The sequence below is a fragment of the Culex quinquefasciatus genome, chromosome 1, assembly GCF_015732765.1.
Source record: "Culex quinquefasciatus strain JHB chromosome 1, VPISU_Cqui_1.0_pri_paternal, whole genome shotgun sequence".
NCBI classification, from domain to species: domain Eukaryota; kingdom Metazoa; phylum Arthropoda; class Insecta; order Diptera; family Culicidae; genus Culex; species Culex quinquefasciatus.
The window spans coordinates 52477707-52549795 of record NC_051861.1 but is presented as its reverse complement, the minus strand read 5'-3'; the positions used below and the strand labels follow the sequence as shown (position 1 = coordinate 52549795).

The following is a 72089-nucleotide window of genomic DNA, read 5'->3' as shown; positions in this document are numbered from 1 at the left end:
AGAGCGTCTATTCGCCCAACGATGATGCCCGGGCCAGAACTGACACATACGGTTTTCTCCGAAAAGATACTCCCCGAACAAATCCAGGGCTTCGAACATGCTCGCCAACGAAAGAACGACAACGTGAGCATGCTGCACATGATTCAATTTAAGGCTGCTGGAAATTGAGCCAACGCTGGTTGCCTTACCGGAATCTCTAATGAAGTGAAAGAGATTGAGAATGAAATGAAGTGTTTCTTTTCCACAAGAAAAATGTTACTTATTGCTTGAGGAGACATTTGGGATTACACGTAGAGCACCACGTAATAGAAAAATTTCGAACTCTTCAAGGGTGTCAATGAAATTATTTTTCGCTCCGAAAGGGAACTGACAGAAAAATTCGCAACAACGCTTTCAACCGTGTCGGAACGGTTCATTTCAAGAACGGAAAATAATCAAACATCGAGAGCTCTTGTTTACCAATTCAGGAAAAACATAAAAACGAAATTAATTCCAATCTCGTTTGGTGTCAAAGTGGAACCGACGGTCGGTCGGTCGGTGGCAGAGTGATTGTGGACGAACAGGCAAAAAATCAATCGTTAAGCACTTGCTTTTGGTTCAATCAAAAGCACAGCAAAAAAAGAGAATCGAACAATTAAATTGCCCAGCGTACTTTTGACTTTTGGTTATTTACAGCGTGATGAGAAAAAAATTAAAATAAAAAAAACGCATGCACAAACACGCCAATAAATGGTAAATCCCACCGAGGATATTAATTTATGTTTAAACACATTTAAAACGGTGCGGTGTGTAGTATGTGGGTTGAGTTGCGTTTGAGCCCTCTCAGCTGGGGGTTGCTATTAATCCTGTTTTGCTCGGTAATTTTATTCCAGATGAAACTCGGAACAGAATGAGTAAAGCCAAATACACAGAAAAGCGATTTCCCGCTGCATCACGGATGATGCCTGCAATGCAAATTGAAGAATAATCGTGGGATCATCTCATAAGTATTTGACAGTGCTGTTGGTTCCGTTCTGAAAAAGCTTACCGTATGTACAGTATGTAAAAAAAGTATTTACACCCCTTGGGCACTATGCACATTTTGTGATGAAACATGTAAAAAATTTAAAGTTTGACAGGAACCTAGTACTACGTTTTGTTCAGAAACTCATGCCAAACATTTTGCTACAAAAAGCTCATGAAAATATGATTTCTATCAAAAGTTATATAACAAATACTATTACGAAAATAATAAAGGTGCAAAAAAAGTATGTACACCTTTCGAAAAATTAACATAAATAATGTTATTTGTTGACAAATCACCATAAATCCAGTCTCCCAACTCCAAATAGGCATCCTTGACTGATTAAAGAAAATTAAAGAAAAAGAAAACCTAGATGTATGGGTATCAAAAGATCGGAAATTTTATGCCCTTTCCGATTCCACATAGGTTGACTTGTGAATCGTGGACCGGTTCGGATGCCAGCGGATTTTCCTACGACGTAATTCCGGGTAGGTACGAAATTTCAACGAAAAATCTATTCTATCGATACAAATACCCCCAAAACGGTGTTATACCCACTCCAAAATGTTTATTTAGCAATTATATGGTAATATATTGACATTTAGTTGAATTAAAAGTTTACAAAATTAGGTTTAGATAAGTTTTATATAGAATTTCCAGAGTTATATAAACTTTTATACTAAGTAGTTAGTAAACTTTATATTCAATCCAAATTCTTCTTTTAATCAGTCAAGGATGCCTATTTGGAGTTGGGAGACTGGATTTATGGTGATTTGTCAACAAATAACATTATTTATGTTAATTTTTCGAAAGGTGTACAAACTTTTTTTTGCACCTTTTTTATTTTCGTAATAGTATTTGTTATATAACTTTTTATAGAAATCATCTTTTCATGAGCTTTTTGTAGTAAAATGTTTGGCATGAGTTTCTGAACAAAACGTAGTACTAGGTTCCTGTCAAACTTTAAATTTTTTACATGTTTCATCACAAAATGTGCATAGTGCCCAAGGGGTGTAAATACTTTTTTTACATACTGTACGTTAAGCAGCACACTCAGTAAACTCGTGTGGATTACGAGGTGCGAGGAGTTGATATGATTTTTTGAATTTTGTATTATACACACAGCAAAAAAAGTTGAATTTTGGAATGTTCAAAATTTGGTTGTTTTAATATTACCTATTTTTTGAGTGATATTACTCAAAAAAAGGTGAAAAAATGTGAACCTGATGAATATCAGAATATCAGAAAGTGATGAAAATTCACCAATTCCTGATGTAATATTACACATTTTTTTGCCACAAAATCTGTCACCATTTCCTGATGAATATTTCCATCATTTTTTCTGTGTAGGCCTTTCCAAATCAGATTTGAATATCTGTTAAAGCTGCTATCCACGACCACTACACCCGAGGATCAACTGATTTAAGGAGGACAGGATTTCGTACTGAACTAGGAAGAAGAAGATTCAAAATCCGAGGACCAACCCTATACAACGAACTCCCGGAAAACATGAAAGAAGCACTCACACTCAATGAATTCAAAAGAAAATTAACAATTTATACATGAGCATGAGCATGAGCATGAGCATGGTTGACTGCCAATGAGCTGCTACTCCGTTATTGACAGATCAGCTGAAGTTACACAATGAACCAACAGATGAGTAGTGGGAGCTAATCATCCTCACTGTATAACCCCTGAAGATTTCTGCTTTAAGTCAATACCGGCGCCCCCCCAAGGAGATGCAGTTCAACAAAGGTAGGAATGTTAGTCCGATAGTTGAAGTTGCAGACTCATCAGACACAGAGTTTGTCGCTCTATACCTGTTGACACCGCATGAGACCGTTGAATCCACAGCATCTCCTTCAAGCATCACGGGAAGTGGGGAATTGTGTTAGTAGGGGAAGGAAAGGGAAGGTCAGGATTCATCTTGGTAGATGATATGACCAGAATGTGAACTGTGAACCATAATCGTTGCCTTCTGAGCTACGACGCTATGAGAAGGACTTATCATTCGCGTATTTTTTTACTTTTTAACGCCGGCGTGCCATCCGAGCAACGATACTTTGGGATGGGCTTTCAACACGAAATGAAATTTGAATTAACGCATTATTCGGTAACGAACAATTTAAAATAGATCCGTCGTCGTGCCATCCGAGCCACGATGCTAAGGGATGGGCTTTCAAAACAAAATTAAATTTTTAGCAACGTATTATTCGTTATCATGTAAACCTCAAACAGTGCTGATACACCGAACTGTTTCAATCGATTTAATGAAATTCTTCGCGCATGACTTCTTTGCAACAAACTTCCCCACGAATTTACCCAGTCCGGACCGCGAACAACCGGCTCAACAACAGAAAGAAAATATATACACGACGACGCGAAGCCTTCTATCAATAAATTCAAGAATTTTCTATCACTTTCTCGCGGATTCTCGCGCGTCGGTTCTTTAACCGATCCCCCCCACGAACACCACACGACTGAGGGCCAAACTCCCAAGGCCACCACGCGACACTTTTTCAATGAATTCCAGAATCTTCTATCACTTTCTCGCGGATTCTCGCGCGTCGATTCTTCAACCGATCCCCCCGACGAACACCACGCGACTGAGGACCAAACTCCCAAGGCCACCACGCGACACTTTTTCAATGAATTCCAGAATCTTCTATCACTTTCTCGCGGATTCTCGCGCGTCGGTTCTTTAACCGATCCCCCCCACGAACACCACGCGACTGAGGACCAAACTCCCAAGGCCACCACGCGACACTTTTTCAATGAATTCCAGAATCTTCTATCACTTTCTCGCGGATTCTCGCGCGTCGGTTCTTTAACCGATCCCCCCCACGAACACCACACGACTGAGGGCCAAACTCCCAAGGCCACCACGCGACACTTTTTCAATGAATTCCAGAATCTTCTATCACTTTCTCGCGGATTCTCGCGCGTCGATTCTTCAACCGATCCCCTGACGAACACCACGCGACTGAGGACCAAACTCCCAAGGCCACCACGCGACACTTTTTCAATGAATTCCAGAATCTTCTATCACTTTCTCGCGGATTCTCGCGCGTCGGTTCTTTAACCGATCCCCCCCACGAACACCACACGACTGAGGGCCAAACTCCCAAGGCCACCACGCGACACTTTTTCAATGAATTCCAGAATCTTCTATCACTTTCTCGCGGATTCTCGCGCGTCGGTTCTTTAACCGATCCCCCCCACGAACACCACACGACTGAGGGCCAAACTCCCAAGGCCACCACGCGACACTTTTTCAATGAATTCCAGAATCTTCTATCACTTTCTCGCGGATTCTCGCGCGTCGGTTCTTTAACCGATCCCCCCCACGAACACCACACGACTGAGGGCCAAACTCCCAAGGCCACCACGCGACACTTTTTCAATGAATTCCAGAATCTTCTATCACTTTCTCGCGGATTCTCGCGCGTCGGTTCTTTAACCGATCCCCCCGACGAACACCACGCGACTGAGGACCAAACTCCCAAGGCCACCACGCGACACTTTTTCAATGAATTCCAGAATCTTCTATCACTTTCTCGCGGATTCTCGCGCGTCGATTCTTCAACCGATCCCCCCGACGAACACCACGAGACTGAGGACCAAACTCCCAAGGCCACCACGCGACACTTTTTCAATGAATTCCAGAATCTTCTATCACTTTCTCGCGGATTCTCGCGCGTCGGTTCTTTAACCGATCCCCCCCACGAACACCACGCGACTGAGGACCAAACTCCCAAGGCCACCACGCGACACTTTTTCAATGAATTCCAGAATCTTCTATCACTTTCTCGGATTCTCGCGCGTCGGTTCTTTAACCGATCCCCCCCACGAACACCACACGACTGAGGGCCAAACTCCCAAGGCCACCACGCGACACTTTTTCAATGAATTCCAGAATCTTCTATCACTTTCTCGCGGATTCTCGCGCGTCGATTCTTCAACCGATCCCCCCGACGAACACCACGCGACTGAGGACCAAACTCCCAAGGCCACCACGCGACACTTTTTCAATGAATTCCAGAATCTTCTATCACTTTCTCGCGGATTCTCGCGCGTCGATTCTTCAACCGATCCCCCCGACGAACACCACGCGACTGAGGACCAAACTCCCAAGGCCACCACGCGACACTTTTTCAATGAATTCCAGAATCTTCTATCACTTTCTCGCGGATTCTCGCGCGTCGGTTCTTTAACCGATCCCCGACGAACACCACGCGACTGAGGGCCAAATTCCAAGGCCACCACGCGACACTTTTTCAATGAATTCCAGAATCTTCTATCACTTTCTCGCGGATTCTCGCGCGTCGGTTCTTTAACCGATCCCCCACGAACACCACACGACTGAGGGCCAAACTCCCAAGGCCACCACGCGACACTTTTTCAATGAATTCCAGAATCTTCTATCACTTTCTCGCGGATTCTCGCGCGTCGGTTCTTTAACCGATCCCCGACGAACACCACGCGACTGAGGGCCAAACTCCCAAGGCCACCACGCGACACTTTTTCAATGAATTCCAGAATCTTCTATCACTTTCTCGCGGATTCTCGCGCGTCGGTTCTTTAACCGATCCCCGACGAACACCACGCGACTGAGGCCAAATTCCCAAGGCCACCACGCGACACTTTTTCAATGAATTCCAGAATCTTCTATCACTTTCTCGCGGATTCTCGCGCGTCGGTTCTTTAACCGATCCCCCCGACGAACACCACGCGACTGAGGGCCAAATTCCCAAGGCCACCACGCGACACTTTTTCAATGAATTCCAGAATCTTCTATCACTTTCTCGCGGATTCTCGCGCGTCGGTTCTTTAACCGATCCCCCCCACGAACACCACGCGACTGAGGACCAAACTCCCAAGGCCACCACGCGACACTTTTTCAATGAATTCCAGAATCTTCTATCACTTTCTCGCGGATTCTCACGCGTCGGTTCTTTAACCGATCCCCCCGACGAACACCACGCGACTGAGGGCCAAACTCCCAAGGCCACCACGCGACACTTTTTCAATGAATTCCAGAATCTTCTATCACTTTCTCGCGGATTCTCGCGCGTCGGTTCTTTAACCGATCCCCCCACGAACACCACGCGACTGAGGACCAAACTCCCAAGGCCACCACGCGACACTTTTTCAATGAATTCCAGAATCTTCTATCACTTTCTCGCGGATTCTCGCGCGTCGGTTCTTTAACCGATCCCCCCCACGAACACCACACGACTGAGGGCCAAACTCCCAAGGCCACCACGCGACACTTTTTCAATGAATTCCAGAATCTTCTATCACTTTCTCGCGGATTCTCGCGCGTCGGTTCTTTAACCGATCCCCCCGACGAACACCACGCGACTGAGGGCCAAATTCCCAAGGCCACCACGCGACACTTTTTCAATGAATTCCAGAATCTTCTATCACTTTCTCGCGGATTCTCGCGCGTCGGTTCTTTAACCGATCCCCCCCACGAACACCACACGACTGAGGGCCAAACTCCCAAGGCCACCACGCGACACTTTTTCAATGAATTCCAGAATCTTCTATCACTTTCTCGCGGATTCTCGCGCGTCGGTTCTTTAACCGATCCCCACACCACACGACTGAGGACCAAACTCCCAAGGCCACAACGCGACACTTTTCAATGAATTCCAGAATCTTCTATCACTTTCTCGCGGATTCTCGCGCGTCGGTTCTTTAACCGATCCCCCCCACGAACACCACGCGACTGAGGACCAAACTCCCAAGGCCACCACGCGACACTTTTTCAATGAATTCCAGAATCTTCTATCACTTTCTCGCGGATTCTCGCGCGTCGATTCTTCAACCGATCCCCCCGACGAACACCACGCGACTGAGGACCAAACTCCCAAGGCCACCACGCGACACTTTTTCAATGAATTCCAGAATCTTCTATCACTTTCTCGCGGATTCTCGCGCGTCGGTTCTTTAACCGATCCCCCCGACGAACACCACGCGACTGAGGACCAAACTCCCAAGGCCACCACGCGACACTTTTTCAATGAATTCCAGAATCTTCTATCACTTTCTCGCGGATTCTCGCGCGTCGGTTCTTTAACCGATCCCCCCCACGAACACCACACGACTGAGGACCAAACTCCCAAGGCCACAACGCGACACTTTTTCAATGAATTCCAGAATCTTCTATCACTTTCTCGCGGATTCTCGCGCGTCGGTTCTTTAACCGATCCCCCCCACGAACACCACACGACTGAGGGCCAAACTCCCAAGGCCACCACGCGACACTTTTTCAATGAATTCCAGAATCTTCTATCACTTTCTCGCGGATTCTCGCGCGTCGGTTCTTTAACCGATCCCCCCCACGAACACCACGCGACTGAGGACCAAACTCCCAAGGCCACCACGCGACACTTTTTCAATGAATTCCAGAATCTTCTATCACTTTCTCGCGGATTCTCGCGCGTCGATTCTTCAACCGATCCCCGACGAACACCACGCGACTGAGGACCAAACTCCCAAGGCCACCACGCGACACTTTTTCAATGAATTCCAGAATCTTCTATCACTTTCTCGCGGATTCTCGCGCGTCGGTTCTTTAACCGATCCCCCCCACGAACACCACACGACTGAGGGCCAAACTCCCAAGGCCACCACGCGACACTTTTTCAATGAATTCCAGAATCTTCTATCACTTTCTCGCGGATTCTCGCGCGTCGGTTCTTTAACCGATCCCCCCGACGAACACCACGCGACTGAGGACCAAACTCCCAAGGCCACCACGCGACACTTTTTCAATGAATTCCAGAATCTTCTATCACTTTCTCGGATTCTCGCGCGTCGGTTCTTTAACCGATCCCCCACGAACACCACACGACTGAGGACCAAACTCCCAAGGCCACAACGCGACACTTTTTCAATGAATTCCAGAATCTTCTATCACTTTCTCGCGGATTCTCGCGCGTCGGTTCTTTAACCGATCCCCCCCACGAACACCACGCGACTGAGGACCAAACTCCCAAGGCCACCACGCGACACTTTTTCAATGAATTCCAGAATCTTCTATCACTTTCTCGCGGATTCTCGCGCGTCGGTTCTTTAACCGATCCCCCCCACGAACACCACACGACTGAGGGCCAAACTCCCAAGGCCACCACGCGACACTTTTTCAATGAATTCCAGAATCTTCTATCACTTTCTCGCGGATTCTCGCGCGTCGGTTCTTTAACCGATCCCCCCGACGAACACCACGCGACTGAGGACCAAACTCCCAAGGCCACCACGCGACACTTTTTCAATGAATTCCAGAATCTTCTATCACTTTCTCGCGGATTCTCGCGCGTCGGTTCTTTAACCGATCCCCCCCACGAACACCACACGACTGAGGACCAAACTCCCAAGGCCACCACGCGACACTTTTTCAATGAATTCCAGAATCTTCTATCACTTTCTCGCGGATTCTCGCGCGTCGGTTCTTTAACCGATCCCCCCGACGAACACCACGCGACTGAGGACCAAACTCCCAAGGCCACCACGCGACACTTTTTCAATGAATTCCAGAATCTTCTATCACTTTCTCGCGGATTCTCGCGCGTCGGTTCTTTAACCGATCCCCCCCACGAACACCACACGACTGAGGACCAAACTCCCAAGGCCACAACGCGACACTTTTTCAATGAATTCCAGAATCTTCTATCACTTTCTCGCGGATTCTCGCGCGTCGGTTCTTTAACCGATCCCCCCCACGAACACCACGCGACTGAGGACCAAACTCCCAAGGCCACCACGCGACACTTTTTCAATGAATTCCAGAATCTTCTATCACTTTCTCGCGGATTCTCGCGCGTCGGTTCTTTAACCGATCCCCCCCACGAACACCACACGACTGAGGGCCAAACTCCCAAGGCCACCACGCGACACTTTTTCAATGAATTCCAGAATCTTCTATCACTTTCTCGCGGATTCTCGCGCGTCGGTTCTTTAACCGATCCCCCCGACGAACACCACACGACTGAGGACCAAACTCCCAAGGCCACAACGCGACACTTTTTCAATGAATTCCAGAATCTTCTATCACTTTCTCGCGGATTCTCGCGCGTCGGTTCTTTAACCGATCCCCCCGACGAACACCACGCGACTGAGGACCAAACTCCCAAGGCCACCACGCGACACTTTTTCAATGAATTCCAGAATCTTCTATCACTTTCGCGGATTCTCGCGCGTCGGTTCTTTAACCGATCCCCCGACGAACACCACGCGACTGAGGACCAAACTCCCAAGGCCACCACGCGACACTTTTTCAATGAATTCCAGAATCTTCTATCACTTTCGCGGATTCTCGCGCGTCGGTTCTTTAACCGATCCCCCACGAACACCACACGACTGAGGACCAAACTCCCAAGGCCACAACGCGACACTTTTTCAATGAATTCCAGAATCTTCTATCACTTTCTCGCGGATTCTCGCGCGTCGGTTCTTTAACCGATCCCCCCCACGAACACCACGCGACTGAGGACCAAACTCCCAAGGCCACCACGCGACACTTTTTCAATGAATTCCAGAATCTTCTATCACTTTCTCGCGGATTCTCGCGCGTCGGTTCTTTAACCGATCCCCCCCACGAACACCACACGACTGAGGGCCAAACTCCCAAGGCCACCACCCGACACTTTTTCAATGAATTCCAGAATCTTCTATCACTTTCTCGCGGATTCTCGCGCGTCGATTCTTCAACCGATCCCCCCGACGAACACCACGCGACTGAGGACCAAACTCCCAAGGCCACCACGCGACACTTTTTCAATGAATTCCAGAATCTTCTATCACTTTCTCGCGGATTCTCACGCGTCGGTTCTTTAACCGATCCCCCCGACGAACACCACGCGACTGAGGGCCAAACTCCCAAGGCCACCACGCGACACTTTTTCAATGAATTCCAGAATCTTCTATCACTTTCTCGCGGATTCTCGCGCGTCGGTTCTTTAACCGATCCCCCCCACGAACACCACACGACTGAGGGCCAAACTCCCAGGCCACCACGCGACACTTTTTCAATGAATTCCAGAATCTTCTATCACTTTCTCGCGGATTCTCGCGCGTCGGTTCTTTAACCGATCCCCCACGAACACCACACACGAGGGCCAAACTCCAAGGCCACCACGCAATTTTTCAATGATTCCAGAATCTTCTATCACTTTCTCGTTCTCGCGCGTTCCGTTGAACACCGCTTGAGAACCAAACTCCCAAGGCCACCACGCGACACTTTTTCAATGAATTCCAGAATCTTCTATCACTTTCTCGCGGATTCTCGCGCGTCGGTTCTTTAACCGATCCCCACGAACACCACACGACTGAGGGCCAAACTCCCAAGGACACCACGACACTTTTTCAATGAATTCCAGAATCTTCTATCACTTTCTCGCGGATTCTCGCGTCGATTCTTCAACCGATCCCCGACGAACACCACGCGACTGAGGACCAAACTCCCAAGGCCACCACGCGACACTTTTTCAATGAATTCCAGAATCTTCTATCACTTTCTCGCGGATTCTCACGCGTCGGTTCTTTAACCGATCCCCCCGACGAACACCACGCGACTGAGGGCCAAACTCCCAAGGCCACCACGCGACACTTTTCAATGAATTCCAGAATCTTCTATCACTTTCTCGCGGATTCTCGCGCGTCGGTTCTTTAACCGATCCCCACGAACACCACGACTGAGGGCCAAACTCCCAAGGCCACCACGCGACACTTTTCAATGAATTCCAGAATCTTCTATCACTTTCTCGCGGATTCTCGCGCGTCGGTTCTTTAACCGATCCCCCACGAACACCACGCGACTGAGGACCAAACTCCCAAGGCCACCACGCGACACTTTTTCAATGAATTCCAGAATCTTCTATCACTTTCTCGCGGATTCTCGCGCGTCGGTTCTTTAACCGATCCCCCACGAACACCACGACTGAGGGCCAAACTCCCAAGGCCACCACGCGACACTTTTTCAATGAATTCCAGAATCTTCTATCACTTTCTCGCGGATTCTCGCGCGTCGGTTCTTTAACCGATCCCCCCCACGAACACCACGCGACTGAGGACCAAACTCCCAAGGCCACCACGCGACACTTTTTCAATGAATTCCAGAATCTTCTATCACTTTCTCGCGGATTCTCACGCGTCGGTTCTTTAACCGATCCCCCCGACGAACACCACGCGACTGAGGGCCAAACTCCCAAGGCCACCACGCGACACTTTTAATGAATTCAGAATCTTCTATCACTTTCTCGCGGATTCTCGCGCGTCGGTTCTTTAACCGATCCCCCCCACGAACACCACGCGACTGAGGACCAAACTCCCAAGGCCACCACGCGACACTTTTTCAATGAATTCCAGAATCTTCTATCACTTTCTCGCGGATTCTCACGCGTCGGTTCTTTAACCGATCCCCCCGACGAACACCACGCGACTGAGGGCCAAACTCCCAAGGCCACCACGCGACACTTTTTCAATGAATTCCAGAATCTTCTATCACTTTCTCGCGGATTCTCGCGCGTCGGTTCTTTAACCGATCCCCCCCACGAACACCACACGACTGAGGGCCAAACTCCCAAGGCCACCACGCGACACTTTTTCAATGAATTCCAGAATCTTCTATCACTTTCTCGCGGATTCTCGCGCGTCGATTCTTCAACCGATCCCCCCGACGAACACCACGCGACTCAAAAGAAAATTAACAATTTATACACGTGAAAATTTAAACAACTTTATTGTACGTTAGATCTAAGCGATGAATTGAATTAAAATAATAAAGTGTTACCAGCTACACACCACAACACACAACACAACACGACACAAGAAAACACAACACCCATAACATAACATAAAAACCCTTTTAAAGAACTAATGTTCACTAGGGGAATTATGGAATGCATTATGAATTGAAATGAAATTAAATGAATTAAATAATATTTAAATCTGAGCTTTTTGCATGAATATAAAATAAGCAATTTTAAAAACTTGTTTCGAAACTTGCGACAGCATGCTTGCTGAAAAAACGACCTCCCTAAAGGTTTAATTCATTTTGAAAATCACTCTAAAATCAACAAAAATCAATGCATGATTTGATTATCCTTCCTAGATTAGGTCATTTCTTGGGATACAGTTAAACCTCGTATAAGAGCGCCTCGCATATGCAACTTTGCATATACGAGTCATTCCACCTGATTCGGTTTTGTCGCAAGAGTTGCATATGCGAGGTACAGGGCTTATGGGATTTTGGCTATATGGGAGACATGGGCTATATTTTTATAAAAAATCAACTAAACTATACAAATTTATAGTGTTTTGGAATCGTTATGAAGTCAGCTATACAGCTACACCAAATTTACATGGTTTACGATGTTCTAGATCATCCGAAACTTCGTCAAGTTAAGGTCTATGTGTTCAACGCCGTACAAGTATGAGTTAGGCGATTTGACTGTGGTTTTTGACCACAGATCGTATCCGGATAGCCTCAGGGAGGTTCAGGGACTAGTCTACCGATATGTGGTGATGTTCTGGGTCTTCTGTAGAGTCTCGGGAGGTACGACCGATGGGTCTACCGCCGTAACACGGCAGAGGTCGGTGTTTTTGACCTCAGATCATATCCAGATAGCCTCAGGGAGGTTCAGGGACTAGTCTACCGATATGTGGAAATGTTCTGGGTCTTCTGTGGAGTCCCGAGAGCTACGCCTGAAGGGTCTACCGCCGTAACAAGGCAGAGGTCGATGGTTTTTGACCTTAGATAATATCCAGATAGCCTCAGGGAAGTTCAGGGACTAGTCTACCGATATGTGGAGATGTTCCGGGTCTTCTATAAAGTCCCGGGAGTTACGACCGACGGGTCTACCGCCGTAACAAAGCAGAGGTCGATGGTTTTTGACCTTAGATAATATCCAGATAGCCTCAGGGAGGTTCAGGGACTAGTCTACCGATATGTGGTGATGTTCTGGGTCTTCTGTAGAGTCTCGGGAGGTACGACCGATGGGTCTACCGCCGTAACACGGCAGAGGTCGGTGTTTTTTGACCTCAGATCATATCCAGATAGCCTCAGGGAGGTTCAGGGACTAGTCTACCGATATGTGGAAATGTTCTGGGTCTTCTGTGGAGTCCCGAGAGTTACGACCGACGGGTCTACCGCCGTAACAAAGCAGAGGTCGATGGTTTTTGACCTTAGATAATATCCAGATAGCCTCAGGGAGGTTCAGGGACTAGTCTACCGATATGTGGTGATGTTCTGGGTCTTCTGTAGAGTCCCGGGAGCTACGACCGACGGGTCTACCGCCGTAACAAAGCAGAGGTCGATGGTTTTTGACCTTAGATAATATCCAGATAGCCTCAGGGAGGTTCAGGGACTAGTCTACCGATATGTGGAAATGTTCTGGGTCTTCTGTGGAGTCCCGAGAGCTACGCCTGAAGGGTCTACCGCCGTAACAAGGCAGAGGTCGATGGTTTTTGACCTTAGATAATATCCAGATAGCCTCAGGGAGGTTCAGGGACTAGTCTACCGATATGTGGAGATGTTCTGGGTCTTCTATAAAGTCCCGGGAGTTACGACCGACGGGTCTACCGCCGTAACAAAGCAGAGGTCGATGGTTTTTGACCTTAGATAATATCCAGATAGTCTCAGGGAGGTTCAGGGACTAGTCTACCGATATGTGGTGATGTTCTGGGTCTTCTGTAGAGTCCCGGGAGCTACGACCGACGGGTCTACCGCCGTAACAAAGCAGAGGTCGATGGTTTTTGACCTTAGATAATATCCAGATAGCCTCAGGGAGGTTCAGGGACTAGTCTACCGATATGTGGAAATGTTCTGGGTCTTCTGTGGAGTCCCGAGAGCTACGCCTGAAGGGTCTACCGCCGTAACAAGGCAGAGGTCGATGGTTTTTGACCTTAGATAATATCCAGATAGCCTCAGGGAAGTTCAGGGACTAGTCTACCGATATGTGGAGATGTTCTGGGTTTTCTATAAAGTCCCGGGAGTTACGACCGACGGGTCTACCGCCGTAACAAAGCAGAGGTCGATGGTTTTTGACCTTAGATAATATCCAGATAGCCTCAGGGAGGTTCAGGGACTAGTCTACCGATATGTGGAAATGTTCTGGGTCTTCTGTGGAGTCCCGAGAGCTACGCCTGAAGGGTCTACCGCCGTAACAAGGCAGAGGTCGACGGTTGTTGGCCTTGGATTATATCCAGATAGACTCCGGGAGGTTCTGGGACTAGTCTACCGATATGTGGAGATGTTCTGGGTCTTCTATAAAGTCCCGGGAGTTACGACCGACGGGTCTACCGCCGTAACAAAGCAGAGGTCGATGGTTTTTGACCTTAGATAATATCCAGATAGCCTCAGGGAGGTTCAGGGACTAGTCTACCGATATGTGGTGATGTTCTGGGTCTTCTGTAGAGTCCCGGGAGCTACGACCGACGGGTCTACCGCCGTAACAAAGCAGAGGTCGATGGTTTTTGACCTTAGATAATATCCAGATAGCCTCAGGGAGGTTCAGGGACTAGTCTACCGATATGTGGAAATGTTCTGGGTCTTCTGTGGAGTCCCGAGAGCTACGCCTGAAGGGTCTACCGCCGTAACAAGGCAGAGGTCGATGGTTTTTGACCTTAGATAATATCCAGATAGCCTCAGGGAGGTTCAGGGACTAGTCTACCGATATGTGGAGATGTTCTGGGTCTTCTATAAAGTCCCGGGAGTTACGACCGACGGGTCTACCGCCGTAACAAAGCAGAGGTCGATGGTTTTTGACCTTAGATAATATCCAGATAGTCTCAGGGAGGTTCAGGGACTAGTCTACCGATATGTGGTGATGTTCTGGGTCTTCTGTAGAGTCCCGGGAGCTACGTCCGATGGGTCTACCGACGTAACACTGCAGAGGTCTGTGGTTTTTGACCTTAGATAATATCCAGATAGCCTCAGGGAGGTTCAGGGACTAGTCTACCGATATGTGGAAATGTTCTGGGTCTTCTGTGGAGTCCCGAGAGCTACGCCTGAAGGGTCTACCGCCGTAACAAGGCAGAGGTCGACGGTTGTTGGCCTTAGATTATATCCAGATAGACTCCGGGAGGTTCTGGGACTAGTCTACCGATATGTGGAGATGTTCTGGGTCTTCTATAGAGTCCCGGGAGTTACGGCCGATGGGTCTACCACCGTAACAAGATAGAGGTCGGAGGTTTTCGACCTCAGATCATATCCGGATAGCCTCAGGGAGGTTCTAGGGCTAGTCTACCGATGTGATAGGTCTTTTGTAAGATCTTGAGAGTTACGGCCGATTACGGCGATACCATTACCAGAAATAGGTAAACTAGTCCCTGAACCTCCCTGAGGCTATCCGGATATGAACTGAGGTCGAAAACCTCCGACCTCTATCTTGTTGCGGTGGTAGAGCCATCGGCCGTAACTCCTGGGACTCTACAGAAGACCCAAAGAATGACCACACATCGGTAGACTAGTCCCTGAACCACCGTGAGGCTATCCGAATATGATCTGAGGTCAAAAACTTCTGACCTGTATCTTGTTACGGTGGTAGACCCATCGGCCGTAGCTCCCGGGACTCTACAGGAGACCCAGAACATCACCACATATCGTTAGACTAGTCCCTGAACCTCCCTGAGGCTATCCGAATATGATCTGAGGTCAAAAACCACAGACCTCTGCAGTGTTACGTCGGTAGACCCATCGGACGTAGCTCCCGGGACTCTACAGAAGACAGAACATCACCACATATCGGTAGACTAGTCCTGAACCTCCTGAGACTATCTGGATATTATCTAAGGTCAAAACCATCGACCTCTGCTTTGTTACGGCGGTAGACCCGTCGGTCGTAACTCGGGACTTTATAGAAGACCCAGAACATCTCCACATATCGGTAGACTAGTCCCTGAACCTCCTGAGGCTATCTGGATATTATCTAAGGTCAAAACCATCGACCTCTGCCTTGTTACGGCGGTAGACCCTTCAGGCTCTCGGGACTCCACAGAAGACCCAGAACATTTCCACATATCGGTAGACTAGTCCTGAACCTCCCTGAGGCTATCTGGATATTATCTAAGGTCAAAACCATCGACCTCTGCTTTGTTACGGCGGTAGACCCGTCGGTCGTAGCTCCGGACTCTACAGAAGACCCAGAACATCACCACATATCGGTAGACTAGTCCTGAACCTCCCTGAGGCTATCTGGATATTATCTAAGGTCAAAACCATCGACCTCTGCTTTGTTACGGCGGTAGACCCGTCGGTCGTAACTCCGGGACTTTATAGAAGACCCAGAACATCTCCACATATCGGTAGACTAGTCCTGAACCTCCTGAGGCTATCTGGATATTATCTAAGGTCAAAACCATCGACCTCTGCCTTGTTACGGCGGTAGACCCTTCAGGCGTAGCTCTCGGGACTCCAGAAGACCCAGAACATTTCCACATATCGGTAGACTAGTCCCTGAACCTCCTGAGGCTATCTGGATATTATCTAAGGTCAAAACCATCGACCTCTGCTTTGTTACGGCGGTAGACCGTCGTAGCTCCGGGACTCTACAGAAGACCCAGAACATCACCACATATCGGTAGACTAGTCCCTGAACCTCCCTGAGGCTATCTGGATATTATCTAAGGTCAAAAACCATCGACCTCTGCTTTGTTACGGCGGTAGACCCGTCGGTCGTAACTCCCGGGACTTTATAGAAGACCCAGAACATCTCCACATATCGGTAGACTAGTCCCAGAACCTCCCGGAGTCTATCTGGATATAATCCAAGGCCAACAACCGTCGACCTCTGCCTTGTTACGGCGGTAGACCCTTCAGGCGTAGCTCTCGGGACTCCACAGAAGACCCAGAACATTTCCACATATCGGTAGACTAGTCCCTGAACCTCCCTGAGGCTATCTGGATATTATCTAAGGTCAAAAACCACAGACCTCTGCAGTGTTACGTCGGTAGACCCATCGGACGTAGCTCCCGGGACTCTACAGAAGACCCAGAACATCACCACATATCGGTAGACTAGTCCCTGAACCTCCCTGAGGCTAGCCGGATATGATCTGAGGTCTAAAACTACCGACCTCTGCCGTGTTACGGCGGTAGACCCATCGGACGTACCTCCCGGGACTCTACAGAAGACCCAGAACATCACCACATACCGGTAGACTAGTCCCTGAACCTCCCTGAGGCTAGCCGGATATGATCTGAGGTCTAAAACTACCGACCTCTGCCGTGTTACGGCGGTAGACCCATCGGACGTACCTCCCGGGACTCTACAGAAGACCCAGAACATCACCACATATCGGTAGACTAGTCCCTGAATCTCCCTGAGGCTATCCGGATATGATCTGTGGTCAAAAACCACAGTCAAATCGCCTACCTCATACTTGTACGGCGTTGAACACATAGGCCTTAACTTGACGAAGTTTCGGATGACCTAGAACATCGTAAACCATGTAAATTTGGTGTAGCTGTAAAGCTGACTTCATAACGATTCCAAAACACTATAAATTTGTATAGTTTAGTTGATTTTTTATAAAAATATAGCCCATGTCTCCCATATAGCCAAAATCCCATAAGCCCTGTACCTCGCATATGCGTGCTTCGCATAAGAAACCCCCATATGAGGTGCATATGCGAGGTTTAACTGTAATCTACCTAAATTTGTTCTCTCAGTTTCAACGCAGACTTTTACAAAAAGGGGGTTTTACTTGCGTTGTATTGTAACATTACAAGTTCTCAAAAAATGACCAATTTCGATCTACCTTGATGCATTCGACGGAAAATTTATACTATTTTCAGAATATTTTGGAGATATTTTGGATTTCCGGAGGTGGTTTCGAGGAGTTTGTTTTGCTGATTGAGGTGCCTTAAACTTCATTTACTCAAACTGACTCAATCTGAGTCTGCTCAAGATGTAAGTCAATTCATGAAATTCGTTCAACTATACCACTCGGCGAGTGGTAACATTGAACGGTAGTTAGTGCCAGGAGATAAAATTGTTCCTTTTCGTCACGGATTGTTTACTGAACGGTATTTTTGCTGGAAGTGTTAGATGTCATGAAAAAGAACAAATGGATCTAAATATTAAGCACTAAATTGCAATTTTAGGTAACAAAGTGGAGGGTGAAAGAATAAAATCATTTCTGATTTTACACTACCAAGAAATACATAAATTGTTCTACAATATGTTTTCGTTTTGAGGGTTACAACTTTAATTTTAAAGAAGAGATTTTTTTTTGTAATGGTGGCAACATTAAAGTTTATCTTTCAACGTTAAATAAAAAACTAACTTAATCCACCTATGTGGTTGGAGCCTTCCTCACTCATTACCAACAGTAGCTGTACACAAATTTCATCTATTTTTTAGATCCGGAATAAAAAGTATATAAATATCACTTGAGTGGCCATATCTCGAAACAGGGTAGCCAGATCTTCAATGTTTTTGACTCGTTGGAAAGGTCTTTTGATAACCTAACCAACGATGGGTCGGATGATTGACCCGGACTTAGTTTACATACATTTAAGTGAGATCCGGTTTCCAAAAATACTTAAATGTCACTTAAGTGACCATATATCGAGACAGGGTTGCCAGATCTTCAATGTTTTGGACTCGTTGGAAAGGTCTTTTAATGATCTAACTAACGATGGGTCGGATGGTGGATCCGGACACAATTTACATACATTTAAGTGAGATCCGGCTTCAAAAAAGTACATAAATGTCACATAAGTGACAATATCTCGAGACAGGGTTGCCAGATCTTCAATGTTTTGGGCTCGTTGGAAAGGTCTTTTGATAACCTAACCAACGATGGGTCGGATGGTGGATCCGGGCATAGTTTAAATACATTTAAGTGAGATCCGGCTTCCAAAAAGTTCATAAATGTCACATAAGTGACCATATATCGAGACAGGGTTGCCAGATCTTCAATGTTTTGAACACATTGAAAAGGTCTTTTGATAACCTAACTAAAGATGGGTCAGATGGTGGATCCGGACATAGTTTATATACATTTAAGTGAGATCCGGCTTCAAAAAAGTACATAAATGTCACATAAGTGACCATATCTCGAGACAGGGTTGCCAGATCTTCAATGTTTTGGGCTCGTTGGAAAGGTCTTTTGATAACCTAACCAACGATGGGTCGGATGGTGGATCCGGACATAGTTTAAATACATTTAAGTGAGATCTGGCTTCAAAAAAGTACATAAATGTCACATAAGTGACCATATCTCGAGACAGGGTTGCCAGATCTTCAATGTTTTGGGCTCGTTGGAAAGGTCTTTTGATAACCTAACCAACGATGGGTCGGATGGTGGATCCGGACATAGTTTAAATACATTTAATTGAGATCCGGCTTCCAAAAAGTACATAAATATCACTTAAACGGATAAATCTCGAGACAGGGTTGCCAGATCTTCAATGTTTTGGACTCGTTGTAAAGGTCTTTTAATAACATAACCAACGATGTGTCGGATGGTGGATCCGGACATAGTGTACATACATTTAAGTGAGATCCGGATAAATGTGAAAACACATTTTTATACATAACTTTTGAACTGCTTATCGAAACTTCAATCTGTATAAAACTCGATCTATGGGACCCTAAACCAAGTCGAATGCAACAGGTTCGGGTCAAATCGGTTCAGCCAGTGCCGAGAAACGTGAGCTAGTTTGTTGGTCACATACATACATACACACACACATACACACACACATACACACATACATTTGTTCAGTTTTCGATTCTGAGTCGATATGTATACATGAAGGTGGGTCTACGACGTTTTTATACAAAGTTCATTTTTAGAGCAGGATTATAGCCTTACCTCAGTGAGGAAGGCAAAACGTTACTTAATCCACCTTTAGGTGGTTGGTGCCTTCCTCTCATTTATATTGATACAACCCCCTAAAGTGTCCACATGTTTATGGTCTCTCCTAACGTTCGTAGCACCTAAGAGGTCCTAATAAAAATAAGTGATGAGTAAAAAAACATGCTACCTACAGACTTTTTGTCAAGATTATACAGATACGGCCTTTGAAGCAAATGGCATCCCTCTACACGGCTGTTTCGTGGCGATCAAACCCGACCAGTTGAGGTTATGTGAATTCAGACCATTTTTTAAAACGCTTGTAATTCAAGATAGGTAAGTCAGATCCTGAAAATTCTTACTCCACCTAAAAGGTCTGCTTATATGCTTTCTAAAAATATATAACATGGAAGGGTTTCTTGAAAAAACCACCCTTTTTACCATAATTTCTAATTTAATATGAAACCGTTTTTTTAACATTACTTTTTAAATACATGATAAAACTGCATGGATTTAAATAGCAACTTAGGGGACGTTAAGACGGATCGATTAAAACCATTCCGGCCAAAATCGGTTGAGCCTGTGACGAGATATTCCAGTGACATTGATTTGGTACACATGTCTACATACAGCCAAATACACAGACATTTACTCAGCTGGTGATTCTGAGTCGATATGTACAAATGAAGGTAGGTCTAGAAGGTCTAATTAAAAAGTTCATTTTTCGAGTGGTTTTATAGCCTTTCCTCAGTAAAGTGAGGAAGGCAAAAATAGAACCTCTTATGCCTTACAAACTAAGTGACAACCATTTTAACATTCCAACGCCCAAGGCTCCAAAAAAGTTGGAACGGTAACTTCAACTCAATGATTCTCGGGCATAACTCAACCAATCAAGATGATTCTTCTTTCTAGTTATTTGTAAGGATGTCTAGATAATTCTAGAACTTTGCAGAACTTAATTTGATCAAATCTGTAATTTTTGATCATCTAGACATTCTTACAAATCACTGGAAACAAGAATCGTCCCGACTGGTTGAGTTATGCCCGAGAACCAGCGAGTTGAAGATACCGTTACACCTTTTTTTGGGAGGCTTGGGCGTCCGTGTAAGCTGGATATGCGTTGGGCGTTCCAGTGTTAATATAAGCAGTGGTTCAAGCAACATTAAAAAGCGAGAGAGCAGTTATTTTGAAGGAGGACTGGCACAGATGTTGGCAGACAGAGCGCTCCGGTTGGCCTTGCTCTTGCCTCTTTTCAAGTTTTTGAATGTTTTGCCCGTTTGGTGCATTTTGGTTTCAAAACTTATCAACATTCAAAATCGCATTCGATGGTTAAGTAGTTTAATAGATTTGCGTTGTAAAATTGAACAAAGTTTCAAGTAACTTAAAAATAAAAATCTTTTAAATTGTTATACAATGACTTGATCAAAACAGTTCAAAATTGTTTCCGTTTTCTCCGAACGCTTTTGTTACTTTGGTTGAAGCGGTCAAAACGTTATCAAACGCACGTAAGGAAATTAAAGTGGCAGTAAAACCCATTAATGACCACACCTTGTCACCTTGATAACCACATTCGAGGTGCAAGTTGAAACACCTCGCGGTTTGTGGTATTTAAATTAGCTGAGCTTCCGGATTAAATGATACTGATCGGTGTAGCAAAAAAAAAGCTTATTTGTTTAGTAGGACTGGTTCGGCTTCGGCTGCCGATCCCTAAGTTGCTGTGGGGCGCGGGTTCGATTCCCGCCTTATCCTCCTGGCCTTCTATCGGATGGGGAAGTAAAACGTCGGTCCATTTGCGTAAAAGAGGTTTTGGGTGACTCACCACACATAACCTAGGGACGCCTAGAAATGAGCAGTAACTTGCAACAGAGCCCACAAAAACCCGGGGGTCGTTAAAGTGGATTGCTTTGCTTTTTTTGACTGGTTCTGTGGATTGAGCTTGATAACATAAATTTGAATCTATTGAAACAAATCATGTAAGCAAAATGAAAATTTTGAAGGATTTATTTATTCTACTCTCTTCGTGAAATAAAATGTCGTATTTTTATCATTACCTAAGACCGTAATTCTTGTCTAAAAATGCTTGGTAAGGTTCATTTCTAAATAAACAATAACAAATGGAAAAAAGTATGTGGGAAATGTCACAATGAAAAAATAAAGCTTGCCAACAAAATTAATTGAGCAAACAGAAAGTATTCAACTATAACTAATGCAATGTGAAGTTTCATTTTATTCAATTAAATTCTAGGATAATCAAATTGTTTTCGTCTTCATCATAGCAAAATTTCAACAGAACAAAAATGTAATCCTCAAGCCCAACTAATTTGAACTTTTAAAATTCTACGAATTTTGTAAGCTCTTTGGTTTCATTGCAAACAGTGCATCAAAAACTGAAAACATCAAATAAATAGCAAAAGCCGGAGAAGTTCACCTATGTACCACATGCAGCATGGGAAAGCACTAATTGACAGTTTCATTTCCCAAAATCTATTCGAATTTTTCCCCATCGTACGAGAAAACTGTTCCGAAATGTGCAATCTTCCGAGATCTCACCCCATCTCCAGTAGGTACATGCAGTGCAGTTTGTCAGTCCTAGTTTTTCCCAGCTCAAATTCAGACATCAAATAATACTCACCCTGATGTGAGTACAGGCGAACATGTAGGGAAGTTTTGATTGAACGTTTTTCTGACGGTACCGTCACTCCCCGTGAGATGCAAACGCACGTCAGGGTTGCATTTTGGGGAAGGTGTTTGCAGTTGGTGCATTAGGGTAGCATGTGCTTAAAACTTAACTAGACTAGTTAATTGGTGATGTAACAATTTATTTTTTTAAGAAATTCAAAGTTCGACGTTGTATTATAGGGATCATACATACCATACCAATCCACTTAGAACACCAAGGTTGATCCATGTTGCTCGGTTCTTGGCTGCAGCTCGCCAGTCTCCTAGGTTGCAGATCTTTCTTAGGTCCACCTCGATCTGATTTCCCCATCGTGCACGCTGTGCTCCTGCTTCTCGCAACGTGGCCGGCCCACATGCCTCCCGATTCTCGCCAGGTTGACAATGGTCGGTTCTCCCAGCAGCGCGTGCAGTTCGTGGTTCATGCGCCAACTGAAAGTACTCCACCGAGGATCGTTTGCAGCACCTTCCGTTCGAAAACTCCAAGGGTTCGTTCTTCCTCTTGCCGCAGCGTGCAGGTCTCATAGCCATAGAGGGCAACCGGTCTAATCAGTGTCTTGTACAGGGTCAGCTTCGTGGCGCGTTGCACTCGATCAGATGTCAAGGTTTTCCGTAATCCGAAGTAGGCGCGATTCGCGGAGTGGATACTAGTCCGGATCTCAAAGCTGGTGTTGTTGTCGGCCGTTACCAGCGATCACAAGTACCACGAATTCGCTCAACTCCTCCAGCACATCGCCATCCATAGCTAAAGGAGTGAGTCTTGGGAGGCCAACGTCCTTTGAGCCCCTCCCTCGCATGTACTTTTGTTTTCGTCGTATTCCCAGCTCTGGTTTTCTCCCGACACCGTAACGGGACAGTCACGAAGAAGATGGAGCCCCCTTCCCTTTCAGCATACTCCCAAAGTTCCCACCGGGGTTGGTTTCCCGATCTCTCCAATGTTCCGTGTACTATCCTGAACAGCGCTGCGGGGAGGCCAGGGTATCGGAGTGACTGGATAAGAGACTAATGGACCGCTTGGTGAGTCTATTTTATTCCTGCGGTACTCGAAGTACCTATCCGCTCATTCGCATGCCATCTTATAGGGATCTGTGAAGGTCACAATGTGAGGCATTGTGAGCTGCACACAATGGCGTTCTTAACTCAATTTGGCCCAAAATGCACGTGCAACAAGATTCCACGCAGCTTTTTTGTCTTTGTCACCCTAACGATGCATCACAGAGTGCGCCTCTGCGTTTATTTGAGAAAAAATTTCGGGTGCCACTGCATGTGATAGGAAAAGTTTATCGGAGCGATACATCTCTCCAGAATTGACAGAAAAGCTCGGCAAAGTTTGGTATGAAAGTAATCAGCGTTCCTCTCACTCTCTTTGCTAGAAACTGCGAGACAACTTGACTGGTGTGTGCATCTCGGAAAAAGTCGAATGTGTGCTTGCCACTGAGATCGTGGGCGGGAAAATCGTTTGCCTGGGGAGAAAACGCAACTTCTAGGTATAGATAAGCAGTGAATTGAAGACTGCGCTCCTTTTTTTTGCACGGCAATATCATTGACAGTTTGGAGAATCGTTTTGTTTTATTTTGTTTCTGTTCGATTTCGCCCTTTTTCACACATTTCCCACATACTTTTACTTGACTTTCATCCGCTTCTCAGTCTCGGAGAAAAGTCGGCGTCCGTGTTAGAAAAATCCATCGGATTTCAAGGGAAAAATCTATCTGTCGCAACTGTTCAATCCATCCCCCAATTTCTCCCCCGGGTTTCTGCTTCGAGGGCAATCCCTCGCAAATACACGCAGCAGCTTCCTCTTTATTCCAAGTCACTCTCACCATGGTGATAAAGTCGAAACATACTGAAAACGAATGACTGAGAAAAGCTGTGTGTTTCATTTTATCCTCGTCTGTCAAGTGGAGATTTTCCAGATTATTGCATTTTATTGGAAACTAGCGTCGGAAGAAGCTTCGTTCCGTACTCACGAGGTCGGTGGCGAAATAGCTTTCGAATCATCGTCTGACATCGAAAGAGGACATTTGGTAGCCTTTTGGCCTTCCGTCAAGTCGGGGTTGACCAGGGCCTCTCTCAGCTTATTTTTGCAGCTCTCGTTTTAGATCAGAGTCCAGGTGGGGCAACAACGGCAACGTTTACAGCAACTATACATATAAAACCTAAATCATTGAGCTTAAAAAAACGGTACATAACTTGGTTATTAGTCATACCAGTGGGCATGAAATGCATCAGATACGAATGACGGCTCTCTGCTTCATGGCCAAACTCAGCTATTAGTCACTCAGATTTTTGTTTAGTGGGATCAGAATTAAAACTACTTCACAGTTGTCAAAAAATAACGATCCTGGTTGAAAAAAAGGCTGTCAAATTCCTTTTAAATTAATACCTCTCCAAATTATGAAATGTTAAGAATGTATTTTTTAAGTTTTGAAATCAAATTTTGTTTACACTTTCTTCTAGGCATATGTATTTTGCTACTCTTTTGAATGTTTCGATTTGGATTAATAGTGCAAAGATAAAAAACAATATCAGAACAAAATCAAGATCAAGATCAATTTTGTTGTTTTTCGACAAATGAGTGTTTAGTTTTTTGAAAATGTTATTTCAGCAATAAAAGTCGTAAATTTGAGCTGATATTTTTCATCGGACATAAACAAATTATTGTTAAATAAGATTTGCTTTTTTATGATGATTTTTTTTATAGTTTATCAAACAAAAACTATAATTTCAATGAACTATGATTGTTTTAATTTTTTTTAAAGATTAATTTGAATTTAAAATAATGGTTCACAAGCCATATTATATTATAACTTAACTCAATATTATGCTATGAAGCTTTAAAACAAGTTTAAATATTTTATACTTTATAGTATCGGATCGGTTGCGGTTTTTTGTCCCATAAATACAAATACTCTTTTGAATGTTTCGATTTGGATTAATTGTGCAAAGATAAAAAACAATATCAGAACAAAATCAAGATCAAGATCAATTTTGTTGTTTTTCGACAAATGAGTGTTTAGTTTTTTGAAAATGTTATTTCAGCAATTAAAGTCGTATATTTGACCTGATTTTTTTTTCATCGGACATAAAAACAATTTATTATTAAATCAGATTTTCTTTTTTATAATAATTTTTTTTATAATTTATCAAACAAAAAATATAATTTCAATGAACCATGATTTTTTTAATTTTTTTTAAAGATTAATTTTATATTTTAAATAATGGCTCAAAAGCCATATTTTATTATAACGTAACTCAATACTATGCTATGAAGCTTTAAAACAAGTTTAAATATTTAATACTTTATAGTATCGGTTCGGTTGCGGTTTTTTGTCTCATAAATACATAAAAAAAATATACAAATATTTAAAAATATGGATTATGATAAAGTGTTTTTGTGAAAAATGATGATAAAAAATCGGCATTTTTTCTGAATAGCCCTCATCAATACCTAAAACTTTGATCGAGATACTAAACCGATCAGAAAATTCCTTCAAAAGACACAGATTTTCGAAATTTTTGTACCTTTTGTAAGGACAGCTGCCAAAGTTGTATGAAGCCTTGTATGGGTCAACCAATGAAAAATCCATTTCCGATTTTGATTGAGTATTGCTCACAAGTATTATTTTTACTTTTAAAATATTGTTTTTGTTTTTAAATGAATATTAACTAAATGGCCAATTTTATTCATGATTGAATGTCCCTGAAGCCAAATGGTATTGGAGTAATAAATTCCAAAAGTCAATCAAAACCTATCAATGAGGGCCCATTAATAATTGCATTGCAATCGTCATTACACATCACTCCACCTTTCCTCTGCACAAACCGAAGTCCCTGAGTGACAATGGAGCTCAATAAAGCAGAGATTATTCCCGTGGATTTCGTATCCCTGCGTTAAAATTCCGGTGGTGTTGCAGCGTATAAATGATAGTGCTCGGGTGTTACGTTGCGTTTGGTTTGGGTCGAATCGAAAAAAGTGGACCACAACAGCCTGTAAAAGGGGGCGACAGGCTGAAATATATTGCCATCGCGTACGGACTGTAAAATATCGCCCAACTGAATATTTATCATGTTAATCACTGTTAGAAGAATTATTAAATATTTTCATCACCACTCACGTATTACTCTCTTGGTGCTTCATTCTGGCCCGGCTGATTGGACGATTCGCGGTAAATATAATTTATTCATTTATTTTCCTCTTTTACTCCTGCGCCATTATGACCATGTCCCATCCAAATTATTGAATAATGACAAGTGTATTATTATCATTCGGTCACTCGGCATTCATGCACTGTATCCTGATGGTCTACCAAAACCCTGCCTCCCCACGCAGCTCCACCCCCGGGCTCGTAATGGTTGTGCTCTCTTTTGCGAACCGGTACGTGATAATCGTTCCGATTCCATGCCGGCCGGGCCACGATTGCAACGAATCTGCTGGGAGTTGCCTTTTGATGCCGCCTGTGTCCATTTCGGGGGAAGTGCTGATGGGGAGTGGAGGGTATGTCACTTGCGATTATGTAATTTAATTGAAGTTTTTGCCAACTATTAAGTGTCCCACTGCGGTTGGCACCGTTTAGTGGAGGAACATTTCAGGGAATGAAATAATTTAAATCTTGTTTGTGCACTAAATTAACGAATTAAATCACTGTAAAATGTATACATTATACAAACATTGAATTGATTATGTTGATTTGTATTTGCGAGTATTGTTGTAGAGGTAGCCCAAGTAACATTTTTTCCAGGAGTTCTAGAAGAGCTCTTCAAGATAGCTACAGCATAGCAGTTTGGACTGCGGTAGGATAAATTTCTCTTCAAAACTGCCTCAGGAGTTTGGAAGAGTACTTGAAGAGAGTTTTATCCTACCGCGGTCCAAACTGCTATGCTCTAGCTATCTTGAAGAGCTCTTGTAGAACTCCTGGAAAAAATGTTACTTGGGAGCTTAATTTATAAATTAAATGGACTTCAACTGAAGACAAACATTTACATACACTATGTAAAAAAAAGTAAAAAGGATGTACCCTTGGGCACTATGCACATACTGCGATGAAACATCTAAAAAATATAATATTGACAGAAACATAGTACTACGTTTCGTTCAGATACCCATGCCGAACATATTTGAGCATGAGCATGGTTGACTGCTAATGAGCTGCTACTCCGTTATTGACAAATCAGCTGAAGTTAGACAATTAATCAAAAATGATCAGTGCGAGCCAACCATCCGTTCACTGTTTAACCTCTGAAGACCCCGACTTTATTAGACAACACCGGCGCCCTCCAAAGAAGCCTGCAGTTCAACAAAAGGGAGGAATGTTAGTCCGATAGTTGAAGTTGCAGACTCATCAAGCACATAGTTTTTCGCTATATACCCGTTGACATAAATCAACATTTTGGAATGGATATGACACCGTTTTGGGGGTTTTTGTATCGAAAGATTAGATTTTTCGTTGGAATTTCGTACCAGCCCGGAATTACGTCGTCGGAAAATACGCCAGCATCCAAACCGGTCCACGATTCTCAAGTCAACCTAAGTTGCATGGGAAAAGGCATATCATTTCCGATCTTTTGATACCCGTGTTTTATAAAACCCACGTTTTAAAATACCTAAGCCAAAAGTAAGTTTGATCCACGAGAACAAAAATTACGAAAATCCATACATACAAAACCATGATGGCGTCATCCATAAAGTACGTACGCTCTTAGGGGGAGGGGGTTACCGAAGGTGTGACAAGATGTGACGAAGGGGGGAGGGGAGGGGGTTTGCGATATTGTGACGTCAAGCTAATTAATGTGCAATGTACACAATTAAATTAAATTCTCTTTTCTAAAATTATTTGCTTACTAATATTTAGAAGCACCGTCATAAGAGGAAGCATTGCACAGTGGGCGAAATGGAACCCAAAATCGGACTTAATTGAACGCGGCTGGTTCCCTGGTATGGAAAATAGTGTTTCTTATGTAAAAAAATCCAAGGAATCGATTGATGATGGTTTCATCCACCGAACAAAACGGCAAAGGGTCCATTTTGCCCCAATTCCTATTTTTAACATTTTTCTTGAAAATTGGTCTGTATTTAGAGCGGAGGCTTTATGCGGCCATCAAAATGCACTTAACTTATGTGAAAATGTTCCAGGAATCCAGTAAAAATAACCACTTGCACCGCAAAATCATCTAGGGTCCATTTAACCCCAATTCCGCTATAAAAGCATTTTTGGCCATTTTCAAATGTTAGGTCAGATTTTAAAAATCTGAAAATATTTTATCGTAAAGATCAGACAATTTTACATAAGAATGACGATTTGCATTTGATAGTTTGACACATTTATGCTGATAAAAATAAAAAAATTGCAAAAGGCAGTTTATTCTGCGTTTGGGAAAATTGGCTTGAAACTGATTCTTCAATCTTTTATTTAATTTAATTTCTATATCAACATAAATGTATCAAACTAACAAGTGCAAATCGTCATCCTTATGTAAAATTGTCTGATCTTTACGATAAAAATATTTTCAGATTTTTAAAATCTGACCTAACATTTGAAAAGGGCCAAAATGCTTTTACAGCGGAATTGGGGTTAAATGGACCCTAGATGATTTTGCGGTGCAAGTGGTTATTTTACTGGATTCCTGGAACATTTTCACATAAGTTAAGTGCATTTTGATGGCCGCATAAAGCCTCCGCTCTAAATACAGACCAATTTTCAAGAAAAAATGTTAAAAAATAGGGAATTGGGGCAAAATGGACCCTTTGCCGTTTTGTGCGGTGGATGAAACCATCATCAATCGATTCCTTGGATTTTTTTACATAAGAAACACTATTTTCCATACCAGGGAACCAGCCGCGTTCAATTAAGTCCGATTTTGGGTTCCATTTCGCCCACTGTGCATTGGGTCTGGGGGTCAGATTGGGTCATACAAATTTCTGCATTTTTGCTTGACCCAAACTCACCCCCCAGACCCAATGTCACTCCTGATGACGTATCAAATTATAATTTATTATATAGTTAATATAAAGGTTAATTTTGGCCGATTTTTGCGTGACATACTTTATGGATGACGCCATTAACAACGTTTTTACCTAGGTATTTGAAAACGTGGGTTTTATAGAAAACCTGTATGTTTGGGTATCAAGAGATCGGAAAAGTTATGGCCTTCCGAAAATTAGGGTGGTGTAATTTTGCTCGCTGAGTCTGAATCTGCCCTCAGAATTGAGCCAAAGTGTCGAAAAATCATAGAAAAACATATATTTGGAAAATTTTCGAATTTCGTTAGGGTGGTCTCATATGGTTTTCCCTTGAAAATAAGACTTTTTCAAATGAAGATATCTCGAGTTTAAAGAAAAACATCCCTGAGTTTTTTTCAGCGTTTGTTGTGCTGGATCCCTTTTTTTAAATGCAACCTAGTGCTTAAAATTTGGCTTGCGCCTTTTCGAGATATTTAAGTTTTAAATTTGCATCTCTTTTACTTAAAATGGCTGTAACTTTTGATCCTTAAGTCCGAATTGACCTGTCAAAAAATAAAATTAGTTGTTTTTTAGAGCTCTAAAAGTGTCCAGAACTTCACTTTTCTCTAAAACTTAACCCTGAATTGCCACGTTAAAAAAACTGATTTTTGAAGATTTGGTCAGATGCTTTCTATAAATTTGGTCGTAGAAGGCGTAGATTACGAAAACCACAAACCGATCCGAATTCACAGGAAAATCATAGACAGACTGTGGTAAAATGTTGATAATTAGAAGCATCCCATTCCCTACACCCAGAACTGGGCATCGGCATACGAGAGGATATAGAGCACGATTTGGTAGTAAAATGGTACTGTGTGCGGACGGAGAGGATAAATCCCGAAACTACCGAAAGTACTTTACTCATGGGGTCATCTTCGAATAAAGTTCATCTATCAAAAAAAAAGTACCGGTACCGAGACTCGAACCCAAGACCTTCGGCATATTGAACCGTGCCTTTGTCGTATGGGTCACTATGGATCGATGACTAAGTGGCGGAAATTTGTCCATGTAAGCCACTCATAGGATGAACTGTTCCAATGAACGAATGAACACGCGAGAGGACTATACTCTCGCAAAATAGCACTTTCCTCACGTTTCTTTTCGTGAGGACTATCCCCTCGTTCTTTAACTTTGGGTGTAGAATTCCACTCCTCACAAAGACATTCCCCAGAAATTCATACGCTAATAGGGATTTTATCCTTTCTTTATGATATCATTTAATCTTCAAATCTTAGTATTGTTATAAATTCTCTTGAAAAAAAAATACCTTTCATTAAGTAAAACCAAAACATAAATGAAAATGTCGGAGAAACTGTTCATTCGGTTTCTGCGTAATGGTATATTCTAGGGCATGAGTTATTGACTTTAATCGGATTTTTGATCCATTCTGTTGAATGGACTTCTGTGGAATGGTGGTTATTGAAAATTAAAAAAAAAAATGAAACCTAGTAAACTTAAAATGTTACTAAGATCAACACAAATATTCTAAAGATTGTTTTTAACTTTTTCGATTCGTAATAAACATTATGGAATGACCACTGACACTGCCCAACCAGCTCAAGATATTCTAACGCTGAGATCTTGTTTGTCTCTACTTGACTTTTACGGCTACTGTTTGCGGTATTGCATCGGGCTTTGGCACAGAAGCAAAATTGATTATGAAATTCACACACATGTGAAAAAGTCACCCTCTCTGCTCCTTATGACTCTAATGTGGCACGATTGAACACCGTTCGTCGATCGTGCATCGGCTGTTGATCGTGTGTGCAGCAGAGTCGGTCCGAGCTGGTCTTGCCGGTCGTTGGTCGTCGACTCTTTGATAACAATATATGCATGCATCTCCAGCGGTTTATATATTCGGTTGCGACATTTCGTTTGATGTATAGTATTTGAACACAACGGTACAAATTTTTGTGTGTCAGTTACATCACGTCGGCTCCCCTCATCTTCTCATATGGGGAGAGAGAAAGATGGAGGTGAAAACTGATAGAGAAAGAAAAACGGTGTAGTAATTCTTTTAACGACGTCGAAAGGTAAATGTTTACTCTAATGATTATGGGAACGGCCGAAGCCTAAAGATATAATACCTGTCTTATCGGGTTGGGTATAGATAAACATTGGGTACATCGCGTCAATAACAATTAACTGCTAGGAGATAATTAGTCATGCAAAAACTGATCTGCACGGTAAAATTGAATAACATAGGTTTTTTTTTTAAGTTTATATTTATTCAAATTTCTTTTCCATGTACATTCATTCAGTTAAAATATTATTGAGTGTCCAATCACAAACGATGACTTTTCACCTCAATTTTAAATACTAGCAACTTTCATTTATTCATGAAATATTGTAGCTTTCGCTATTCAGTGATTTCAAATGTAGGAGGTCCTACATGTACAAAAGGGAAAAGGGATACCTTAAAACTAACTTATAAACTATATAAAGAGCGGATCAATGCAGCTGAAGACTGCAATGATTTTTGTCGAAATGCATCAATTATCTTATTGGACATAACATCCAAAGTGTCAACTTCGGCTAATTGATGAAGTTCACTGGTGCTGAACCAGGGAGGAAGTTTCAGAATCATTTTCAGAATTTTGTTCTGAATCCTCTGAAGTTTTTCTTCCTGGTTAAGCAACAGCTTGTCCAGATCGGCACAGCATAAAGCATGGCAGGTCTGAAAATTTGTTTATAAATTAACAGTTTATTCTTGAGACAAAGTCTAGAATTCCTGTTTATAAGTGGATACAAACATTTAATATATTTGTTACATTTAACCTGGATACTTTCAATGTGATCCTTGTAAGTAAGGTTTTTGTCAAAAGCAAGTCCAAGATATTTCACTTGATTCTCCCACTTTAAATTTACCTCATTCATCTTTATAATGTGATGACTTTTTGGTTTAAGAAAATCAGCCCTTGGTTTGTGAGGGAAAATAATAAGTTGAGTTTTTGCAGCATTTGGAGTAATTTTCCATTCTTTCAAATAAGAATTGAAAATATCCAAGCTTTTGTAATCTTCTTGTGATGACACGAAGGCTTCTACCTTTGGCGGAGATGCTTGTATCATCAGCAAAAGTGATTTCTGACATCCTGGGGCAAATCAGGCAAGTCAGAAGTAAAAATATTGTATAAAATTGGACCCAAAATGCTTCCTTGAGGGACGCCAGCACGTACAGGTAGTTGATCAGATTTGCTATTCTGATAACATACCTGCAGAGTACGATCCGTCAAATAATTTTGAACAATTTTCACGATATAAATCGGAAAATTAAACCTTTTCAATTTCGCAATCAAACCTTTATGCCAAACACTGTCAAATGCTTTTTCTATGTCTAGAAGAGCAGCGCCAGTAGAATAACCCTCAGATTTGTTGCTTCGATTTAAATTTGAAACTCTCAACAACTGATGAGTAGTTGAATGCCCAAGGCGAAATCCAAACTGCTCATCAGCGAAAATTGAATTTTCATTAATGTGCGTCATCATTCTATTAAGAATTATTCTTTCGAATAATTTACTAATAGATGAAAGCAAACTAATGGGCCGATAGCTTGAGGCTTCAGCAGGATTTTTATCCGGTTTCAAAATAGGAATTACTTTGGCATTTTTCCAACTACTGGGAAAATATGCCAAATCAAAACATTTGTTGAAAATTTTGACCAAGCAACTTAAAGTTGCTTCTGGTAATTTTTAATTAAAATGTAAAAATGCCATCCTCACCAGGGGCTTTCATATTTTTAAATTTTTTGATAATAGATTTTATTTCATTCAGATCCGTATTAAAAACTTCATCTGATGAAAATTCTTGTTCAACAATATTCTGAAATTCTATTGAAATTTGATTTTCAATAGGACTCAAAACATTCAAGTTGAAATTATGAGCACTCTCAAACTGCTGAGCAAGTTTTGAGCTTTTTCCCATTAGTTAATAGAATATTATCACCATCTTTTAAAGAAGGGATTGGTTTTGAGGTTTCTTAAGAACCTTTGAAAGTTTCCAAAAAGGTTTGGAATAAGGTTTAATTTGTTCGACATCTCTTGCGAACTTTTCATTTCGCAGGAGAGTGAATCTGTGGTCAATAACCTTTTGCAAATCTTTTTGGATACGCTTCAGTGCAGGATCACGAGAACGTTGATACTGTCTTCGGCGAACATTTTTCAGACGAATCAGAAGCTGAAGATCGTCATCAATAATGGGAGAATCAAATTTGACTTGGACTTTAGGAATAGCAGTATTCCTAGCATCCAAAATTGCATTAGTTAAAGATTCCAGGGATGAATCAATATCAGCTTTGGTTTCTAAAACAAAATCATGATTCAAATTATTCTCAATATGATGCTGATACCTGTCCCAATTAGCTTTGTGGTAATTAAACACAGAACTATTGGGTCTGGTAACTGCTTCATGAGAAAGTGAAAAAGTTACTGGAAGGTGATCAGAATCAAAATCAGCATGAGTCACTAAAGGACCACAATACTGACTTTGATTTGTCAAAACCAAATCAATTGTTGATGGATTTCTAACAGAAGAAAAGCAAGTTGGCCCATTCGGGTATAAAACCGAATAAAGACCAGAAGTGCAATCTCTGAACAGAATTTTACCATTGGAATTTACTTTTGAATTATTCCAAGATTGGTGTTTGGCATTAAAATCACCGATGATCAAAAATCGAGATCTATGCCGAGTAAGTTTATTCAAATCCCCTTTGAAATAATTTTTATTTTCCCCAGTGCATTGGAAAGGCAAATATGCAGCTGCAATCATAATTTTCCCAAAGAAGTTTCAAGTTCAATGCCCAAACTTTCAATAACTTTTAACTTAAAGTCACGTAACGTGCTATAAGTCATACTACGGTGGATAACTATTGCAACTCCACCGCCATTTCGATTCATTCGGTTATTAGTTATAACTTTATAATCTGGATCACTTTTCAAATAAGTGCCAGTTTTCAAAAATGTTTCGGTTATAACAGCAACATGCACGTTATGAACTCGTAAAAAGTTGAAAAATTCATTTTCTTTCGCTTTTAAAGAGCGAGCATTAAAATTCATAATATTGATGGAATTACTTAGATCCATGATTAAACTTCAGGGTAAGAACAACATCATTCGCAAATTTTAATCCAATCTGGATAGCTTCCATCATGGATGTAGCATTACTCATTGTTTGAATCAAACCAAACAGTGAGTTTTGCAAAAAGTCATTTTTCAAACGTAACATCGCCGAGATCAGAAGATCCCAAAGCGTTGCCAGCAGAAAAATTTTCAAATGAAATTTGAGGTACCTGCCCAATTTGAAAATTGGTAGAGGATTTAAAATTCGTGGATGAACCCGAAACGACGTTAGCATAAGAAATGCCATTGTTGTTACCTAACTTTTCCACGGTAGGGGTATTTCTAGCATTGTTCGAGTGAGACAGCACGAACGTTTGATTTAAAGATGCAGGTACAACCTGACTTTGAGAAAATTTCGGTTTTGATTTCGGCTGATTCTTAGCACGAGAATCCAAAACCTTTTTTCTGATGGGGCAATCCCAGAAATTTGATTTGTGATTTCCACCACAATTTGCACATTTAAATTGGGTGACTTCTTTCACGGGACAATTGTCCTTGTCGTGAGAAGAATCCCCGCAAACCATGCATTTTGGAACCATGGCGCAATGATCAGTACCGTGACCGAATGCCTGGCAACGCCGGCACTGGGTCAGATTCTGGCCATTACCGCCATGTTTCTTAAAATGCTCCCACTTTACCCGTACATGGAACAAAAACTGTACTTTGTCCAAAAGTTTCAAATTGTTGATTTCATTTCTGTTGAAATGAATCAGATAAAATTGTGAAGTCAAACCAAAGCGAGAAATATTCCCGTTTGATTTTTTCTTCATTGGTATTACTTGGGATGGGGCAAAGCCAAGCAACACCTTAAGTTCGTTTTTGATCTCATCCACCGACAAGTCGTTGGAGAGACCTTTCAAGACCGCCTTGAATGGCCGAGCATTCTTGGTCTCATACGTGTAGAAATTGTGTTTGTGGTTTTCAAATAACCAACAAAAGTTTGGTGATCTTGTAAAGATTCCGTCAACAAGCGACATTCTCCTCTTCGACCAAGCTGGAACGAAACCTTCAAATTGCAAGTTTCCTTGCAATTCTTCAGTTGCGTTCGAAAGCTGGCCAAATCGGAGACGGAAGTCACAACAATTGGCGGAGCCTTTACTCGTTTCTCGACGGCAGAAGGCTCAGTACGAGGAGAAGGTTCCTTGTCATCAGTTTCGGATAAAACACCGAAACTGTTTGTCAATGGAATTGGAGGATTGACCTCACATTCATAATCAGAATCAGACCTCAGAAGAGGCTGTTTTCTTTTTCTGTTTCCGTTAGCCGGTTTAGCGTTTAAACGCTTCACCGACGTAACGACCAAATCTTCAGAAGATTTGCGTTTACCTTTGTTTTGACGCATTTTGCAAGCAAAGTTTTCTTAAAAAGATGGCTTCGTTTGTAAAATACAACAAAATTTCAGGCGGGGTTAGTCTTGAAAAGACTGTTTAGAATTTTGGAAAATAACTCAGGTAGTCTTTAAAAAGACTGTGAATTTTGTTTTGAAATAACTCTGAGCTTAGGTAGTAAAAATACCGCAGCTCTAGTGTCCGTTCACCACGAAGGTTCGCAAGACACTGTGAATAACATAGGTAAAAAACATGTACTTCCATTGTGTACTTATTGTTGACTTATCAGCACATTGACCCATATCATTACAGCTTCTAAAATGTGATGGTTACAAGCAATCCCGTTATTTTTACATACATTTTTTTTTGTAATTGTCTGCTCTACAACTTTGTAGACAATTGTTACACTCTTAAAAAAACCTTGTATTGTTAGAGAAAACACAAAATTTTAAAATGAAAATGGGGTCAATGTAGATTCGAAAAGAACATTAAATTTTTCTTAAAATGACATGTTATAAAAGATTTTACAGTTGAGTAACGAAAAGTGGCAGAGTATTTAAAATTTTCTAGTGTCTTTTTCGATGAAAAATACGTTTTTTTTCGGAATTTTGAGTATGTCTTTAAATTGTGCCTTCAAAAGTAATTTTGACACCAAATTTCAGGCTACAAATGATTGAAAAACAAATCTTTTTTCGCATGTTAAAAAATGGAAGAGGTCGTACCGCCCCTCCGTCACGAGATATCGGAAAACGGACATCGGATTCGTAATCAGGGAAAATAGTTACCCCTTAGGACAAAATTTCACGCAAATCGAAGAGGAATCGGCAACTTTTCTCGATTTCGTATGAGTTTGTAGAGAATTACCCATTTTTAAGGATGCACAATAATTAAGGAAAAGGGTTTCTTCATATTCACAAATTGTTGAACTGATGAACCCATTCCTGATCTCTGAATGCAAAAATAGTCAAAATTTGTTGTAAATCATTGTGTAGACAGTAATTTGAGGGATGTATAGAAAATACATCGATAATTACCATGATTAATTTTCAAAATACTAAAATTTTATGAATTATTTAAGTGCACCAGGCTGTGGTTTAAATGCACCGTTAATGCTTTTTTTACCTTCCTCACCTTACTGAGGAAAGGCTCAATCCTTTGTGGACCATCATTCAGTGAGGTACTCCTGGATTTTAGCTCCTGAAAAGTGCTTAAAAAGTGCAAAAATGCCTCAGGGCAAGAAAAAGAGGCGGTCCTCACCAGCAGGATCGGCAGATTTGAAGAAGCTAAGGAATGCCGAAGCGCTACCTGCAAAGCCAGGCAGTTTGAGCAAGGACGCTCAAAATTCGTCTGGAAACCAGTTCGCTACCCTCCCTGTGGACGTGAGCGAGAAGGAAGAATTTGAACGACGGGAAAAGTTGCCACCCATTTTTGTGAAAACATCGTCATCGGACTTGGTGTGAAAGTGTTCGGGATTTCCTGACACCACAAGGACATCAATTATCGTGATCAACTGTACCTGGTTCATCTCGAGAGAGGATCGACAACGCCGTCTGAGCTGAAAGCAGTTCGGGCAATTTTCAACATCATCGTGACTTGGGAACGTTATCGCCCAGTGCACCGTGACGTGACACAATGTTCGAATTGCTTGCAGTTTGGACATGGTGGAAGGAACTGTTTCATCAAGAGTCGTTGTGCAACCTGCGGAGGTGAGCACAAAACACAAGCTTGCGAAACAATCAACGAGAACATCGAAGCGAAATGCTTCAATTGCGGCGGCGACCATTCTACCAAGAATCGAAGCTGCCCAAAACGTGCTGAGTTTGTAAAAATTCGGCAGCAAGCGACGACGAGGCACCGACCAAATCGTCGCAAAACACCACCAACTTTCACGGACGTGGATTTTCCTGCTTTGGCGTTACCAGGAGCAGGATCTACTCGAGTGGTTCCAAATCTGCAGCCATTGCCGTTGAATCAGCGGCAAACAGTTGCAGAGCATACAACACCTTAAGGCTTCAGTCAGCAACCGAGGGAAAACCAACCAACATCAACGGATGAAGGCAGTAGTGACCTGTTTTCACCACAAGAACTTCTGAACATTTTCATCGAGATGACAACAACATTGCGTGGTTGCAAAACTCGCCAGGAACAAGTAAGAACTCTTGGAGCATTCATCTTAAAATACAGTTCGTAGTTTACTCGTTCTAGTGATTTTGAATATTTCAATGGATTTATTTTTTTTAGTTTTAGGTTAGGATTAGTTGTTAAAGTGATTTTTTTCTTTTTTACCCAAATGTATTCAATTCAATGCAATAATGTAAAACAATTTGAAGCAAATAAACAAATGTGATCAGTTAATAATAAAACGAAAAATACAACAAAGATGAAGAGCATTAGGCCATACCACTTATCATATAAAAGAAATGTAATTATTATAAGAATGTTCAATAAAGACATATTTAAAAAAAAACTGAGGAAAGGCTACAAAATCATTCGAAAATAGTAGTTCATGCAACAAGTTTCAAAAAGAGGATTTTTTTCAGCACGAGTCGTACATTTATCCAACGAGGTTCACCGAGTTGAGCATGAGCATGAGCATGAGCATGGTTGACTGCCAATGAGCTGCTACTCCGTTATTGACAGATCAGCTGAAGTTAAACAATGAATCAAAAATGATCAGTGGGAGCCAACCATCCGTTCACTGTTTAACCCCTGAAGACCCCGACTTTATTAGTCAATACCGGCGCCCTCCCAAGAAGCCTGCAGTTCAACAAAAGGGAGGAATGTCATTCCGATAGTTGAAATTGCAGACTCATCAAGCACAAAGTTTTTCGCTATATACTTGTTGATACCGCTTGAGACCGTTGAATCCACAGCATCTCCTTCAAGCATCACGTGATTATTTTTTTTTGGGTTAGTAGGATAAGGTATTGGCTTTTCGATGCCTCCCGAGCTACAATGCTATGGGGAGGACTCTCATAACAAACCCGTCGGCGAGCCTTCCGAGCAACGATGCTATGGGAAGGTCTTTCTAGTTAGCACACCAAAACACTCGCGCACAGGTATTTAAATACTGAATAAATGTAATTTTTCATCACAATTACCCAGACGACATTGATGATACAGAAAAGACTTTTTTACAGTCATTTACAGAAATACTTCAACTTTTTTAATGCAACAATTCACACGACGTCGTGCCTCCCGATCAACGATGATGTAGGAAGGACTTGAGCAAGCCAATCAGGATGAAACACGAAATAAAATTCTTTTCTTTTCACACACAATGCCACATAATTGACCGCGCGTCACCACCCAACAAATTGAACTGATTTTTTCTGCTTGTGGGCAAGCCAACCAGGATGAAACACGAAATAAAATTCTTTTCTTTTCACAAACAATGTCTCATAATTGACCGCGCGTCACCACCCAACAAATTGAACTGATTTTCTTCTGCTTGTGGGCAAGCCAACCAGGATGAAACACGAAATAAAATTCTTTTCTTTTCACACACAATGCCACATAATTGACCGCGCGTCACCACCCAACAAATTGAACTGATTTTCTTCTGCTTGTGGGCAAGCCAAACAGGATGAAACACCTCCAACGAGGTTCACCGAGTTGGATAAATACGAAGAGTGCTGAAAAAAACAAGTTTTGCAACGAGTTCCATACAATATTTTTTGCAATTCCAAAAAAACACACACTGAATGAAATTTTATGTCAAATTTTCATGTATTTTGTCAATAAATCGTTTAAATCAAATTTTTTTTTGAAAAGTGTTACTTTTCAAAACAAGTGCTGAAAAGTTCAACTTTTCAGCACCCATTTGAGTGCTGAAAAGTAAAACTTTTCAGCATTTGTTTTAAAAATTCGATTCTGTTATTTTTGGTTCAGAAAAGTAGGCTATTTCGTCGTTCAAGAATGACAGGAAAAGTAAGTAGTTTCACGATGGAATAGCAAAAATGAACTTTTTAGTTAGACCTCCTATACCTAGTCATTTATACATATCGACCCAGAATCACCAACTGAGCAAATTTCTGTGTGTTTGGCTGTATGGAGACATGTGTACCGAATCAATGTCACTGGAATATCTCGTCACTGACTGAGCCGATTTTGACCGTATTGGCTTCTTTTGATTCGTCTTGGGGTCCCATAAGTCCCTATTGAAATTTTTAAGATTTAGTAAAGCACATCAAAAGTTATGCTTAAAAAACTGCTGCATATAAATTTCACAATTTGCAAAATAGGGTGGTTTTTGCATGAAAAACCTACCATATTATATATTTTTAGAAAGGTTCTGAAATGACCTATCTTGTGGAAGAATAATTTTCAAGATCTGACTTACCTATCTAAAATTACAAGCAGTTTAAAAAATGGTCAGAATTAAATTAAGACCTCAATCCGTTTCCCCACAGCGGTGCATGTACAATCTTGACAAATAGTCTGTCGGCAGTCTATTTTTTTACTCATCACTAATTTTTATTAGGATCTCTTTGGTGCTGCGATCACGTTAGGGGTGATCCATAAACCATGTGGATACTTTAGGGGGGTAGGAGTCACTCTATAAATGCGAGGAAGGCAACAAGCATCTAAAGGTGGATTAAGTAACGTTTTAGTGGATGTATTCAATTAAACCTATGTTTTTCATCACAATAACCGTACCTAGGGGTTGACGCAGTTGGCGACCGAAAACGATGATTGTACAATTTTGTCATGTTATAATAAAATCTTAGAAAGGTATTCAGAACAAAAGGGGCGCCAAAGTAGGACTCCAAAATAACTCGATAATCTTGGTCGGAATATTACAAATATTACTTATAACACTTGGGTTACCAAAATCAACTATTTCAATAATTGTACCAGAATTAAATTTAAAATTAAATTCTCTCAATTCATTTATCAAAGGGGGCGCTCAAGTGGCAAAAATTTCAGGGTTTTATAACAATTCTTTGAAATAGCTAGACATTTTATATTTCAACTACAGTACATAAAATTCAATTTAAATTTCACCATTTTTTCCAGCATCAGGAACCATTAAGCTTTTTTTATGTTTTGAAGTATTTTTTTATATAATCAGCTATTTAATTGAAATTTACACATTTCTATTGAAAATCTTAAATAAAAAGAATAAGATATTTAAGTTTAAAGAAAATGGCATTTGAGATATTTTTATCGTTTTAAATGCAAACGTTGCGTTGAGATTGACCTACGTTTTCGAAATACTGAAGTGTTTAAATTGAATATTTCTTACACAAAAAATGCTTTGACTTTTGTTAAATTTGTAGCAAAATATTTTTTTTCAACATAAAAATGTTGGTTTTTTAAGAGCACATAAATTGCTCTAAATATATTATATTCTGCTGCTTGTATTCATTTGCTTGTAGCAAGAGTGAAAAAGTAAAATTTTGGTGTCTTCGACAAAGTTGCATAGATTAGCATGCCCACCAACTTTTTAGTCGTAAAAGTAAAATATTATACAATTTCTTGTATAATTTTGATTTGCAGAAACACCATTAGATTTTAAACCAAAGCAAAATTCCAACTCCAAAAACAGCAATATTTTTTTGTGAAAACACAAAGTTCCACTTAATTTTGCTTCTAGGGTCAATAATTTGAAGAATGTTAGTAACATTTTCCTTGAAAATTTTTGTTTTGTTATGTTTTAATGGAATGGATAAAGTTGCTTATCTTTCACATACATTTTTTTTATTTCATGGATTCCATGTGTTGGGCTATCCAGTGTAATTTCGCCTAAATTTTCACATTTACACAAACGGTTCTAAAAGCTTTGTATGTAGAGGGTGACTATTCTCGAGATTTTCAATTTCCCGGGAATCGAGAGTTGAATTTGGAAATTTCCCGGGAATTCCCGGGACCTGGTAGTGTTTATAACTATGCCAATAGTGCCAGTAATGTATAATGAAAAGTTGTAAATGTGTTTCTTTTCAATGAATTCAGTAACGATTTATTCATGCATATTTAATGAAACGTTAATTAGTAGCTTCATTATTTTTGGGAACTATGATCTACTTCTTGATTTTTTTCTGAATCTGCAATACAACTTGTTGTATGAACTTGTTATTAGATTTTTGTGAAATAACAAAATAGCTAATATATCATTTCCCAGTATCGGGATTTTTACAATATAATAAATAGCGACTCAAAACAACAATTTTAATACTTTTTTTTCTTTTTTAAAACTGTAAATATGCATTGAAGAAATAGTGATCTGGAAAACCCGAATTTTCACATTTGGCGGACTTTACAAAGATTTCCAGAGTTTTTTTTTTTCTAAGATATAATTTAATATTGAGGTTTAAGCGAAACACAAAATTACTCCATGACATCAAAAAAGGAAATTACCTTGATACAGCGAAATTAAAATAATAAGAATAAAAAAAAATGGATTATAAGAATTGCTATGCTTGAAAGAGGATATGAAAATTATACTCTTAGAAATAATAAACAAAAATATAAAAAAAATTAAAATTTCTTTTTGTGGCTGACTGCTAAGTATGCTTGAAGGTTAATTTTGGGGTCCACATTATTTAAAGTTTTCTCAATTAAAGTTATTGGAATTTTTAATAAGTTAAAATTTAAACTTTCTGAATTAGAAGATAAGAGAAGCATTGGTTCATTCGAACTTGAACATCTTACATTGAACACCCAATGTTCTGTGTTGGCGGCTAGACTGGCTGCGTAAAAATGACAGCCCTGCTCGCTTGCCGCAACCAGCTTGCTGTGATCGAGCGCAACCCTGCGCAACGCTTTTCGACGTTGCCGCCACGCTGAACGAACAACGACACTAACGACGACACGAAGGACGACGACGAACGACGACGAGAGAAAAAACCGCCATTTTGCGGTACCATTCCCTTTTCACCCTCGGTAGAGTTAACACGCGTTGAAGTTTTAAGTTATTAAAGTTAGTGGTTAAAGAAAGTCCGAGTGTTTTCTTCATCACACCCACGGCCATCGGATTCTAAAATACAGTCCACCCGTGAACATTTTCCGCCATTTTTCCGTGGGGCCAACGTGCCGGCCCGAACATTGGTCCAATCGAACCGGATTTGGACATCCGGCGTGGATGTGGTGAAGAAGCCCGGTGAAAAGAAGGAGGCAAAGGCCTCAGAGTGCAAACGGACAGTTCCCGTGCAACCCAACTCCGGTGAGAGAGATGTAGCCGCGAGTGACAAGTGCGAGACGACACGGTCTCGATTCCCGAACATTCGCGAAACCACCGACGGAGACAACCGGCCTCATTTCCCGTCGCGATTGTTCGAAAGTGTGAAAAAGAAGAAGAAACAAACAAAAGTGCAGTGAAAAAGTGAAAGATGCCGCCGAAAGTTCAACGAACCCCGGCGAAGAAGCAAGCGGAAGAAGATGATGAGTTGGACGGCCTGATCCACCTCCGGAACCAGGAGATGGACACCCTCGAGGAGCTCCAAACGGAACTTGCTGGTTGGGCACGAGCTGATCGTACGGCTTCGGATGTCCGATCGCATCTGAAGAACCTGGAGCGGATCAACAACGACTTCGGCAACCTCCACCAGCGAATTGTCCTCCTGACCGACTCCAAGACTCGGGGACCACACGACGCGAAGAGGAAGGAGTTCAGAAAGCTGCACGACCAGGTCTCCAGAACTCTCGAGCGATGGGCGGATGACCTCGCACCCGCTGTCGCTGCAGGTCCATCCACGGCACTCCAACCAGCCAGGCCCCAACCGGTCATCATCTCGCAACCCCTGCCCAGAATCATCCCAAAGTTCGACGGCAAGTACGAGTCCTGGGACAGATTCAAGGTAATGTTTAAGGACGTCGTGGACAAGTCAAACGAACCGGCCAGGATCAAGCTTTACCACCTTGAACAAGCCTTGATCGGAGAAGCTGCAGGTTCCATCGACGAAAAGACCATCCAGGATGGCAACTACGAGCGAGCCTGGGAACTGCTGGAAGAGCGGTTCGAAGACAAGCGGCGGATGATCGATCTGCACATCGGCGGTCTGCTGGGAGTGCAGAAGCTAGAAGAGGAGAGCCACGCGGACTTGAGGGCACTGCTGGACAACTTCACTGGACACGTCGAGAACCTCAAGTTCCTGGGCCAGGAGTTCTCCGGAGTGTCCGAGCAAATCGCCATCTACATCTTGGCACACGCGCTGGACGAAGGAACCTACAAGCAGTGGGAGGCGACCATCAAGCGTGGGGAACTCCCGAAGTACGAAGCGGCCATCCAGTTCCTGAAGGACCGAGTCTCCGTTCTGGAACGGTGGGAGGCCACGAACAAGTCGGTACCGAAGCAGCGAAAACCAGCCAAGCCCTCCGCCAACAAGCCGTCTCAGCGAGCCAACGCGGCCACAACACCGTCGCAGCCGGAATTCCGGTGCGAGATCTGCGCCGAGGCGCACCAAACGTTCCGATGCTCAACGTTCCTCGGATACACGGTGGCCCAGCGAAAGGACAAGGCGAGGGAGAAGAACCTGTGCTACAATTGCCTGCGGCCAGGACACTCAACGAAGCGGTGCTCTTCGAAGTACACCTGCGGTAAGTGCCAACGGAGACATCACACAACGCTGCACGAACCACGAGAACAGCAAGAATCTACGCAGAAGCCGGCCACTCCCCAGAGTGTGGCCCCACAAGTGAACCAGCCGCCAGTGATCCAACCCGCTGGCCCATCTCAGCAGACGTCCAGCCAAGCAACCTGCAACCACACCCAGACGGTGAAGACCGTGATGCTGCTCACCGCGGTCGTCAACCTGCTCGACGACCAGGGCCAACCCGTGCCCTGTCGCGTCCTCCTCGACAACGGTTCCCAAGTAAACTTTATTACGCTCACTATGGCCGATCGCTTAAAGCTACAACGAGTTGCTGCCAACGTCCCGATCTGCGGCATCGGGGCCGTGAAGACCTACGCCAAGGAGTCTGTCACGGTCGAGCTCAAGTCCCGAGTCAGCAACTTCTCCGTCAACGTCGAGTGCCTGATCGTTCCGAAAGTGACCGGGATGGTTCCAGCTGTGCCAGTTGACATCAACGAGTGGCCGATTCCTGTCGGCGTCCAGCTGGCCGACCCAGCATTCCACAAGCCTGACCGCATCGACATGCTGCTGGGGGTCGCAATGTTCTTCCGGTTGCTAAAATCGGGACAGATGGAGTTAGCTGGCAATCTACCGGAGCTGCGCGAGACTCACCTCGGCTGGGTCATCGCCGGAGAAGTTGGAGACACCGTCCCAAGCCCGCAGTACACGCACACTGCCACACTCGACGACATCAACGAAGCGATCCAGAGATTCTGGCAGGTCGAGGACATCGACAGTGCCACAGCGGTCTCCACCGAGCAAGAAGAATGCGAGGCGTTCTTCGCGTCCACCCACAAGCGGGATCCAACCGGCAGGTACGAGGTACGCTTGCCATTTCGTCCAGTCGTCGCCAAGCTCAACGACAACCGCAGCCTAGCTCTTCGGCGCTTCCTGTCGCTGGAGCGACGACTCGCCCGAGATCCTGCCTTGAAGCTGCAATACGGTGAGTTCATTAGGGAATACGAAGAACTGGGGCACTGCAAGTCGGTTGAAGAGGCCGACGACTTACCGAACACGAACTGCTACTACATGCCCCATCACGCTATCCTGCGCCCCTCGAGCTCCACGACCAAGTTGAGGGTCGTATTCGACGCATCTGCAAAGATGTCCCCCACGAGCGTGTCCCTGAATGAAGCCCTCCAGGTCGGAGGCACCGTCCAGAACGATCTCTTCTCGATCCTCCTCGCCTTTCGAAAGCACCCTGTCGCCTTTACCGCAGACCTCTCGAAAATGTACCGCCAGATTCGCGTGGCCCCATCTGACACTCGCTTCCAACGAATATTCTGGAGGGCCGATCCGTCCGAGTTCATCCGTGTCCTGGAACTCACCACGGTGACCTACGGAACCGCGTCCGCACCCTTTCTTGCTACGCGATGTCTGGTCCAGCTCTGCGACGACGAAGGTGAAAATTTTCCGCTGGCTGCCAAGATTGTGCGCGAGGCCTGCTACGTCGACGATATCTTGTCCGGTGCGAGCTCCCCCAAAGAAGCGATCGACTGTCTGACGCAACTGCAAGGCCTGCTCAGTCGCGGTGGATTTCCTATCCACAAGTGGACCTCCAACGAACCTACGGTGATGGAACGCATACCTGAAAGCGATCGAGAGAAGCTGATCGACCTGGACGGATTGATCGGCGGTGTGGTCAAGGCCTTGGGACTCTACTGGAGTCCAGGAGACGACGAGTTTCGTTTCACCGTCACCCAAGCTGAAGCAGATGCCACCAAGCGCCGTGTCCTCTCGGAGATCGGCAAATTCTACGACGTGCTGGGACTCCTGTCGCCAGTCATCATCAAGGCCAAGATCCTGATGCAGCGAGTCTGGCTCGCTGGTCTAACGTGGGACGTTCTGCTGGAAGGCGGGATGATGGACACGTGGCACCAATTCCAGTGCGCACTCCCCGACGTGCGCGACATCCGTATCCCTCGGTACGTGATCGGGCCTGGCAACCCGGGCCTGGAGCTTCACGGATTCAGCGACGCCTCCAAGGTCGCCTACGGTGCGGTGACCTACGTTCGCAGTCTGCTCCCGAACGGCAAGTGCAAGATGCGGCTGCTTTGCAGCAAATCGAAGGTGGCTCCAACCAAGCCATTGGACATCCACCGACTGGAACTGCTTGCCCTTCGACTGCTCTCGAGGTTGGTGGTGAAGGTCATCGCGGCGCTGAATCTCCCGTTCCGAAATGTGGTGCTGTGGTGTGACAGCCAAGTCGTGCTTGCCTGGATCAAGAAACCGCTGGACCAGCTACAAACGTTCGTGCGCAACCGCGTCGCAGAGATTCGGAAAGAGACCGGCGGGTTTATCTTCAAGTACATTCGCTCCAAGGACAACCCGGCCGACCTGATCTCTCGCGGCATGTTTCCAGCCGCCCTGATGAAATGCGGTAAGTGGTGGGAAGGACCAGAGTTTCTTGAATCCGTCGTGTACCAGGAGGAACCTACAATCGAGATACCGGACAGTGAGCTACCAGAGTTGAGAACAGTGAAGCTAGTTACCTTGCTGGCCTGCAACACGACCGACTTCCCTATCTTCGAGGACTGCAGCTCATTTCGAAAGCTGCAGCGAATAATGGCGTACGTGCTGCGTTTCGTGAACAACTGCCGGATCAAGAACCCCACGGAACGAACTCGCCTACGCCATCTCACTGTTCCTGAGCTGCGGTCGTCCCTGAAGCTGATCGTGAAGGTGGTGCAGCACGACGTGCTGTCTCAAGAGATCCAGCAAGTGGCCGAGAACGACACGGCCGGGCGTCTCCAAGGTTTGACGCCGTTCCTACATGAAGGCCTCCTACGAGTTGGAGGAAGACTACAGCATTCCGAGCTGCCGTTCGCAGCCAAGCACCAGCTGATCCTGCCCAAGCACCGAATTACCAACCTGATTGTGAAGGCCTACCACGAAGAACACCTGCACGCGGGGCCGTCGTCACTGCTCGCAATCCTGCGGAGACAGTTCTGGCTGCTCGACGGACGGTCGACAGTTCGGAGCGAGACGAGAAGCTGCGTGACGTGCTTCCGCGCGAAGCCACGCAGTACGAGCCAGCTGATGGGGAGACTGCCGTCCTGCCGTGTGACCGAGAACCTTCCGTTCGACGAGGTCGGCGTGGACTACGCCGGACCGATTCTTGTGAAGGTAGGAACCCGGAAGCCACAGATCGTCAAGGCATACTTTGCCGTCTTTGTTTGCATGGTGACAAAGGCGATCCACCTCGAAATTGTTTCGGACCTCACGACCGAGGCATTCCTGGCCGCCCTCCAGCGCTTCGTCAGCCGACGCGGCGTGCCTCGCCGAATCCACTCGGATAACGGCACCAACTTCAAGGGGGCCAAGTCAGAACTCCACGAGCTGTACGTCCTCTTCAACGAACGCACGTTCAACGACCGGATCCAGACGTACTGCCAGCCCAAGGAAATCGCCTGGTCGTTCATCCCTCCCGGCGCGCCGAACTTCGGTGGCCTTTGGGAGGCCGCTGTAAAGAGCACGAAGTACCACCTGAAGAGGATCCTCAAGAACGCACAGCTTACCTTCGAGCAGTACGCGACCGTGCTAGCGGAGGTCGAGGCCGTGCTCAACTCAAGGCCGCTTTTCGCAACGTCAACCGACCCTGTGGATCCGGAAGTCCTGACGCCGGGACACTTCTTGATCGGCCGCCCTCTAACGGCCATTCCGGAACCGGCGTACGAGGGAACACCGATAAACCGGCTGTCCAAGTGGCAGCACCTGCAGCTCTTGCGAGAGCACTTCTGGAGAGCTTGGCGGCGGGACTACCTGACGACCCTCCAGCCAAGAGGAAAGAACCGGAAGGAGATGCCAAACGTCCGCCCTCAAATGGTGGTCCTGCTGGAGGAGAAGAACGCGCCGCCACTTGAGTGGAAAATGGGGATTGTGCAACAGACCTACCCTGGACCGGACGGTCTTGTGCGCACTGCGGACGTGAAGGTCGGTGGAACCGTCATCCGACGACCGACCTCGAAGCTGTCCGTCTTGCCGATCCTGGACAACGAACCGGAAAAAACTGCTGCGTCTTCGTCCCAGCCCGGGGGGAGGATGTTGGCGGCTAGACTGGCTGCGTAAAAATGACAGCCCTGCTCGCTTGCCGCAACCAGCTTGCTGTGATCGAGCGCAACCCTGCGCAACGCTTTTCGACGTTGCCGCCACGCTGAACGAACAACGACACTAACGACGACACGAAGGACGACGACGAACGACGACGAGAGAAAAAACCGCCATTTTGCGGTACCATTCCCTTTTCACCCTCGGTAGAGTTAACACGCGTTGAAGTTTTAAGTTATTAAAGTTAGTGGTTAAAGAAAGTCCGAGTGTTTTCTTCATCACACCCACGGCCATCGGATTCTAAAATACAGTCCACCCGTGAACATTTTCCGCCATTTTTCCGTGGGGCCAACGTGCCGGCCCGAACATTCTGAACAATTTCTAATTTTTATATTTTTTTTATTTGTTTATATAATTTTGTTTCGACCAAATTTCCCGGGAATCGAGAGGTCCAAAAATGGTCGATTTCCCGGGAATTCCCGCTCGTTACACAGAAAAAAATCAATTCCCGTAATCGTGAATTAAGTTCACGAATGTGAGATCCACGAAGGAATTTATTCATGAGTATGGTGCATTTGCACCATAAACGTGAATATATTCCTTCGTGGTTCTCATAATCGTGAACTGACTTAACGGTTTCGAGAATTGATTTTTTTCTGTGTACCCTCTATTTGAGTGTAATGGTTTTTATACAAAATTTTAAGAAACTTTAGATGTCGAAAAATAAACACAAAAAATTTCAATGTGTTAAAAAGGTAAAATCTAATTGCCTTTGTTTGAAGCTATGAATGTCTGCCTGTGTGGATCAATCGGACCGCGCACTGGACTCACAATCCAGAGGTCGCCGGTTCGAATCCCGGGGCGGACGCAAAAAATTCTAAGTGTAAATATAGGTATTCGGTGCCCCCTCCCCGTGCCCATATCTTCACACTTAGGAGACCCGGGAGGCGGAGTCTTGTCGCAAAAAGAACGATACACACCTGTGGATCCGTTGACGAAACCGCAAGGTTTAAGAGGGCCACATTATAAGGTGTTACGTCGATTCCGTTCCGTTGAAGCTATGAATTTTCAGAAATATTGTTTTCAAAAATAAATTGAAAAAAAAAAAAATTAGTTTCAAAAGGAATCCATCCAAAAACAAGTTTGAAAAGGAGTCCAATTTCTAATCAGTTAAACTATTTTTTCAGGAATGCAGGAAAATGCTGATACAATGAAATTTAAGCTAGGTCAGATCAAATTCTGTTTAAAACGATAAAACAACACTCTGCTATTTTCAGTCAACATTAATCCTAAAGCACCTTTTCGCTACAACCTATCTATATTGGAAAGATATAAATCGATTGAAATGGTTTAAAAGTAAACATTAATTTGAATATTCTTCAAAGAATTAAATTGTGGTTGGATTTTTTAGCTGTTTTATTTATTCAATCAATTAACATTATATTATTAAAACTCTTTGAAGCAATCGCTGAAAATTTAAGTAAACATATCAAAATGATGAAAAATTTGGAGGGGCGCCAAATTGATGCTTCGCCAAGGGCGCCGTGGACCCTAGGTACGGCTCTGTTGATGTACATGACAAATCATCTTTTTAAGAACATTTTGTCCTTAGAAATAATACAAAATAAGTTTATGAGAATAGATTTGATACATCTAAAGTCGAAAGTTCAAATCACTGCACTGCACAGCCAATCCGCACTGTACATGGTTCTATCTGACTCGCTGTTCAACAAAGAGCTGCTGAGCTGCTGCACCGTGCTACTAAGCGATGCTCCATGCTGTTGACTGTCATCGCCATCATGAGACTCCATCAAACCAGCGGGGAGAGACGATAGCGACTTAGCTGCCGTCGCCCACCGTCTGAGTGAAATGACTCGAGGCTCAAGCAAAGCGGCTTTCGATGGTATCATTTGCTGGAAAATGTACTGATGTACACTTTACTGCAGGCAACTGGCGCAGGAGGCTTTCTGAATAGTAAATAAATTGAAAGGGGTTGTACGTTGCTGCAAGCTCAAAGAGTCCCTTCTTCGTGTGGATCGCTAAACGCGTTGTGTGCGGTCGTTTGTTTGTTCTGCACAATTCCTCGTTTGGGGCTTCATACTAATGAGCAAATCATTCAGCGGTAATGCAGTACATCATTGAATCATCTTTTGTGATAATTGCAGGAAGCGGTTGCGGTAAAGAACGACACGTTTCAGAAGATTTGGAGGTTTACGAGCGTTTAGCTGCCAGAGATTAGCATCCATTAAAATGGTAAATTGCTGGCAAATTCATAAGCGTTTAAATAAAATGACTGATAGAAATCAACATTTTGTCAAGAGTAACAGGATATACGAAAAAGCTTTGGTTTGTAGACAATTGTAATTGAGACCTCCGTGACACACTTCAAAAGCTCGCAGACATATAATGTGTTCTAATTGAGCCATTCCACGGTGTTGCTCCGCTCATTTCTTGTATCATTGCTGAAAAGGTAGTGACGCAGGTAAAGCTAAACATAACCAAAAGCATACAGAGAAAAGCTGAGCAAAAAATAGTGCACCAAAAAAAAGTGAATGGAATAAGTGAAGAAAGGCGCTGGAAATGAATGAACTATAATTTGCTACCTTTCATAATTAATCATGAACGGGGTGGTTGAAAAGAGATAGTGGCATTTGGTTTCTCTTTTTTTGCAAGATTTTGCGGCTCTTTTTCGAAGTTGACGTTGACGTCCGAGGCCATACAATAACCAGCCAGCATTAGAGTTGTTGAACGAGCTGTAAATATTTGAGCGATTAATTTGCTCCCCTGCTCGCTCGTTGCCCGTTGGCGTCGTCGCTGGATGCCCTCTAAAAATGTGGCACGAAAATTGTGCAGCATTTTTATATAAGGAGAAGGAAGTCGTAAATGTTGGCATCACTGCTGTTTGTTGTTATTGACCTACTTGAGCCTTATAAACAACTGGGTGCTGACTGGCCAAAATATTTAACTTATTGAAAATTTTGAAGTCATTTATTTGTACTATTTGTGTAAATGAGGAATAACATGGTGTTACAAATGTTTATTTCGAAGTTTAGGTCCAAATTTTCAAAATTCAAAATACAGAATAGATTGGTTAACAATTAACAAACTTCTGACAATTTTTAGTTATCATATCAGAATCACTCCTAATTTGCTTAATTTAATCTGGGGGCAAAAAAACAGCATGTGCACTGGATAGTCGTTATATAAAAAATTTAAAAGATGATCAAATCAAACCAGAACAAAGTTTTTTTGATGCCTTTTGGGCCTCAAAACAACCCCCTAAAATTTGGGAGCGATTGGTTGCGTCCACACTTCACGAATTGCATTTTAATTTTATATGACAATTAGTATGGAAAATCCCTCTTTTTAACATTTTGATTTTTATTTTTCACTAAACTTTTCAAACCAACAGACATAAAATTGAGAAATTTTTTTAAAACTTTCCCGAAGAAAGTATTATGCTATCTTGCTCCTGTCAATGATACAGCATTTGGGTGTAATATGAATGTATGGAAAAAAATAAGATATAGCATAAAGCGTGGATTTGATAAATATCAAAATTAAAAAAAATGGTTTTGCCCATACAAATTTATATAGAAAATTTAATCGCTTTGCGCAAAGTGAGGAAAAAACCAAAATCAATTTGATATTACACCCTAATACAGCATGCTCTAAAGGGAGGGGGAGTTGTATGGCGATTGTCCACGAGAAGGGAGGGGGGGTTGAGATTTCAAAAAAAAAAGTCGCTCCCAAATTTTGGAGAGTTGTTTAGCAGCCTAAAAGCAATCGAAAAAAAACATGTTCTGAAAAATCGACCATCTCGAGCCATCCTAATGTGCACTCGAAAGTTAAATCTTACTCAAATATTTAACATAGATAAAAAAAAATCATGAAAAAGATTATTTTTCCGTTTTCTATTTTTATTTCTTTTAGCAACGAATCTGAGTTCAGTAACCCTGTATTATTAAAATTTAAGTGGTCGATTGCCTGTTACATTACCGTATTCATTTTCACAATATTTCGCCCCCGCCATATTGGCTACAAATTCTTAGACCACTTTTGAGTATTTTTGGGTTCATAAATGAGCTCAACGACTCAAAATAGCCAATAAAAACATAAATTTTCGTGATTCAATTATCCGTAGTGAAAAATTCCGAGGACTTTGGATAAACGAGTCTGAACTCTACTTGGATATTGCCAAACCCCAGTCTTTCTTCAAGTTCCAATGTCAACCACACTTGGGGTATTGTTATTTTCAATTGATATTTTACAAGTTTATAAACCATATTAATAAAAAAAAAACAAGTTAAAACGATGTCTGAAATTGTTGCTCGTGAAAGCAAATAGATCAACGGGGACAACCCGGTTGTGTGTGACTGTGTCTCTACGTGGCAACAATTAGTGTCAAAGCTGTGGTGTCTTAATTAAACCGTTCGCTCACTCGTATGAATGAATGGTGGAAATCCGCTATTTATTTGCCGCCTGCCTTCGCTTCTTCGCTCGATCAAACCAGCCTACTAGCAATTGCCATCGATCGGAACGCATCGCTTTGCGGTCTTAAGCAGCGCTGCACCTGACCTTCATTTCAGCTTAAATACCACTCATTACATGTGGTTCAAGTGCCTCACTTCTGTTTTTTTTATCCACCAGGAGACTCACACTCTGCACACTTCTTCCATGATGCACGCACGCGTGTGTCCCACTGATCTTGTTGTTGGCTGTTTGAATTCTTTGACTTTGTAGCTTGGAGCTTGAGCCTGAGAAGAGGAGGGAAAATCGAGTGAACGTCGATTTATCTCGATATATGAAACCAGCTTGGCCACTTTACCCCCGCGGGTGCTGGGAAGGCCAAGGATCGGAGGAAGGGTTGCTGTAAAATAACAACAACAAAAAAAAAAAAAAGTTTCATACCATGCCAATGCGTAGTAAAGATCTGCTTATTTTTTTTTAATGGACTCGTGTGCATTCGAACAGGTAAAGGCAAGATGTTGGTAGATGACCTGGTGACAGGATGCAGTCAAAGTCGCGAAGTAAGTTTCATTTCAAACGATTTTAAACCAGCATTTTTCATTGCCAAGACGGAGGAACGGATGACCCTGATGTGCATTCCACTCGATCTTCATTTGTTTAATTATTATTACCGATCATAATTTTAAACTAATGAATGAAGGCTATAAACTACTGAAAAAGATGCATCATGTAAACGAAAACATATTCGTAATGAAGCTGACACGTTAATTAAACTGAATATCTTGAGAAGACACAATTTGATTTAGCTATATTGCTATATTGTATATATTTTAACGTGAAGACTTCCATCATTGTCATGATTTTTCGTTCAAACATAGATTACCGTCAACTGGGGCGAATTGGGACACATGGGGCGAATTGGGACAGAAGTTTTAACCATGTTAGAGCACAATATTTTGATTTTTCTGGTTGGATTCGGATAGAACAGACTCAGACCCACAATGCACATCCATTTCCAAATTTAAAACCTTTAAGTGCTCTTACAACTAGTGTCCCTATTCAGACTCTAGTCCCGATTCGCCCCAGATGACGGTATTTATTTAATAAGCTGTTTATTACCCAATAGGTTCCAAAAAAATTTTTTTTTTCTATCCTCTGCCACATTACACCATTAAATTTAAAAACATTTTAGAATCAATCACATTGTAGAGAACAGTTTTCTGAACAAGTTCCATAAAAAAGTTTCAGTTTTGGTTGAATATAAGCAGAGATATGCCAAATTTGAGTGCGCTGACCACGGGGACGCGCTGTCTTGTTTTTGCATGCTTATTTTCATTTCTTTTGTGTCGATGTTTGTGTGCATAGGGTAATTGGTTATTATAATTGAATAATGACATCATAAGTGCAGTGCTTCAGGGAACGCGTAGTCCTGTTTTTTCGCGATAATTTTCGTCGTAAATGATCGTAAAAATTTATTCCAACTGGCAGTTTTAGTATTAACTCATCAAACAATCGATTTTATGTAGAGTAAAGCGTCAATTGTTTACTACAGTCGACTCTCTGGCTGTCGATCTTCTCGATATCAATATTTCTCCATCTATCGATGAATTCTTCAGTCCCTTCAAACTGCATACTTCGATTGGCTTTATTCCTCGATATTTTCTTGATAATTTGCAGCAAAGCTAAAAGACACATGTCGCCACCTATGAACAAATAGCGTAAACCTATGATTTTTCGAAAAAATGTGTTTTTACCTTCAAAATCAACATTTTTATTAAACTTATGCCGGATTCGGATTTTTATTAAACTTATGCGTGGGTCTCGTGGCGCAGGGGTAGCGGCTTCGGCTGCCGATCCCGATGATGCTATGAGACGCGGGTTCGATTCCCGCCTTATCCACTGAGCTTCTATCGGATGGTGAAGTAAAACGTCGGTCCCGGTTTCTCCTGTCTCGTCAGAGGCGCTGGAGCAGAAATCCCACGTTAGAGGAAGGCCATGCCCCGGGGGGCGTAGTGCCAATAGTTTCGTTTTTTTTTCGGATTCGGATGAGAAAAATTATTTCCAACAATTTGGTGTACAACTTTCCAATATTTGATTGATTTTTCTATGAGAAAACTGTAAATTTAGAAAAAGATAGTAATTTGGACTATTTAGCAAGAAAGTCTGTCAAAAATCAATAAAAAATGTTGAATATACGTTAACACATCTGTTATCAACTATATAACTGTTTATTTCATTGATATATACGGTGAAACTAATTTTTTCGTGTTCCAAAATATGTTTTTTAAAGAAAAAGGTCACAAATTTTTGCGCGCCCAAAAAATGATGTCCATTATTTTAAAGCAAAAAAATTTTCTCGTCTTTTGCAACCAGTTTCATTAAGATTGATGCAGGGAATCATGAGAAATAAGCGATTTTGTTCTTCAATCCAGCAGAAAGGAATTCGATTTTTGGTAAGTAACCTCATTTTGGCGCCACCTACATTTGAAACACAGGCGCGCTGCAAAACCTCAATATAAGCAGAGACAAGGGGTTTCCAGCATCGTGTCAGACTGGTCACTAATCCGGAATTACTTGGAATTTGAGCAAGTAATTCTGTAATTCCGGATTTACTGAGTAATTCCAGAGTAATCCTGGTAATTCCTAATAATCTCAGTAATCCTGGTAATTCCATGATTCTTGTTTGTGAAAACATACTTCAGAAAATAATAAAATAATAAAAATAACTGTTAAAAAGATAATTTCGATAAACCTTTATAATTCTATTTATTGCCTATTAATTTTCATGTATGAAACCAAAGTTACAGCTAGTACGGGATCATTCGGATTTTGAGTAAGTAATTCAGTAATTCCAAAATTACTCCGCAATTCTGCAGTAATTCCTGTAATTCTGGAATTACCTAGTAATTCCGTAGTAATTCGAGTAATTCCATAGTTACTCAGTAATTCGTGTATTTCCCATTAATTCAAGTAACTACTAGTAATTCTTAAAAGGTAAATCGGCAGAATGCATTTTGCTTTTCCTTGATGCTTTTTATGGTTGTAAGAAGTACAGAGCGGATTCGAAATGTCCGCCAATTTGGATGCTCTCTAATTCAAATATATTCGGATGAAAAACACTCAAACGTCAAAATCAGTTGTCAAACTGACGTTGATGTTTACCACATTATTCGATGATTTCCAAGTAGGGCGTCCAATTTTCCAGGGTTTTGAGTTTACCGGAAAACGGAAAATATATATTTTTTATCCCGGGAATTTTTTGAAAACGTCATGAAATCTATGTTTTCTTTATATTAGTTATGTTTTTAAAATCAAACTATTAGCACAATACTATTAAAATCAATCTAAACAGGGATAGCACTTTTAGATAGTTTTGAAGATTTTTTTTGTTCTTTGTTGTGCTTTGAATTTTAAATGCACTCGAACGCCAAAATCAGGTTTCAAAATGATGTTGATATTTACACAATTGTTCGATGATTTCCAAGCAGGACGTCTAATTTTCCCAGGTTTTGAGTTTCCCGGAAAACGGGAAAAATATTTATTTATTCCCGGGAAGTTTTTAGTTTTTGAAAAAGTCATAAAATCTATGTTTTCTTTATATTTGTTATGTTTTTCAAGCTTTAAATTTATAGAATTAGCTCAATACTATTAATATCAATCTAAACAAGGATAGCAGTTTTTAGATAGCTTAACATTCCAACGCCCAAGGCTCCAAAAAAGTTGGAACGGTAACTTCAACTCGCTGGTTCTCGGGCATAACTTAATCAATCAAGATGATTCTTCTTTCCAGTGATTTGTTAGATGTTTAGATGATTATAGAACTTTGCAGAACTTAATTCGATCAAATCTGTAATTTTTGCGATCAAAAACATCGTTCCAACTTTTTTTTTCACGTGTAAAAAAAAATCGCCAAAAATTCCGCGGCGGCAGTCGTTTTAAAAAAGGTGGAACGATGTTTTTGATTGCAAAAATTACAGAATTGATCGAATTAAGTTCTGCACAATTTTAGGATCTAGACATTCTTACAAATCACTGGAAACAAGAATTGTCCTGATTGGTTGAGTAATGCCCGAGAACCAGTGAGTTGAAGTTACTGTTCCTCCTTTTTTGGGAAGCTTGGGCGTCTGTGTAAGTTGGACATGCGTTGGGCGTTCCAGTGTTAAACAAATTTTTGCTGTTCTCTGTTGTGCTTTGAATTTTATATGCACCACATTTCTAATTCAAATTAAATAAGTATCTTATAAATATTTATTTTTTATTTATTTCTATATGACATGAATAAAACAGCTTGAAAATTGGTTTAAGATGTCTAAAAACAAAAATGACAACAAATAAAATGGTACCAATTTATGTAAGTTTAAGAAAAGTTTAAACTAATTAATTGTAATACTAATGTAATTTCCAGGCCAAATTATGATTTTTGTTTAATTTTGGAAATTCCCCGTACAACATATAAAAATCCCGGGAATTTTATGTCGGGAATTCCCGGGATGGACGTACTATTGCCAAGCACGTGGTTTTGTGTATTTGACAGCTGTCATTCGATCCAATTCTCAATATGCTGGAAGCTAGGCAGTAATTCCAAGTTATTTTTATAAATTTGAGCAATTCTGCGTGGTTTCTGGAAATCCCAAGTAATTCTGGGAAATCAAAGTAATTCATGACATATTGCCAGTAATCCTGGTAATTCCATTTAGACTGGTCAGTAATCCTTGATGCTGGAAACCCCTTGAGCAGAGATATGCCAAATTTCTTGAAAGAATAGTGCCTTTCTCCAATATTTCTTAATTTAATTACCTTTCACATGATGGGCACTGCCTACTCAGATATTTTTTATGATGATAATATTTTATTGAAACATCACAATTATAACTACATTTGACGAAATTCATGAAAATTGTTCTATATCGTCCATTACAAAACTCAACATGTAAATAAGGGAACGCCCTCTAGTACACTAAGGCATCGAAACGTTAAGTTTCTACCTGAAAAACTAAACGTTCCTTTGAATGTTTTGGTTAAAAGTACAAACTTATCTTCCAGATTGGCAGCAATTCCATGAAAAAAGGTTAGTGTTTCAAGTATCTGTTGACGTGTCCAAGGCACCTCACATATCAGATGACACAAGCGAGAACATTGTTCTAGAATTTCGTTCTGCAACGGATTTTTTTTTGCGCCGTCGCCGCTTGCTTGCGTGGCAGTGAAGTTGTTGTTGTCGTGCTGTTGCCTACCATATTCTTTCCACCCCCTCTCCCCACCCTTTGAGCTGGTACTACCCCACCCCCTTCAGCCTACGTGGCAACTTGAATAATATTGAAATCGAAAGCGAGAAAACCGGTTCGACAACATATTTTACGGATCTGAATCGAAGGCACCTCGCAGTTCATCTCGCCGCCGTCGCCGTCCTCAAGTGGCTGACGCCGAACTCGGTTCTCTTTAGGTTTAGGAAAGGTTTGGTCGGCCAATACGGTCACACATGCACAATAGGGTGACGGGATTAGAATGGGGGTTTTTATTTTTCAAGAAGGTTTCAATAAAACTTTGGAAATTGGAATTCAGAAAATTAATACTTATTCTCTGATCAGGGCCTCGTGGCGCGGTGGTTGGCGGCTTCGGCTGCCGATCCCTCGGTTGCTATGAAGCGCGGGTTCGATTTCCGCCTTATCTTCCTGGCCTTCTATCGGATGGGGAAGTAAAACGTCGGCCCATTTGTGTGACTCACACCTAACCTTCGGACGCCTAAAAATGAGCAGAACCTTGAAACAGAGACCACAAAAGACCCGTGAGTCATTAAAGTGAATTGCTTTGCTTTTTTCTATTATCAAATTAGGGTTAGAGAATTTTGGAGTCAACAACTCATTTTTTTTTTCGCTGGACGCTTTTTCTTAGTTCTGGTTGTCTGAAGTGGATGTTTTCCTAGGACTTTGGATAATTGAGTTTGGACTTAATTGATTAACGCACTTATTCATAAAGATTCGAGCGAGTTGTGGCGCTATAACCACGGAAAAATAGAGTCCAGGGCATTCGTGGAAATACAATGTCCCATCCCAGAGGGTCCCGGAGTACCAAACCTTCTTAGCATGGTGCTCCCAACGAATACAACCAAAATCTCGGAGCGTATGGTGGTGTGTCCCCACGCTTCTTCCTCCCCTGTCGATTCAGAATTGTGTTGTTGTTCGAACACTCATTGCTCAAACTCAACCCAATTACGAGTCATCTCTGCGATACGGCTTTACGCAGTAGGCCTGGCCGCTTTAACGCTTGTGATGTTTCAATGCATTCTAATGGTATGGCGCACTACAAATGTTAATAAATGACAAGAAGAGTGCTAGGCGTCATCTAACCTAAGGCACTCTCCAGGATCCCTTCGAAAGATTGGCTGCGCTAGGGTCTGATTAGATTAGATTAGATTAGATAACGCACTTATTCATAAAGATTCTGTTATCTTCTCATCTGTAATTTTATGCTAAGTGACATTTCCAGAGACTTATAAAAATTAATGTCTCTATTGATTACATGATGCTCGTAATTATCTTATTCTTAGCCAACAATAATCATATTTTTCCTGTCACCCTAACGTGCAAGTGCATTTGCACATTTTGCACCCCCAAGTGGCTAAAAAGGAGCGAGTGAGATATACCTCCACCTCTGGAAAAGTGCCGGGGGAGAGCTTTCGACTTGTATTTGTGTGGCGTAGAACGCTCTTTGGAAAAGGATAAAGTTGCTTGTGCGCCTCAAACTTTGGCGATGAAGGAAAGGTGAACACGACGCTGCTGACGTGTTCTGCCACGTTCTCTCTGGTCCAAGTCTGGTTCTGTGCTTTGAACTTCTAGACTGGGCTCGATGTGTTTGCTTGTTTGTGTGTGTATGCATAAATTGTGGCTAAGCTCACTCTGGTTCTTGGTGGGTTACCTCCACCCTTAGCAGCGATCTCCGTATAAGTGGACGGTGGCCCGATTCGTAATTTAGAAACTATTTGTATTAATCAACTGAAAGTAATAGAAATGTGGTTGGGCCACCTTGCTGGCTAATGTGGCGCTTTGTTTGAACCAGTTCTGGCAGTCAGCAAAAGCACACGATTGCAAGCGTTTTGTTGCGGACATTCTCTGCTGATTTTGTGCAACGTCTAGCTGGGGCGCACTTGGAACTTAAGTTGGTTTCGCGCTGCCAGCTAGCACACGTTATTAGCACATGCTAATAAATAACTAAATTTATATGAAATTGCTCCATATATACACGGAAACCGATTGGGTACTTTAGCAGCTGAGCAAAATTCTTTTATATTTGTTTACAAGTGTTGCACAACAGGCATGGTATTAGTCAAAGAGATTTTTTTTAATAAAAAATAGACACAAATTTCTAACAACCCTCCCTCCCATCGTTGACATTATTGTGTGGACCAACTCCCTTCTCCATCTAAACAAGCACTGCCCAATCTTTTTGGATTATTTTACAGTAGATTGCACGTCTAACTTCATTGAATTGTTAAAGTGTTTAAAATAAATATTTGGTCCCTTGATTTACTAAAAACCACATTTGCTGTTCTGCTCTACTGTAAGCTAAAGATATATTTCGTGGTTCCAAATAATATTGGCCCAAAACAAAAAATATATATATTCCGAAAAGCTCAAAACTATTTTGATAACATAAAATTCTTCCCGGGGCGAAAACGACCACTTTGTCAGCAACCAACAGTTGCACTTCTCAGTGCTTTTCTCGAAGCTCTTCTGCTGCCTGTATTTGTTGGATATATGCGAAATGAAGCGAGGAGAGGCTGCTTGGCCACAGCATGATGCCCGTAGCCGGAGACCTTTTCTCGTGATGTTGTATAATCTGAAGGACATTTTCCCCGCCAAGTCACATCAGGCGGTGGCAAGGGGGCAGCACAGCGCACACATCGACCACAACTGGGCAAGGGTTGTGAGAGCATCAGCGCGCTTGGAAGCCTATTTGTATCGGAGAACTGGATGTGGACCAGAAAAAAGCCAGCATCGCCAGTTATGAATAAATTAAAAGGTAATTTCGCTTGAACGAGCTTTTTCCGCGATCTACATATGCAAAACTGCCTGCCAGAACGAGCATTGAACGCGGACATGACATACCTACCAATACGCGCCGGGGTCGGGCTCTAAATGGCATGTTCTACCCCCCGAGAACGGCACTGGAGGTCGCCGTGATGCCACCAGCGGCTACGAGTCCAATAGGTTGACTGCAGATTCTGCGGTTATTTTTTGCGTTCTTGAGCGTTCCAAAGGGGAGTGAAAAAATCGTGGAATTCTTACCAAACCATAAATCGCCCCGTGGTAGCAGACTTGGCCGAATGGTTAAGCTGCCCGCTTAGTAAGCGGAAGATCATGGGTTCGATTCCCTCCTGCTCCAACCTTCCATCGGATGGGGAAGTAAAACGTCGGTCCCGGCCTTGGATGTTGTTAGGACGTTTAGTCATTCCAAGTGTAGGAGTCGTCTCCACGCTAAAAGTACAAACAACACACCAAACAAAGCCTGCTCCGGTGGAATCGCTCGCGGTGGTTGGACTCGCAATCCAAAGGACGTCAGTTCGAATCCTGGAGTTGAAGGTTCCTTGGAGTAAAATTTGGTTTGGGTGCTTTACCCACTCAAGCCTTTGGACTCCTAGGTTCGAGCAGAAACTTGTAATTGAGATCACGAAAGACCTGGGGGTCGTAAAAGTGGATGGTTTGTTTTTTTTTTAAATCACCCTAGGGGATCCTAAGGTAACAGTTTCGCTTTTCAGCAAGGGTGGTTTATGAGAAAAAATAAACAAAATCTCAAAATAATTACCATCATTTTACAAGATTTACGATGAATTGATTATGAAAATACTTGAATCGACTTTTATGGTAATTTTTGAAATTATTTTTTATGTCTTACATATTTTTTATGATTTTTGGTGTCTTCGCTGCAATAATTGAAATAATTGAAAAATATTGATTTTGATGACTTTTTGATCTATGTATTATTTGAAACGAATAAATTTATTCGCCTTAGAACTCCAACATCAATTTAAAAAAAAGCTCAATAATAATTTCAACTTAACAACTCTTATTTGAATTGATCCTAGGACAATTTGTAACATGGAAGTAAAAGTTTAACCTCCCTAGTCACTATCGATTACAGTCAGCCCTTCCCTTTTTTACAGTAATGGAATTTCAATTATTCGTCCTGAGTACGCTTTAGGTCGCTGGCTGGCTCGAACTATCGCTGCCTAGAAATTCCGCTCACCGGTTCGTTGGTTGGCAGAGCACTCGAAAAAAAAAACTGGTTGGCGTTGCGTTCGCGGAAAACAATTTGTTAGAGGTTAAACACATGTGTGACAGACAAGTGTGGAACACCGTCCTGGCGTGGCTCGCTTCCAAATGATTTCCATCAACGTCGTCGACCGGTAACCACTCCTCGATCCACCCAATCCGTCCTCCTTCTACCGGGGTTGTGGTGGGTGAGCACTTTTTATTCCACTAAAGAACGGTAAACGTTTCCGTATTTTGAGATATGGTTTGGCCGTTGCTTTAGTCACTCCACCACTGCCGTCGCTGTCGTGGACTGAAGTTTTTTTTCCACCCTTCTAACACGACCAATATCTATGGCCAATCGATGACAAAGTCCGCCGAACCAGATTTCCCAACCTGCCGTACGGGGCGAGTACCGAAATCGAGTGACCCACAAAAAAACTTGTCCAATTATGAATATTAGATCGCGCGCGCCACCACTAAATGAAGTTTGCTTCCGGTAAACGGCTTTGCTGATTAGATTAAAGTACCCCAATCAAACTTGTTTCTTCACAACCGGTGCAGCCGAGCGGGGTGCGTGCGTATTCTAAGTTGAGCAATCTACCTTTCTATAAGTTCTTGGGAGTGGACGGACACTGGCTGTACGGAAGTCTGACTGGAACTTCATGAGGAAGTAACTGTCGAGACTGAAGAACTGGATTGACATATTTTTCATTTTTGTGTTCTAAGATTACTCGAAAAGGGCAGTTGAGTATTTGTGTTTGCCTAGGAAGAATTCACGTGACTGTTTGCATTAAGCCATTCACGCGAATCAGGCCTTTGATAATAATTTTATGGCACAACAAGAGGCAAAAAAATAATTGAAAAGCGAAACACGCAGAAAAATAAGGCAAATTTGAAACAACAAAACGCTTTGTTAATTTGAACATCAAGATTTTTTTTTAATCAACGTTTAACGACAAAGCAACATTTTCAAAACAACAAAAGACTGTTGTGGAATTGAGAAAATCATGGTTTGTATCAACGCAAAATTTTGCTAATTATACGTTTTTTTGGTGGAAACAAACCTCGTGCAAAATATTTGTCTGCATGAATGTGTGTATTCGAGAAAACAAAGCAAATTCAATGACTTCAACAATATTCCTTTACAAAATTTGCAAGAATTGCGTGAAAAGGTAATAATTTCGAATTTAGAGATATTTATGTTTTAAAAATGCATCTTTTTTACCTTAACACTGGAACGCCCAATGCATGCCCAACTGACACGGACGCCCAAGCCTCCCAAAAAAGTTGGAACGGTAACTTTAACTCGCTGGTTCTCGGGCATAACTCAACCAATCGCGACGATTCTTGTTTCCAGGGATTTGTAAGAATGTCTACACGGAGAAAAGAGAGTTCCCAAAATTGTGAACAAGCGTTCATGAAAATGCGAACCTCGAACAAAGTGTTCAAATCCCATGGTACGATTTTGAAAACGTACCATGAAATTTGAACGCTTTGTTCGTGGTTCCCAATTTTCATGAACGCTTGTTCACGTTCTTGGGAACTCTTTTTTCTCCTTGTAGATGATTCTAAAATATTGCAGAACTTTATTTGAACAAGTCTCTTATTTCTGCGACCGAAAACATCCTTCCAATTTTTTTTTAAATACTGCCTCCGCGAAATTTTTAGGGACTTTTTTACACGCGAAAAAAAAGTCGGAACGATGTTTTTAATCGCAAAAATTACACATTTGATCAAATTAAGTTCTGCAAAGTTCTAGGATCATCTATACATCCTAACAAGTCACTGGAAAAAAGAATCGTCTTGATTGGTTTAGGTATACTCGAGAACCAGTGAGTTGAAGTTACCGTTTCAATTTTTTTGGAGCCTTGGGCGTTGGAATGTTAAAATGGCTGTAAATTTTAACCCATACTCCAAATAGACTAACAAAACGATAATGTTTGTTTGTTGAGCTCTAAATGTGCCCGAACATCAGTTTTCACTAAAACTTAACCCAAAATTCGTCGTTGTAGTGCATTTTAGGCCATTCAGAACGGATTTGTTAAACGCGTTAATTGAAAGTTCAAAACTTCATATTTTTTAGTGTTTTTGAAAGTTTGCATGATTTAGAGCAGAACTGCATCATCAGTGATGAAAATGCATAAGAGAAATTTTTGCGAATATGGGTAATATTAATCTTTCAATTAAGTTCTAAACAGTTAATCTTTAATAATTATGTCAATAAATAAATAAGTGGGTCGTATTGTGTTTGAGCTTAAGAAAAGTCCTAAGCCGGGTTTTTCCCAATTCAATAATAGCTTTTCAAACGACATAAGTTTCACATGCTTTCCAGTTAAGTGTGAAGGAAACATCCGCGTGTAATTCCTCTAGCTCATAACTGAAATCTAAAATTGGCTAAACCACAGATTACGGAACGTGTGTAATAGGCTCCAAAACACTTTGGCTTGAGGCGGATCAATCACTAGGTATCGTGGTAGCAGAAGAAGCTCACCACACAAATCACACCAAATCGTGCTTTAATCGAATGATCCAGCAAATTAAGCCCCTCTCGCCTTCATCGACCCCACACACGCAACAAATCAACCCATTCCGGCTGTCAAAATTGGCACCTCGGTCGGCCGACATCGACCGTGAGGCCATAGCAGATGAATCAATAAAAAAAAACTTCAAACAGTCGTCATTCACAATGGCGATTAGTAAACAATTTACAATCGCGAATTTTCATCATTTTCGCGCTACTGTTATTGGCATGGTTTTTTTTTATGGTGGTGAGCTTTCCTACTGCTCCATCAGCCTGAAGTAAGGTGCACCTGCAATTAATTGATCAAGCATGCTTTCGAGGATTTCGAGAGGGCGCCCGGGTGCGATTGAGAGAAGCGCCTCGAAGCGCCCACCACCACCACCACCCCACTTACCTCCCTTGGGGAGGGGTTGCATCGACAGCCAAGTCAGTCAAACGGTGTGATGTTATTAAATTAGGGGGAGAGGGGGTAATATGCACCCCCTAAGGGAAAACTGTGATTTCTCAACCTGTAATGGTTTACTGTGAAAGAATTTTGTTCGATGTTCTAAAACAACTATTATTCTTCATCATCCATGTGGAAAAAGTCTTAAAAAACCTCAAAATTGTTCGAAAATATCAAATTTCTAAACACATTTTTGATTCATTTCAAACAACAATGCGGGGCAATATGCACCGCAACATTGGGGCAAAATGCACTACAACAACGGGGCAAAATGCACCACAACATGGGGCAAAATGCACCGGGTAAAATCAGTTTTCACTAGTCACCACTAGATGACACCGCTGTTTTTTACTAAGGAGCTTCACAGCGGTGCATTTTGCCCCGACCACGCTTTTTGCTGAAAATTTAATTAAAAATGCATTTTTTGATGTTTTTGGACTCATCTATCATCAGAATAATGAAGATTATGGCAAAAACTATTAACCTCAACACTTACAATATCAATAAATGCTTTTTATACTGTCCAAAAATCATAATGAAAGTGCAAAGAAAATTAGATGAAAACACAACATTTTAAAGTTTTACAAATAACTTGAGTTGTTTTAATACTGCGATGCTCAAATTTTTCCAGCATGATTTAGTAATGTCATGCTTCCAATTTCTATGATTTTTCCCCGGAAAATTCTTCCAAATACCGAGAAAAGCTGGGGGTGCGTTTTGCCCCGGGGGTGCATATTACCCCCTCTCCCCCTATATGTGAGAGAGTGTTAGTCGTCGAGACCCACGACTTGGTGTGGAGGCCCCCAGGTGATGGTTTTATGAGCTGCTGCTTCTGCTTCTTTGTATGTGAATAGCTTGCAATTAGGTGGTGTTTGGTGTTTGGTGTGGGGTTGAAAACGTGAACGAGGGATGCCTTTAGCTTTTAAGGAATGTGTGCGAATTTCTTGCCACTATTTAAATTGCTTTATTATTAGCACGCGCATTATGACTGGTGTGAGGTTATGTGTACAAGTGTTAAATGTTTGTGATACGTGTCGTAAAAAAGAAGCACAACATATTATTTACTTTCGTTCATCCTACAAAAAAAAACAGTGTCATTTCGACATTGTCGAGCTATCTTGTCGCACGTCGCTTTTTGACGTTCCAAGAAAAACGTGTTTTCATGTTTGACCTTGAACAAACAAAAACTAGAGCACTATAACGAATGGCTGGCTCACCCCAGCATTAAAATACCTCAGGGTCGGCCTGTTATCCAAATTCGACACAAAAGGGAAACACCTGCTTAAACCTTTGAAAGAAAACACCCACTTTATTCCGGTTCAAGCGACGGTTTATTGGGCAGACTCAAGCTGCACTTCCTTGTTCCTCTTCTTCCTTCTTCCTTGGGGCCCCTTTCCGGAACTATCACTGCTGCCGCTGCTCGTTCTGCTACTCGCCGTTGTTGTCGCCTCTACGCAGCCGGGACACTCTCCACCGGAGCGGAACGCCTTCTTCTGCTCTGCTTGACGGTCAGCTACTTCAGCACGTACTCGGACCCTCTCCTCGCCTTCTGCCTCGACGCTCCTGGGTTTGTTGACGGACCCAGGACTTCGGTAGACAAGTCCACCGGATTGCCTGGTTTCCGGCGTCGACAGGTCGTAACGGTGGGCAGATTCGGTGGCGGTTATGGTCGCGACAGGGATGTTCTTCGGAACAAAATGGTGGTGTCGCGACCGGCAGTTCCCACACCGAATCGCCGTAGGGGACACTGCGGGTGTCGTGTGGGTCACACGGGCTTCCGACACCCAGGGTTGGGCCGTCCGATCGGTACGCGTAGCGTACACACCGAGGGGTCTGTAGGGCACAATGGGGCAACGTTAAAAGATGGCGGAAAGGTTGGTTGTCCAGTTTTTGCGCAGGTTCTCCTGCAGCTCGTCCGGATCTTCTGATCGACGGACCCTTTCCTCCGGTTTTCTGCACCGGGTCACTTTCACACACTATAGGGGGATGGCGTCGCTATTTTTAGATAACGTTTTCCACTTTTTCTCATCGAAACCGACTACTTTATCGACTTCATTTTGCTGGGCGAGATAGGACGCCGTCTATTTTTAGACGATGACTCAGCACTTTTCCACTCTTGCGCTTAAAAAAACCAGGTGGCAGCACGATGTAACGCCATGTCCCTATGGATATTATTTTTCTCATTGAAAAGTGCCGGCGACAAAATTGGGTGAAAAACTCACCGCCCGGAGATCGCGAGTTGGCGCGAGCAAATGAACACCGCGAAAACCGATTCGGGGTTGCATTGGGGTTAAATGTTTATTTCGTCATTCGGTTTAATTGGAAAATAATTATTTTATCGTAAATATCGCTACTTTGAAGCGATGTAATTCATTTTTACAGTAAATTAGGCATTGTTACATCAAATTTGACCTTTCAAACGTACCAGAATGGCAAAATTTTATTACAACAATGTTTGCCAATTTGACCGTTTTACCCCCAATTCCCCTAGTAGAACAAAAGAAAAGTTCATCCGCGGTCTGTCAGCAGCGCGCTGTTTTGTTTACTGGATCAACATTTGAAAATGTCGAACGTTGAAGGAAATCGCTCAAAAATGGAAATTAACCGATTTCAAATGATTTGGCGGCAAATGAAAGGTAAGGGTGGCTAATTTTTTATTCCAATCTGTATAACTAGCTCTGACGAGGGTTCTGTGCACTGCGGCAATGGATTGTATCGGCGGGTTGCTTCTAGTTGCATTTGATTTGAGGAGAAGGTTTTTCAATCCACCAGGGGCTTTTTCGGGGGCAACAGTTTCGGTGATCCGGAACTTCCGGTAAATTTCATATTTGTATTGTTGAGCATAAAAAACCAACTTAGACCCTACTTAGACCAATCTTTCAAACCAGTTTTATAGCAGCCTTTTTAAAAAAATGAAAGTTGAAAAAAAAACTTCGATTCACATTTCGACGTCGTCGTGCTATCATGTCGCACCCGCCATTTTGACGTTCCGAGAAAAATGCGTTTTAATGTTTGACCTTGAATAAACAAAAACGAAAGCACGCAATGTAAACAATAACAAACACGTTTTGTTTGGCTGACCATTCTGTGCATTGTCCCGAAGTTTGGTTGAAGTTGGTTGTTGGAGTCCCGAGTTATAATTAAACATGTTTACGGTAGTCTAACTTGTACGTGCGTCAAACGCATCCTGACCTGAAATCCCTTTGACCTTTGTCGCAATTACATAAATTTTCAGGGAGTGACAAGATAGCACGACATGATTGAAACATCTTTTATATGTAGAGTGACAAAAATTTTCGGAGCTTTTTTGGCTTTCATTGAATATCTCAGGATTGAAATCGAATTTTGGGGATCTGTGAAGGTCAAAACATGAGGCATTGTGAGCTGCACAAAATGGCGTTCTTAACTCAATTTGGCCCAAAATGCACGTACGACAAGTTAGCACGATGGCGACGATTTATTGAAATTCAAGTTCGTTTCCAAGGATACTAGATGACACCAGAAAAAAACAGCATCTCATTTTTTTAACTTTCATTTTTTAGAGTTAAAATGGATGAAATAAACATTTTTATGCAGGTTTTTATTGTGAAATTGTCTCAGGAACACGAATATGATAAAATTATCATCAGAAATTGGGATCTAAGAGGTCCCCCGAGCAAAAATTTACAGCCAAAAAATTCACTAAAAGTAAAAGTATCTATTTGATGTGTTAAACTGCCTTACCCAAAGCGTTCTCAGTCTAAGATGGTAGTCCCAGATGTCCCCTACAAGCTGCAAGTCGAACCGAGTTGATATCTGGATGGAACACTTTTTTATTTGAGTTTGAAAATTATGATATTTTTTCACTAAAAAAGCCAATAACTCCCTTTAGATTCAACCAATTGGGGTGCTCTACCCTGCATTTTGTTGTATTTTTTAAGCCCTTTGAGATGCATTTTGAATTTTGAAATTTAATTGAATTTTGCTCAAGTTACAGACTTTTTACGATTTTTGACCTTTTTGAACCTTCAAACTTTGTGTCCCGATTTGCCCCACTTTCTGTTGACCTAGAGTGCTCATATTTTGGTCAGATGCTAGTTTTATATGTACAAACAACCCCTGAAAATTTCAGGCAGATTGGTGAGGTCCAAACGACGTCCCATACAAAGGGGTATTCCCTGTTCGTGGACTTGCTCTTAAGTAATTAGGTAAAAAACTTTTTTGTCATTTGGACTGTAAATCTGTTGACAATAAAAAAAGAGGTTTTGTGTCTATTTGAGAAGGACCCACTCAAACGGGTTTTTCCTTCCAAACAAAACAAAACTTTGGCAAGGCTAAGGTTAGTCCTGAATAGCAAAAACAGCACCTTTATTGGAGAATCTAAGAAGAACATCATAGTCTGATGAAAATAACATAAATTTCAGTAAGAATAATGTTGCCTCGAACGTTTTGACTTTGTAATCCTCAGTGCTACAATTTGGCAGAAATATCCAATAAAAAATATCTGCTTTGATGATTGATTACAATGTATACGGCATAAAGCATATCCTTTACCCCAAAGAAATTCGCGCTACAATAGATCACACAGCGCACCGGCCGCTTCCACACACACACACACACACACATACTCACATCCAGCCCTCCATTCAGTGTCTTTCTGCCAAGCAAACGTGAGGAATCGGGAAATAAGAAGGACAATGATGGGGTAATTTCCGGTCAATCCCCAGTGAACCGCAAATCGCAAAACCCATCCAAGTGGGATGATGAATGATTGATTGGATCCCACGCCATGAGGTTTTGGCGCTGCTTTTGGAGCTAGGCCGGTGTTATTGCTTCTGTGTCTCAGTGTTCTCTTCTCGTATAACCAATGCCTGTGTATAATATTTATCCCAGATTCGCTCGTTCCGGCCACCGTTGCTGTTTTGCGAGCACGAAAGGGTCCACAAACGAATAATGCTCACCTGGGAGGCCATAATGTGTGACATAAAGCATGTCCGTCATTTTCGGTTCCGGTCACAAACGATTGCGCCCCCTATCGTGTGGGAACAATCTTTTTCGTTGGGGATCCCGCATAGTCAACAACCATACAGTCACCATTTGTCGAATGATTTTTCCTAAATGATCTTAATAATACACCAAATAGGGTGCAACCGTACATTTTCCATTCCCCAAACAATCCTACAATTTATTAAATAGGTCGTTAGGTAATGTTACAATACATTTTTACAAGGGATTTTTTTCGGGGGTCATAGTCATACCGTACCCCAAACTGTTCAATTTTTATTTTATGTGAACCGTACCACAAATTAATAAAATATGATTTTAAATGGTGAACTGCTTTACCGACACTTACCGACACCATTTGAAAAGGGAGGAGCCAAAAAATAAACTTTACAAATGTTCTGGGAACTATGGATTTAACGGGAATGGTAAGTATATGATTATTAATGGTGAGCGTTTTTTTTGTAATGTCCGGGATTTGTTACCGCTTGATGATTATGTCTCCTGTTGATTCTTCCGTGGTGCTGCCGCCTTATCTGATTGAGCTATCTCAGTTACATTACGTTTGGCGGTTTAAAATGCATTTTATTATGAAATGTGGCCTCAAAATTTATCATAAATATATCGTAACATGTATGGTAGAACCATACAAATAAATTATAGACCAATCACATGGCGAACAGTTATCGTTCTGATAATGGTCAATCAATTGATTAAATTATTTGGACTTATAAAAATTATCACGAAAATAAATTAGCTTTACATACAAACTATATGGCAAACAGGTATATCGTTCCATGAATTGTTGAACAATGGTTTGAATTGTTGGGACTTAGGAAAATTTTCGCTGAATTCAGGTATATCGTTCCATGAATTGTTGAACAATGGTTTGAATTGTTGGGACTTAGGAAAATTTTCGCTGAATTCAGGTATATCGTTCCATGAATTGTTGAACAATGGTTTGAATTTTTGGGACTTAGGAAAATTTTCGCTGAATTCAGGTATATCGTTCCATGAATTGTTAAAGTATTATTTGAATTATTCGGACTTAGATTTTTTTTTTGCTGTAGTTCAATTGGCTCAATCATACAATACCTGTTTCAAATAATCCTAAGCGTTTGGCGAACAGTTATATCGTTCCATGAATTGTTGTACAATTGTTTGGATTATTGGGACTTAAGAGTTTTTCGCTGAGCTTCAAGTTGGAAATACTACGTCGGCTATGGTACCCTTATGTTTTAACAATAGCTGTTCCGAAAAATCCTTACCATATGGCGAAAAGTTATATTTCTCCATGAATTGTTGAACAATTGTTTGAATCATCGGGACATAAGAAAATTTTCGCAAAAATTAATTTTTGGCTCAATCATACAAAAACTGTTTGAAATAATACCAAACATATGAGGAATAATTATATCGTACCATTAATTGGTGTGCAATTGTTTCAATTATTAGGACTAAGGAAATTTAGGAAGTTTTCCGCTTAGGTTTCTTTGACTAAATCATACCGAGTATCATAACTTTTATCATACCGGCTACAGTACTATTATGTTCTAACAATAGCTGTTTCGAACCATCCTAATCGTATGACGAATAGATACCGTTCATTAAATTGCAGGAAAAAAAATCAACCATTCGAATATGTCAAGATAAGTGTAACAATTCGGGAAATAGTACCATTTTAATTTTGTTATATGGTCGTGACATTATATCAACAATATCACAAATGGTAACCATACCAGAAATAATTTTCTTATGATTTCGACAGTTTCACCTTTGGTATTTGATTATGCGGGATGTTATCTCCTTATAATGTAGGGGCAAAGGATTATTTTGACGTTTATTTTTTTTTTTTCAAATCAAGAAAAAAATCC

The 72089-nt window shown here is 42.1% G+C and overlaps 1 protein-coding gene across 1 annotated transcript; it reads left to right on the top strand.

Annotated features, from left to right (window-relative positions):
- The first annotated feature begins 43262 nt into the window (after nucleotides 1-43262).
- On the top strand, nucleotides 43263-48572 carry LOC119769632. The gene has a single exon (XM_038262834.1). It carries the CDS (start codon nucleotides 43263-43265, stop codon nucleotides 48570-48572), a length of 5310 nt encoding a protein of 1769 aa, XP_038118762.1.
- The last annotated feature ends 23517 nt before the right edge of the window (nucleotides 48573-72089 follow it).

Coding starts and splice junctions, on each gene's coding strand:
- LOC119769632 (XM_038262834.1), top strand. CDS start 43,263: ATGCCGCCGAAAGTTCAACGAACCCCGGCGAAGAAGCAAGCGGAAGAA.